The sequence below is a fragment of the Sapajus apella genome, unplaced genomic scaffold (assembly GCF_009761245.1).
Source record: "Sapajus apella isolate SASKATOON/1434 unplaced genomic scaffold, GSC_monkey_1.0 scaffold19, whole genome shotgun sequence".
In the NCBI taxonomy this organism is placed as follows: domain Eukaryota; kingdom Metazoa; phylum Chordata; class Mammalia; order Primates; family Cebidae; genus Sapajus; species Sapajus apella.
Window position 1 is genome coordinate 9,053,466 of NW_022436959.1, and position 72,089 is coordinate 9,125,554.

At 39.4% G+C, this 72,089-nt stretch overlaps 2 long non-coding RNA genes across 2 annotated transcripts in view; both read right to left on the reverse strand.

Annotated features, from left to right (window-relative positions):
* Positions 1 to 5,091: 5,091 nt before the first annotated feature.
* On the reverse strand, positions 5,092 to 16,849 carry LOC116557235. The gene is made up of 3 exons (XR_004271432.1): positions 16,595 to 16,849; positions 15,916 to 16,104; positions 5,092 to 5,239 (listed from the first exon to the last, which is right to left on the reverse strand). It is a non-coding gene; the product is annotated as an uncharacterized LOC116557235 (long non-coding RNA).
* Positions 16,850 to 61,409: 44,560 nt separating this feature from the next.
* Positions 61,410 to 72,089, reverse strand: part of LOC116557232 — a 12,800-nt gene continuing 2,120 nt past the window's right edge. The window contains exon 2 of the long non-coding RNA XR_004271429.1: positions 61,410 to 61,569. This is a non-coding gene — a long non-coding RNA (uncharacterized LOC116557232). The remainder of the gene's footprint in view (positions 61,570 to 72,089) is intronic.

Below are 72,089 nucleotides of genomic sequence, written 5' to 3' on the forward strand. Positions count from 1 at the left end.
AATTAAGATCTTAGCCATTTTTGCATTAGTAACAATATCATGGAATTTCAAAGTACATTTTTTCTTCTCATCCTTTCATAACTGCCCGGTCACTAACAGTTGTGACAGATTTACACAGGCAGAAGTAGAAGATGTCAGTTACCCTGTGTATAGTCCTTGTCTTCCATGACTTTAAAAAGAAGACATAGTTTAAAGATAGCCAAGCCCAGAGCCAAAGTGGGATTCTATTAGGTTCTCCTCAAGGTCAGCACTCCAGCCCGTTTTGGCTTTTATCAGTCCTGAAAAGCCTGATAATCTGCTGCATTCAGCCAGCAGTTTTTGTGGATATCATGCTGGGCATTCAGTAACATCCTTGCCTCTGTTCTGTCTATGACTTTGACTCTAACCCCTCATTAAATCCACTATGTAGAGGACAGAAAATATCACTTCTCCATCGGAATGTTTACTTGTGGTATTCTGCAGTGTTGAGTGCTGCTTGCCACCTGAGAAGGTTACCTACCATTGCAAACTGTAGGTCACAATGCACTTTGAAGAACCTTCCCCAAAAAGGCTGACTTTGGGGACAGGATCAGCAGTGCTGAATGGAGTTGCTGTTTGTGGACAAAGTTTTCAGGCCAAAGGTGAGAAAAAGAGGTAGCAGCATGAACAGCAGGAGGCCCTAGCTAGCAGCCTCTTCCACAGTAGTCACTAATCAAAGGGCTGGCTTCCATGTGCACAAAGTGAAAGAGGCTTTTCATTTCCATGAGGTCTCTTCAGGCATGCATATGCAGGCACACACACCCCATAAATCTTAGTAACCATCTTCAAAGAGGGGAAAATTTAGGTGCACCTGCTATGTCAACTCGACTTGCCATGGGCAAACTGCATGCAGACAACACTAATTGTAGAAGCTTTCTCAGAGCCTATATCAAAATGAATCTTTTTACGAAATACCCCACTTGAGTGTATTTTTAAATGCATTCATTGAGTAAACAGGAATTTAAAGAAAAAGGAAATTACCAAAACAATATTCTTGTTGAAATTTAAAAAATAAAGCAAGTCTGCCTTAAAGATTTTTTTGAGCTCTATTTTTTCAATTCAGTAACATCAAGTGTTTTTATATTTAGAATCAAAATTTTCTCTGCTTTGGAAATGTTCTACCTGGTAGTTTTCATGCTACCAAGGAAATTGACTAATGGGTAGATTGATTTATACTGTGGCCTATAGCCCAGTTAAAAAATAAAGTTCAAAAAAAAAAAAAAGTGAGGGAAAAAGCCACCTTCACTCATTTAAAAAGGCAAACACTGCATGATCGCATTTCTATGTGAAACAGGCAAACTCCTAGAAGCAGCCAGTAGAGTGGAAGCTGGAGATTCAGTGGGGAGGTAGCTAGTGGGAGAGATGAGAAAGGGAGAGATGGTTAAAGGATACAGAGTGTCGGTTAGGAGGAATAAGTTTTAGAGATGTATTGCATAGCATGGTGAGCACAGTCAGTAATAATGCACTGTATATTTCAAAATTGCTGAGAGTAGATTTTTAAAATTCTCACCACAAAAAACGGCAAGTAGGTGAGGTGATAAATATGTTAATTAGCTTGATTTACTCTCCTACAATGTATACATACATCAAAACAACACATTGTACCCCACAAATTTATTCAATTATTATTTACCAATTAAAATTTTTTTAATAAATAAGTTTTTAAAACCTAAAACTAAAACAAAAAAGTTTGAGTGAAGTAGCTGAGATATATCTTATGTAACTTTCAATAGAATATTTTGGAATGGTGATATTTTATTGTTAAAGAATAATTTGGGGGCGTGGGGATTGAAGGGAGGGAACTTAAAGGATGGGTCAATAGGTGCAGCGAACCACCATGGCACACGTATACCTATATAAAAAACCTGCACATTCTGCACACATATCCAGGCTTTTTTTAGAAGAAATTTTTTTAAAGAATAATAAAATTAAAGTAAAAAAAATTTGCTTGACCTCATGCCATATAAAAAAGTTAAGTTGTGATAAATCATAGATCTAAAACAAGAGCTAAGACTAAAAAATATCTAGAAGAAAATCTTTGTGAACTTGGGTAGGCAAAGAATTCTTAGATAGGACACACAAAGCATGATCCTTAAAAGAAAACTATTAACTAGTTAGATTTTATCAAATTAGAAACATCTACTCTTTGAATAACATGATTAAGAAAATGAAAAGGCAAATGACAGACTAAGACAAAATGTTTGCACACCACTATCTCATGAAGAACTTTTATTTAGAACATATGGTAAAGAATTCTTACAATTCATAATTCAATAAGAACAAATATAACCCAATTTTTTTAAAAAAAACAAATGCTTGAAAGAAGAGATGCAAATGGCAAATAAGCAAATAAACCCATGAAAAGATGCTCAATGTCATTAATTCTAAGGGAAATACAAATCAAAACCACAGTGAGATAACAGCACACACTCATTTGAATTTTTTTTTTTAAAGAAAAAAACACCAATAATATCAAGTGCTGGTGAATGCAGAGATAGGGAAATCTCTTATGTTGCTGATGGGAATCATCAAAAACTGAAAACACCCCAAATATCTTTCAGTGAATAAAGGATCAAATTATATTACAACCATACAATGAAATACTATTCAGCAATAAAAAAGGAATGAACAGACTACTGATTCATACAATGTGGATGAATCTAAAATCCATTTTACAAAGTGAAAGAAGACTAAAAATGCCATATATGTAGGAATCTGACATTTATAAGACCTTATAAAAAAGGCAAAACTATAGAGACAAAAATAGAGCAGTGGTTTCCAGGGATCGAGGCAGGGGAAGAAGTTGATTACACTTGGTATTAGCCAAAAGGCCGAGAAGCAGAAGAAGTTGATTACAAAGGAGGCTGGGAGACTTTTTGGAGTGAGGGAATGGTACTATATCTTGATGTGGTAGTGGTTACCCACCTGCATTTGGCAAAACTCACAGATCTATCAAAGGTAAATTTTACCAGATGTAAATTACACCTCAGTAAGAAAAACAAAATTCAATTCCTATTTCATGCCAGATTAAAAATCAATTTTAGGTACATTAAAGATTAAAACATAAAATACAAAATAAAATGTTTAATACCCAATACAGGAAAATATAATTTAAGATCTTAGAGTAGGGAAGAATTCCTTAAAGAAGACACAACATAGGAAAAGATAGATATATTTGATTACTTCTGTTCATCTGTTCATCAAAAGATGCACAGAGTGAAAAGTAAAGCCCCAAATGATAAAGAGATTTTCAACATTCATAATTATTTAAAAAGTATCAAGAACATACAATTAATTACTACAAAATAATGAAACAAGTACTCAAATAGAAAAAACTGAGCAAACACCAAAGTCAACTGACTTTAGTTATGCACTTTCAAGCGCACACATCTGAATGTTCTGTTGATGGCCTGGGATGTTGAGTGAATAATAAGATTAAGTCACAGAAGAATACCTAAAGTATAATCCCATTGGTATCAAATTCCAAAATAGACAAAATTAACAACGATTTGCTTGATAGTACATATGTCAGCAATTAAGCAATAACAAAAAGTGAGGGAATAATGGCACAAAATTCACAACGATGGTTCATTTTGAAGTGATGGGGCAAAGGAGGGAGTTCCAGGTTTTCTATTTCTTAGCCTAGGTGGCAGGTTTACACATCTATTTCTTTTAATTATGTAAAGTGTGCATATGTGTTTTATATGCTCTTATGTTTATGATTGTGTTTGTTCAAGTCTTCTAAGAAACAGATGCCAAAAATGGGGGTTGAACATGCAAGAGACTTATTAGGGAAATGCCTGAAGGGACCACAGTGCAGATCTGATACCTCTGAAGGAAGAGAAGGAAGCAGGATTAGATAGCAGAGCCTTGGACTGCAGAGTAGCTCTAAGAAAGTTCCAACCAGATCCACAATCCATAAGGAGTCAAGGTCACCCATCAGAAGTTCCTATTTTGCAGGAACAGTGTTCTTGTCATACCCAGCCACTGGCTGGGATCAGCCTTGGAAATCATGGTCTTGGTATGAATTCAGAGGTGCTTTCAGAAGGCAGTAGCTGTGATGTCATTCAATTACATTCCCCACAGCAGGAGATTTGAAAAGTGCATTTTTGTGGCTGCCACGATAGTATGTTTCAAACTTTTAAAAAACTAAATGGTAAGGAAAGTGGGCAAAGGATGTTCAACAAACAGCTCCAGAAAAGAAAATCAAATGGCTCTTAAACAAATAAAATGATGTTCAGCATCACTCAAACTGGGACAATTAATTCTCAGATTAAATTGCATTGAGAGGCTCTTTGAGGATCCAGGTGATTCCAAGTCTAGGGCAGGGAAAGTACAAAGCCAAGGCTAGCTTTTTGTTTACTACAGAACGATGTCATCTAGTACATGTAGAAGCAACACTGTCATTAGAAAAAAAAGTTACCTTTTTCCAGTCCCCAAGGCAATAACTGATTTAGCAAAGATAGCCAACGGATGCTAAAACACAGCGCAAAGTCTCACCCACCAGTTACTGACCAAATACAAAGACAAACTGTACATTACCACTGGAGAGATCCAGGGGTCATCAGCCTTAACCAAGTAATGAAACCTGAGGACAGACCCAGTGGGGAATCCTGAGTGTGCGTGTCCCAGCTCACCTCACACTTTCAGGGTCTGGAGCTCAAGAACACACATAGGCTCAATGCCATTGTCTAGACATTTAAAACTTGTGAACTACCAACTTTCATAAAGTATGTTTTATTCTCATATCTTGACAAATATACCTTTATAATGTGTATTAAATGCACGTAAGATACATCCAAAGCTATGGTTTTCAAACAAGGTTTTTAAGATAACGGAAACTTGGAAAAATATCAAAGACAACTGTATTTTATGATTAATTTTATTTTTATTTATTTATTTCTTGAGATAGCCTCTTGCCCTGTCACCCAAGCTGGAGTGAGTGGCATGATCATGGCTCACTGCAGCCTCAACATCCTGGGCTCAAGGGATCCTCCTGTCTCAGCCTCCTGGGACTACAGGCATGCATCACTATGCCCAATTAATTTCTGTATTTTTGTAGAGATGAGGTTTCACCATGTTGCCCAGGGTGGCCTCAAACTCCTGAGCTCAGGCAGTCCACCTGCCTTGGCCTCCCAGAATGCTAGGATTACAGGTGTGAGCCATTGTGCTTGGCCTTATTATTGTGCACATGTGAAAGTTGTATTGCTATGCTGTGACTCTGTAATAAAATAGACATGCGTAGTTTTATAAGTTATATGTTTATTGAGAGAAAATTACTGTATGCTACCTTCACTTTACTAAAATCACTAACTAGGTTGTTATAATTAGTAATTTCACATGAATTGTGCCCTGTAGATAGTAATAATCTAAAAGATTAAAAATAAAATATAATGGTATTTAGATAGCTAAAATTTGAATATTTTGTCAAAAATATAGGTTAAATAAATATAAATATATAAAATTTAAATTTACTTTTTATATATGCTTTCCAAAAATATTAATTTTCTTCTAAATATTAAAAATAATCTATTAAAAGGCAAATACAATTTGCCACTAACAAAAATCAAAATTTTATATAGGGTTAAATGAAAAGTATTTAATAAAGCTGCAGGTATATTTCCTTTTTTTGAAAACTTAGTGAAAGCTTATTACATACTTACAAGGAATATGGGGTTTCTTTACAATTCAAGTGTTCAATAGTCATCCAGTTACCCATATAAATATTAGATATTACACTTCACACATATATATGAACTGTTTGATACTAAAATGTGCAACTGTTACAAACACCACACAAAATTATGAGTATTTCTGGAATCTCAGCTTCCAAGGTTAAGAAAAGCAAGAAAATGGATGCTTGGTAGTACTGGAGGCAATCCTTCCTTACGCAAGAGTTTTTTGCATTCATGTTGAGAAGAATGATTTGGTGAGTTAATTTGTCTTGTCCCCTAAGTACTTTTACCCTTCACCTCCTCATTGCATGCAAAAGCAGTGTCCCTCCATCATGGGCAGTGGGCACAAATCTAACTTTTCAGGGCACTGATAACAATCACTTTGGCTTCTAAGGATACAATGTGAAGAAGCATTTCCCTGGGGCCCAAACAGTGTTAGTGACATCAGGAGGAAACAAGCCAATGAATTGAGAATGGCACGCTTTTTACAGGACAATTGGCCTGGTCTCCTTGAAAAGTTAATATCATGGCTGAAAAGGCTAAAGGAATTAGATTAAGAAACTAAGGCCATATATCAGTCAGACATACCAGATGAAGCTTGATATATTCCTGGTCCCAAAAAGTAAAACATTTATAAAAGACTTGGTACAGTTAGGGAAATCTGATCAGGGACTGGCTAGTAGATGATACTATGAAATTATTGTTAAGATTTGTAGCTTTAATAATGGCATTGTGGTTATATAGAAGAATGGTTTTATTTTTTAGAAAGTGCACACTGAACTCTTTAGCAATAACGTGTCATGTTGTTAGCAACTTACTTTCAAATAATTCAGGAAAATATGTTTCTCAACTGAGAGACTAGTAAACATCCATATCACGGCGGGGAACAGGTTGTGGTAAACAGGCGGTATTTCATAACTCTTAGGAATGTGCATTGATAAGACCTGTAGAACAAACAATTTAACAATGTCTAATGTGCAAACCCACAAATCTTTTAAGGCAAAAATTCCACCACTGGGAACTTACTTACAGATACACTGGTACATGTGCAAAATGGTTCATGTCCATCAGTAGAGAAATGATCAAATCAATTATGACACGTGCATACAATGGAGTACTACTACACAGGGGGAAAATAGATGCTTTTAAGGTAGTGATATAGAACGAGCTCTATTACTAAGTGGAAAGAAAAAGCAAGGCACTGAAATTATTATAGTGTGATCCTATTTGTTTAAAAGAGAAGAAATATTTATGCATAATTTTTTTTTGGCAGGATGCATAGGAAGTTAATCACAATGGTGTCCAAAAGGAGGAGAATTAGGTCTCTGAGATTAGAGGGATACTTTTCCCTAATGATCCTTTTATACTTTTTGAATTTTAAATATGTGAATGAATCACTTACTCAAACCAATTTAAAAACTATCCGCAAAATGAAAAGGCAAGTATCATGAATGTCAGACAAAGGTTTAATAACTATAATATATAAATAATGTACAGACCATTAAGAAAAGAAAACAGAGGGCTGGGTGGTGTAGTTTATCGCTGACATTGTTTATAATGCTGCTGTAGGTTGACCTTTAACAGATTTCATTACTGGTTTTAAATTGTCTACATACAATATACCCTCATATGGCCTGTACCCAGGGTAGACTGCTGCCATTGTCCTGCCCTTAGTATGTGTCTGTCCCAACAGAACACAAATGGGCAAATGTCATGGGCAGGCAATTGACATACAGGAAAAAAAAAAAAGAGAGAGAGAGATGCAGGTGGGGAGATGGGTAGGGAAACAGAAAAAGAAAAGCCACCTCAAAATAGGTTCAACTTCATTACTAATCTTTTAAATCCAATTTAAAATATCTATGGAATAACATTTTTCATAGGGGATTCTTAAGGTAGTAACATGCCATAGTGGAAAGTAATTGAAGAAGTAAGAAACCAGATTTTTAAATATTTTTAAATGTTCATAACCACTGACCTCAAAATTCCATTTCTGGAAATTTATCTAAAGAATATAATCAGAGGTGGGAACAAAAATGTATTATTTACAATAGAAAAAAATGAAAAAAATAAATCCCCATAATAAGATATTAAGTAAATTATATCTACATTATGAGAAACTATATAAGCAATCATTAAAAATAATGCTACAAAATAATGTTTATTGACTTGGAAATGTTAACAAGGCCATTAAAACCATACGTAGCAAAAAAAAAATTTAGCATGATAAAATTAACATAAAATTTACCACTTTAACCACTTCTAAGTGTACACTTCAGTGGCACTAGGCACATTCACATCGTTGTGCCCCTTCTACCACTGCCCATCTCCAGAACTTCTCTCATCTCGTAAAACTGAAACTTCATATCCACTAAGCAATAACTTTCATTTCTCCCTCCCTTCAATCCCTAGTAACCACAGTTCTACTTTCTGTTTCTATGAATTTGACTATTCTACGTACTATATATATAAGGGAACTCCTACAGTATTTGTCCTTTGTAAACGGCTTATTTCATTTTGCATGATGTCCTCAAGGTGCATCCCTGTTGTAACGTGCGTCAGAATTTCCTTCTTCTTCTTTTTTTTTTTGATCTTGTTGCACAGGCTGGTGTGCAATAGCGCGATCTCAGCTCACTGCAACCTCCACCTCCCAGGTTCAAGCAATTTTCCTGCCTCAGCCTCCTGAGTAGCTGGGATTACAGGCATGGGCCACCACCCCTTGTTAATTTTGTATTTTTAGTAGAGACAGAGTTTCTCCATGTTGGACAGGCTGGTCTTGAACTCCCGACCTCAGGTGATCCACCCACCCCAACCTCCCAAAGTGCTGGGATTTACAGGCATGAGCCACCGTGTCCAGCCAGAATTTCCTTTTTTAAGGCTGAAAAATATTCTGTTATTTGAATATACTATATTTTCTTTATCCATTTGTCTGTCAGTGAATACCTGGGTTGCTTCTACCCTTTGGCTATTGTGAATAATGTTATTATGGGTGTACAAACATCTGTTCAAGTCCTCACTTTCAATTCTTTTAGATGTACACACAGAAGTGGAAATGCCGGATCATATGGAAATTCTAGTTTTAATTTTGTGAGGATCTGCCATACTGTTTTCTGCAGCAACTGCACCCTTTCTCATTCCCACCAATAGTACACAACAGTTCCAGTCTCCACATCCTCACCAACACTGGTTGTTCTCTGTTTTTTTGAAAATAGTCATCCCATTGGGTGTGAAGTGGTATTTCATCGTGGTTTTGATTTGTACTTCCCTAATATTAGTGATGCTGAGCATCTTTTCATGTACTTACTAGAAACCATTTTCATAACAGGAAAAAAAGCTTTTATATAAATATTATATAGGGGGAAAATGAAAAGAATAGACATCAAAATATTTACAGGGTACTGATATACTGTTTAGCAAATACTGGCTCCCTTCTCCAAGTATCACCATGGGAGGAGTATAGTTCCTTGCCCATTCAAGTTGGACTTCTCCACCATTGTGCCTTGTTTTGGGCAATGAAGTATGGCAGATCTGATTGCAGTCCTGAAGAAATATCACGTTTCTACTAATCCTCTGAGTAGACATGTTCCACGTAATCACTGAGTTTAAGAAATAAAGTGACATCTATGAAGCAAACCTAAAATTGGCCTGTAGCCTGAAACGGAGCTGCCCAAGCCTACCCATGAAACTGTAAACAAGAAATAATCGCTCATTGTTTTATGCCACTGAGATCTTCGAGGCCATTCGTTACACTGAAAATGCTAACTAGTGCATAGGGATTATCTCTGGATAGTGAAATTAAGTGTTTTTTAAATTATCTGTGCTTCTAAGTGTTTTCTCAATTTTCCACTATAAATATGTACTGTTTCTAATATTACTTAAAAACCTAAAATATTTCATGCCAAATGTAACAGTGTTTTTTTCTGCTACAAATCACATATTTTAAAAGCATATTTCTTTAAATTTTGAATTTGTTTCACAATAAGCGTGTCTTACTTTTGTAACTAGGAAAAAAATAATAAAGATTTTGTTTTCTTTATTTTTTTTTCCTGGAATAATGGTCATTCATGAATCCCAAAAGGGACTTCGAGGATTTAGTAGCGAAGCCAAGTTGACTAAGGATAAATCATCCTTCTTTATTGGTTGCCTGGGGCTGAGGTGGGACTGGAAAGTGATTAAAATGGCACTGAGTTTTTATTTGGGGTGTTAGAAATGTTTTAAATTTGGATTGTAATCATGGTTATAAAATTTGCTAAGGATCATTGAATTATATAATCAAAATGGGTGAATTTTGTGGTATGTGAATTACCTCTCAATAGTTTTTTTTTTTTTATTTCCTTTACGTGACAATTTAAAGGAATAGACTTCAGTTTTAAGAACTGAAACTACAAATAACTCTTTGTCCTAATAAAAACACAGACAACAATAACGATAAAAATAAAAAGTAAATATACAGACTCTCATTGAAAAGGTAGACTAAGCATCTTTCTGGGAGGTTGGGGAGGGGGAAGCCACAACCCTGAATTTAACAGGAACACCTTCCTTTCACTGAGAAAATTATGATTTGCAATCACATTCTCCTGAACAGTCTCAGATCGTCCCAGACAGCATGTAAGAGTGAGGTTTCTGGTCAGAGGTTTAGTAATGGGATGGATTCGTGTTTTTGGAAGGCAGTAAAACTTGAAGATGGGTTAGGAGACACGTGATGCAAAAGCACAACCGCACCCAGCTTGCTAACAACTGCAAGATGCAGACATCATCCACTGCCCCCCACATCTGCAGGCTAACTAGTTAGTTGCTGGTTAAAACTTACAGAATATTAATGAATGAATTGAGTAGCTCCTTGTAAGGACTTGGAATGTAACCAAACACTTTATGGTCGGTTCAGAGGTTAGCTTACTTGAACCAAAACAATTTCCAAATTATGTAAACTAGTCCAGAGTACAGTAAAAGTCCTGTGCCCCCTTCCAAAAGTCCTAAATCAGCCCCTCTGTCTGGAAGTCATCTGTTTGTCAAACCTCTGGGCTGACATCTAACTCTTGCAATTTGAAAGTTGCCATAACAACCAGGGGGAAAGTTTTGCTCAACAGAATATAATCCAAAAGCAATTTCTAAAAAAACCCTTTGAGCAGCTTCTAGAAGCCAAAGGAAATGTGAATGATGCACATCCCAAAAGTAAAATGTCTCACAGGTATAAAATCTGGGAATCACAAGGCAAGAAACAGAAAACGAGATGGCACTGTCAAATTAACAAAGCTGGAAACATGGCCAGCCCGACCACCTCTTTTTATCCTGAGCACCTTACACATAAGATGTCCAAGAAATGTTTGTCGACTTGGTCTGATTGGGAGCTATTCAAATCCTTATTTCATGTCCCAAAGAAGAATGAGCTTGTTTCATTTGAGCTGGGACCCAAATGCACTAAATGAATATGAATTTCCTAAATCCCAGTACTTGAAATGATTAAGCTTTCATCATTGTGCTTCGTCAACCACCTTTAAGTTAGTATTTGATTTGAGAACAGTCAAAAAAAACTGCTTTCGCAAAACTTAAATTCAATTAAGACAAAACAGAAAATAAGACAATTTAAAACAATTTTTTTTGAAGCATATTTCAGGGGAAATTCTTTCTCTGTGTACAATGGGAATTTTCTTATATTTCTATGCATCATTTATTCTGTCTTGTCTGATGAGAGCCCTTGATTTTTTTTTTTTTTTCATATCCTTTGTGCTTCTGGGAACCTCTTCACATTTCAGAGGGAGGTTGGAACTATGTCTGGCCAATCAGAAGTCTTAGACTGCCCTTGCCACAATGATTGGTTTATGGTTATACACATGACCCAATCAGAACTAACAGAGTCAATGCTGGCCTATTGGCTGAAGAAACTGAAAGAGTTCATCTAATCTCATCATGTTTATTTCTTGGACTGTGAGGGACTGTGGCATGCTGCAAATAACACTGCACCAACAGATAAAAGGACTTGAGTTTTAAAAACTTGGCTTTGCTTCCTACAAGCTGTGTGACCTTGGACAAGTCACTTAATCTCCTGGGGTCTCATTCTCCTCATCTGCAAAATTCCTTCGAAGTTTCTGTAAGGATTTTATAAAAGATACATCTGTGGAGCCCCTTTATATGTTACAATGCCTTACTGAAACATCAGGCCTTGCCTTTTGTCTTCACAGCAGCCCAAAATGAAATTAGCATGTAGGGCTGTTTGGATCCAGTGCCCTAAAAAACAAAAACACTCCACAAGAAGAAGAGAACCTGAGGCCACAGAATGTCACAGCCAAAAAGGAGCTTGGGTGATATCTGGTCCAACCCCCACATTTCTTCAGTGAGAAAACTCACTCTGTCTACCCTTGAAAGGGAGGAAATGAGGTAAGAACAACTATTGCAACTATTCAAGCAAGTTCCCCACATTAACTTAAAGCAATCAGATAACAAACTATGGCCTTTTAAGACAAAGACCATGCATGTGTTTTTGTAATGTGGTTATCTTTTCCTGTGGTAAACAGCCTCATCTGCGGATAAATGACAGTTACAGAAAAAAAAAAAATGGATTGACCAGTCATTTCAACTCGTCCACACAGTTCAGCCATCTGAGTTCTAAAATGGAAGGAAAAGAACTTTGCAATTGAAAAAATTGCTGAGCCATGTGTCTGAAATGCTTTAAAAAATCACAATGGGGATTTTATTTTTTTTTCATTTTCCCTGTTGGTGAGAACCACTCCTGCCAAGAAATTATTTGCCAAATGGTGACCTCATTTATGATGCCGGTAATGTGATGTTTAACAGCTGACATGTGACCAGTCCTTAAAAAAAACTGGGTCCCTTTGCTTACACAACAACAGAAATGTTGCAAAAATTCAGAGATGCACATGGAAAATTCAAGAATTTAATATGAATAAGGGTTACTAAAAGTCATATCTGGTCAATTTTTCCTCATTGATTTATTTATTATTTTATTATTATTACTTTTTTAGAGACAAAGTCTTGCTCTGTTGCTCAGGTTGGAGTGCAGTGGTGTGATCATAGCTCACTGTATACCTTAAACTCCTAGGCTTAAGAGATCCTCCTGCCTCAGCCTCCTGAATAACTAGGACTACAGGACTACAGGTCTGTACCACTATGCCCAGCTAAATTATTTTTAAAGATTATAATCATAAAAACCCCTAGTACTCACTATGTACAGAAAGCAGTTTATGTATATTAAATAATTTAATCCTCCCCTTTCTGGAAAACTGGGACTAACTCTATGAAGTGGGTGCTGTTTTTATCATCCACAGGTTTGAAGTGAGGCCCAGAGAAGTTGAGTAACTTTCCCAAACTCTCACAGCAGGAAAATAGTAGAGCTGGGATTTGAACCTAGGAACTTGGCTCTATAGTGAGGCTGCTTAACCACTCTATTATACTGACCTTTTTGTGATAATCTTGCACGTGGAACACTTTATGTTTTCTTTAAAAAATAACTTATATATGAAATTAAAATGAATTAAAACATCTGTTCAAATTTATCTTTCTAGAACACTCTTTTAATAACAGCATCAAGAGAAAGCAGAGTAAGAGTGCAAGATTTGGAGCCAGGTCACTTAAGTTGACACAACTGACCAGCAGCTGTTTTGATCTTGGGAGTAAGCTCCTGAAACTCCCTATGCCTCAGTTTCTTTGTCTGTAAAATAGGAATAAGAGTGGTACCTAAATCCTAGAGTGTTTGCTGGGGTGATAGTGAAATAGTTTATGTAAAGTACATAGCCCAGCCTGGGCAACAGAGCATGAAAAGCCATGCTCCACCTTCCTACGAGTGACCTTGTTCATCCTCCTGGAGATGAGTTATGATCTCCATAGAATTCTAAATAAGAAAATATTCCAGGCAAATTGGAAAAGAAAAATGACGCCCTAGATTTACACAAAAAGGAGACAGAAAAACCACACAGTAGTTCAAAAGCTCTCCAAATTAGTGCTCAAGCGTTATATAGGAAAGTTAACAGGTATGCACCTGGCCAACCCCAGATTTTAATTAAAACCTATATTTTAGGCCAGGCATGAAGGCTCATGCCTCTAAATGCCAGCATTTTGGGAGGCCGAGGCAGGCTGATCACCTGAGGTCAGGAGTTCGAGACCTACCTGGCCAACATGATGAAACCTCATCGCTACTAAAAATACAAAACCTAGCTATAGTGGTGCATGCCTGCAATTCCAGCTACTTGGGAGGCTGAGACATAAGAATTGCTTGAACCTGGAGGCGGAGGTTGTAGTGAGCCAAGATTGTGCCACTGCACTCAGGCCTGGGTGACAGAGCAAGACTCAGTCTCAAAAAAAAAAAAAAAAAAATTGATTAAACATAATTTAAAAAAAAAAAAATTTTTATTAGTCAAAATATGATGGGTATGGCCACCCAGCCAAAAGAGAGAACTCGCTTAATACATATGTGCTCTCACACACATACACACAAACACATACTTCTTAGCATTCTGTTATTTCATTCTACGTGGAAGCAGCAGGATGTGGATGCAGATGGATTTTTCATGTATTTCTCTTGGCATTATAGCCATATTTAATGTCACATCCAGTAAAGCAGAAATTTTAATTAAGTTTATGGCCTGACCATCTGTATTTGTTTGGAATTTCTGCCTCTTCAAAGCAAAATGTAAACCTGGCTTTAGACCTGGAAATATCTGAGGCTGCAACCAAAAGAATTAATCAACAAACTGCAAATGTCTGGTCTGAAAATATAAAATAAGTTTAGAAGAGGTTGAAACCTATTATCCAAATATCACAAAATACCTGGATATGAATTATGTAGTCACTAACTTATTTGGATATGCTTCAGGGAAGATGAAAGGAAATTTTTATATATTTTCAAGGGAAGAAAAAACTATCTCAGCATCAATAAACTGCCAGAGAGTCGTCTAAGTGCATTTTATTTATGTCTCTGGGTTTTGATGTTGTTTTTCTTTTAATCTTAAGTTCTCGCATTTTGTAAATGAATAAAGCCCATGCACAATTCATATTTAGGTTTCTTTTCTTTAAAAGAGTGAAAACTCACTAATGTATATCAAACAAGAATAGTGAATGTGGCCAATATAAATTAGTAAGAAGCATTTGCATGAACTTGGAAGCAATGACAAAACACTTAAAATACTCTCTATTGTATAGTATAGGCATAACTTGGACCTGCAGCCTCTTGTCTGCCTTTGAGTGGATGAATTAAGCTGCTCATAGTTCAACTTTGTATTCTCTGTGAAATGCTTGTTACCCAAATTAAAGGTGCAAATAGATGCCCAATTTGAAATGGAAAATCTGAATGGAAACCCTAAAACAGCATTGCTTAGCTCCCTACTAAAATACATATGATGGCAAAAATTCACAGTGCTGAAAACAGAGTCTCCTCGCTGCCAGAATCTGGTAGACCTTCTCAATTCTTGTCTCCAGAAAAAGAAACTGTCTACCTGGGTAAAAATGCCTTTATCTTTCCACCACCACCATCTTGCCCCATGAATTCAAGCTAAAAGACCAGTACAAGTCCTAGGCCAGGGAGAAAAACAGAAACTCTGTCCTCTTATAGGACTGTTGCTTTTTGAGGTAGTCAGGGCCCTGTGTCTCCCACTAAACTCTCCCATTTCCAAACTAACTTTCTTCTCCCAACCTTATCCATTATATATACTCACAAATTTACTCATGACACTGTGTGCCATGCCAGAAGCTATTCTAGAAGCTAGGAAGACAGCAATAAACAACAACAGCAACAACATAGACTGCTTTTGTGAAGCTTGTCCTCAAGCAGGGCACAAAGCAATAGATGTTCTGTTCAGACTCATGCTCTGAGAAAACAGCTCGGCAGGAGGTAAGAGTGAGATGGGAGTAGAACATTGCACATGGGGAGATGTGGTCTCCACCAGAAAGTGCTGTAGTGGGAACATGAAAATCCCATTTTTATGTGGTCCATCCGTTCAGAGTGATAAACCCCAGGAACTGGGTCTCATTTAATACAGTCCAGCAAAGCAGAACTAGATTAAAAGCCTGCTAGACAACAGGGAGATAAACCTGTTCTATGTCAGGTAAGATAAACCACAGTTAGAGTATGGGGGACAGGGAATGCAGGGGTAGGGGGTGGGAGTGAGGACAGGGTAGTCAAGGAAGGCCTCCTCGAGGAGGTGACATGTGAGCAGAACCCTGATGGAAGAGAGGAAGTGAGCCACGCGTATGTGTGGGGAAGAGCTGCCCAAACCTGTGCATGGGCGTCAGCCTCCGCTCGGTGGCCTCTGCTCCTGTTGGTTTGCTCCGTCAAGGCCAGCTGTTTCTGCCAACAGCATCTCCACAGCATATCTTCCTGCTTCTGTACTCCAGAATCTTCTTTAATACTAACCTCCCCAATCCCTGGCAACAGACTTTACGGCTTACCTTCATGGTAGTAGGGCTGCAAGAGAAAGGAAAAAAAAACCTGGATTACACAGAAAGTAAGGATAGCTGAGGGGTTTACAAAAGTAGTATCCACATTATACCTATTCTAGAAAAATTATTAAATTTAAAATACAAATATGAAGAACAAAAGGTTCTACAAAAGGATACAAATCAGGCTTTGCTCAGTCTTAGCCTTTATAATAGTAAGTTTTAGAAGACAATGAAGACTTTAAGGAAAGAGTCATGATGCCAGAATGCACATATATGTATATATGTATGTGTGTGTACATATATGTGCACACGTGTGTATGCACATGCACACATATATGAAGACAATACCGCAGTAAGTCATTCTCAAGTTTGTGACATCTCAGATAGTGAATCATCCCAGTATCTTCAGGAAATTTTTAGAAAATATATGCAGATGACCAAGACATATAGGACAAGTAAGACCTCTGGAAGAGGAAGTTGTAGCTAACAGATCAGAGGAATCCTCATGTACTCACGCTGGGACCTGGAATCAAGAGCGCCAGCTGAAGGCCCACGTGAGGGGGCCAAGCATGGCCCCACAGCACTTCCTTCACCATTGCCTCTTCTGCAGCTCTGGCCTCACTTTCCAGTGCCAGGAAACGGGCTTGTTGCACCATATCCTTCAACTCTCGGTTCAGAGGAAACCTTCTGCATGTTTAGTGGCCACTTAAAGCAGGAATGAATAGTGTTCTCTTCCAGTCCTTGCTACGTGGGTCACTCTGTTAAGAAACTGAACCAGGAGAATTACTTTAAAAAGGTATTTTCCGGCCGGGCGCGGTGGCTCAAGCCTGTAATCCCAGCACTTTGGGAGGCCGAGGCGGGTGGATCACGAGGTCAAGAGATCGAGACCATCCTGGTCAACATGGTGAAACCCCGTCTCTACTAAAAATACAAAAATTAGCTGGGCATGGTGGTGCGTGCCTGTAATCCCAGCTACTCAGGAGGCTGAGACAGGAGAATTGCCTGAACCCAGGAGGTGGAGGTTGCAGTGAGCGGAGATCGCGCCGTTGCACTCCAGCCTGGGTAACATGAGTGAAACTCCGTCTCAAAAAAAAAAAAAAAAAAAAGGTATTTTCCCTGCACAAAAGCAGAATGACATAGTGCAACCTAATTGTCCTTTTTTCTGCCATGGAACATGAATGATGGTTTTCTGTGTCTTTAAAAGTCATACTGAGACTCCTGAGTCATTGAGGTTTAATTGGGGAAGACTACTAAACCACCAATAACAGATATGATCTGTCACTGAGCCTCTTCACACCCTTTCTTACAGGATCTGTGCACATTAATTAAACTTCAATCCAGCATAATCACAGTCATGCTTTTTGAAAAAGGAATTTTAAGAAAATGCACCCAAATGTTAAAGGAAGGGATAGTTTCTCTGGGAGGTAGACTTCTAGGTGATATTTTTTCTTCTTTATATAGTTAGCAGGTATTTTAAAAACAGATTTTTTAAGAACCCAGCATATGCAATTGCACATATACCGTGTAATTGCAACCACGTAGAAATTAATACAGATGCTTCTCGATTTATGATGGGGTTATGCCCCAATAAACCCATTGTTAAGTTGAAAATATCATAAAGTGAAGATGCATTTAGTACACCTACCCTCCAGAACATCATAGTTTAAACTCGTCTCCCTTAAACGTGTCCAGAACACTTACGTTAGCCTACAGTTGGGCAAATCATTTAACACAAAGTCTATTTTATAATAAAGTGTTGACTATCTCCTGTAATTTATTAAATACTATACTGAAATGTTTGTGTGGGTCCTTGGAGTATGATTTCTACTAAACACATATCACTATTGTGCCAATGTAAAGTCAAAAAATCCCAGGTCAAACCTTCATAAAGTGGCAATTGTTTGAACGTCAAAAGAAAATAAATCACAATGGATATCTAAGTGAAACTATTGATTATTTTTTTCCTTCTCTTCATTTTTATTTTCTAAATTTTCAATAGGAGCATATATTTTATCTGTAATTGAAAGAAATTTGTCTTAAATTAAGGTGGTGGGTGATTTGAGCATGCTTAAAGAGAACAAACAGACTGCTATTCGGATGCCAAAAAAGTGATTGCTAAATTATAAACAATTCTCATTTTCATCAAATCAATCAGGCAGTTTTTACTTATACTTCGAGTAGAAGCCAATGTTTTTAGTTGCAAAGAGCTGAATTGCTTCAATAATAGAGTTCAAACTGCATAGGCCTGTTTTTTGAGGACATTAGTAAAGCTCTATAAATCTTTAATCCAAATTTAGAAAGATGTTCTGTAGGAAAGAAGGTTAACAGACCCTCAGTTGTAGCCTCAAGATGGATTAAGGAGTCAGATCTGTGCAGCTCCAGGCAAATCCCACCAGGTGCACAGAAGGTGCATCAACCCCTTGCGTAGCTCACCTCATACAACCCAGTCCAATTTTGGATGTCAGCTCATTCCTTAATTCCCCTCAGACCTTGGGATCTAAAGTTAGAAAGCCTGTAAAGATAGGACACTTGTCTGCCACACTTACTTCGGTATCCTAGAATATGGGAGGTGCTCATCAATCTGTGGGACTGAAAAATCTGTTCAAGTGCCCGACTTCACTGAAGGATTAGAAATAACAAAGAATAGCAAAGACCTTCCCCGCGGATGTGACTGCCAGCAGAGTTATAAGAGCAGTGCTTCCAGAGGAAAATGGCCTGCTAGCACTCTCTCCTTCATCCCTGGCCTGTACCCACCACCTTGCAGTGGCCAGCGCCTTCCCCAGCAAGAGCCCCTACACCAGTTGTCTTCTCCCAGTGCCCAGGCCCCAAACAATGCTTGAAGCAAAACTTTGCAATTCACCAACTTCTACCTTCCAGGATAAAAAGTTCTGACATTCAGGAAGACCCTGCCTCCTATTGTCGAAAGGACAAGGCATCCGAATCCAAGCTGACAGTAGCATCTTTTTCACATTTTGGAACATCCGGTATAAAAAAACACCAAGAGGGAATCACCCACAGAACTGAGGGGTTGGGCTCTGAACTACCAGGCCCCCCTCTGTGTTGCCTTCACATCAGCAAAGAGAAGCTAGGCTCCTCCACCCTTTGCTCATGTCCACCTCTGCCCCAGCTATCCTGGCATAATTGTTTGGTCCTTTGGAAACCAAAACAATGTCCAGATTCATAGTAGCCCAAATCTATATTAAGAACAAAAAAGCATTTCCTTAAAGAAACACATTGCCAAGATTTCACTTCACAATGAAATCGGCCTTTACATTTCTTTGCTGATCAAGTTAGTTGTTCATTGTCTTAAATCTTTCCTCTTTGGAAAGGAGTTTTGCTTTTCATTTACATTATCAAATAGCACATTAAAGAGACTCCCAGATAATGTGTTCTCAAAGTGGAAATCGAGGCACACGCTCTCCAGCCCTGTTTCTCAGTTTGCCCACAGCTGCCCTGCCTCAGAATGACGTATGGAACTCTTAAAAGTGCAGATTCCAAAGATTTTCTGAGTCAGAATTTCATAGGGATGGGTCCCACAATGCACATTTTAAAACAAATTTCCTGAGGAAAAAGCTATGTGGTTTACATGTTTCCTGTTTATTGTGATAAATAAATGAACATTTAAAAGTGGGGAGGAGTTTCTTGAACGATTCTAATGCAAACTAAAGACCCCACTGTTTTGCTCTAGAAAAATAAACTAAGGTTTAAAAAAAAAAAAAAAAAGCCTGCTTTTGCTGGGCCCACTGGCTCATGCCTGTAATCCCAGCACTTGGGGTGGCCAAGGCAGGTGGATCGCTTGAGCTCCTAATTTCGAGACCAGCCTGGCCAACATGGTGAAACCCCATCCCTACAGAAAAATACAAAAATTAGCTGGGGTGGTGGTGCATTCTTGTAGTCCCAGACACTCGGGAGGCTGAAGCATGAGAATCGCTTGAGCCTGGGAGACGGAGGTTGCAGTGAGCCAAGATGACACCACTGCACTCCAGCCTGGGTGACAGAGGAAGATCCTGTCTCAAAAACATAAACAAAACAAAACGAAGTCTGCTTTTCCCACTTCTCTTCCATGTTTTCCCATAGGTGTTCCAAATTTTTGGGGTGCAGACTCAGCTGAAAATCCTGTTGTACCTCATTTTACAGATAGGAAAAGGCATTCAGGAAGTGCTCATATGCAGACTTTGTAAGCACCTTTGTGGTCAGACTTCATGATGGCATAGGAACAGTCGTCTATTTGTTGACTGCTTATGTGGTCCATGTACTTTACATACATTATCATATTTAATCCTATAAATAGAAAAAAATCTTATAGATGTCATTGTCCCCATTTTGTAGTTGAAGAAACTGAAGCTCAGGAAGAATTTGAACTCAAGTGTGTTCCTTCATTCAAAGCCTGGGTTCTTCCTACTGCATGCAGATGCCTGTCATCCACCCAATAATGTTTAACTAGTTTTCTCTTCTTTTGTTCTAGAGTTATTTTATATTTGGGCTTTTCACCTGCCAAAATATATTCTATATGCTAATTGATACCTTAAATTACATCTGTAGGGCTATCCCTTTGATTTAAAGATTTGTTTTCTGCTAAATTCACCCTTTTGGTTTTTGCTAAAATTCCCTTTTTTTTATTCTTTGGGCATTAATACTTGATCAGTTCCTGAAAACCTTTTAATAAGGAAAGGGTGGCACAAGTCTGAGACGCTCCACCTGGCAGGTGGAGGCTGTAGTGAGGGAAGGGGGTATCTTGTCACTCCAGGGAGGCAACAGTGATCAGTGACTGTTACCCTCATGGTTTTACCCACAACCAGCTTGCCCTAGGAGCATATATGTATGTCTTAGAATCCATGGTCACGGGTAACAGTACTGTTATGCCCACAGCTGATTTTTTCAGAGGATTTTTATGTGTAAAATGGCAAGGGGGAATATTATTTGCCTGAAGAGAGACTAAGAATACAACTGACATCCATTAAAGTATGTTTGTTATTGACGCCACATCTTTGTTTTAGGCCATAAAAATGAGGCGCATTTGGGTTGTGATTCAATGTGGCAAATCAATTTTATGAGCTTTTGCTTGTAAGTTAGGCCATTATCAGGCCCTCCATTGTTCAAAAAGGAAATGACACAGAGAGTTTGTTTCACAGCTGAGAAGGTAGTGGAAGGCCAGAAGAGCAAATCGAAGTTTGGGCATTTGCGTCTTTCTTTCTTTATTTCCACTGGAGTGTGGTTTTCAATTGCAAGCTCATGAGGTTAGGGATGGTGTGTGCCTGGGTCACTGCATTATCTCTGGTGCCTAGCACCACAACTAGAACAGAGAAGGTGATTAGTCAACATTTGCGATGAATGTTGAATTGAAACCTTTCCGAAATCCCGTGTTAGCTTTGTTACACTGATTTTGTATTTTCTAACTTCTTGCAGTGCAGTAGAATTGAATGCAGTGCCAATGTCTTAAGTTGCTAAATATCTGAGGACATACATAAGATTTCAAACATCCTTTTTTTGTCATTAAAGATGATGTCACTGGGAAAAAAATGTAATAATATAGAAATATGATAGTTTAGAACAGTGTTGAAGGATGAAATCAATCCAAATTCAAAAATATCACAATGTTTGTTACTATTTTTCTCTTTCCTTTTGTTCTGGAATAATATTGCTTTGCTCCAGAAACAATGACTCATTTGTCATCTGCATTATGCTCTCTTCCAAATAAAATAGCTATGTAGAATGGATTTATAAACAAATGCCTTCTTGAGTCTGAAGACATGAGGATAATATATTTAAGACCAGTCATTAATAGCAGCTATAGAAATGTCTTAAGTTTTAAAGTCTAAAGAACGCAATTTTTAGATTGCTGCAGGTTTGTTTATATGAATTATAAATATGGAAAAACATTATTTCTTTGGGTAGAGATATTAAAGTAAAGTAGTTTTGTTTGTTTTCACAATATGTACTATTCAGAACTATTGGATATGGAGTCATAAGCAATCTACTTATTGTGGTTCATGCTAGTCTTACAGGAATCATTGATACTTCTGTATTAGAATGAAAGAATTATAGAACAATAAAGTTAAAGGCTGGACATGGTGGCTCATGCCTGTAATCCCAGAACTTTGGGAGGCCGAGGTGGGCAGATCAATTGAGCTCAAAAGTTCAAGACCACCCTGGGCTACGTTGTGAGCTCCTATCTCTACAAAAAATTAGCCATTCATGGTGGCATGCACCTGTAGTCTTAGCTATTCAGAAGGGTGAGGTGGGAGGATCACTTGAGCCTGGCAGGTGGAGGCTGCAGTGAGATGTGTTCACCCCATTGCACTCCAGCCTGAGTGAGACCTTGTCTCAAAAAAAGGAAAGAAAGGAAGAAAGAGAAAGAGAAAGGAAAAGAAAGAAAGAGGAAGGAAGGAAAGAGGGAGAGAAGGAAGGGAGGGAAGAAGGGAGGGAGGGAGGGGCCAGGCACAGTGGCTCACACCTGTAATCCCAGCACTTTGGGAGGCTGAGGTGGGCGGATCATGAGGTCAAAAGATCAAGACTATCATGACCAACATAGTGAAACCCCATCTCTACTAAAATATAAAAATTAGCTGGACGTGGCGGCGCATGTCTGTACTCTCAGCTACTCAAGAGGCTGAGGCAGGAGAATTGCTTGAACCCAAGAGGAGGAGGTTGCAGTGAGCTGAGATTGCGCCACTGCACTCCAGCCTGGTGCCTTGCGACAGAGCGAGACTCTGTCTCAAAAAAGGAAAAAAAAAAAAAAACAAAGAAAAGGAAGGAAGGGAGGGAAGGAAGGAAAGAAGTCTTCTGAAGAAAAGACTTCAAAAGTCCATGAGGTATGGGCTTTGTTGATACACATATTCTAGGCTAGGGAATATATTCAAAAGTCTTAGAAATAGGCATGCCCCCGACCCAGTAATTCTACTTCAAGGAATTTATCAGAGGTATAAAGATATACGTACAAATAAGTACATCATGGCCCTACTTGTAATAGCATGAAATTGAAAACAGCCTACGTATGCAACAGTGGAAGATTAAAAAATACTCTATGGTATATCTAATACTTTGCAACCACTAAAGTAATATTTGTTTACATGGCAAATGTTCACCATTTATTGTTAAGTAAACATAAAAAGCTGAGAAGGAGACAGAGTATGGTTGGTATGATGCCATTTTGGTAAGCTTTAAACTGTGTGTTTTTATATGGGTGCATGCACAGATACATGAAAACTGTCAAAAAATTAATAGTGCTTGGATTAGACACCTCTAGGGCCTCAATCCTTTCATCCAGACTTTTTACTTCAGTCATTGCTGTGGAAACCAGCTACATAGCTGTAACCTGACAGTGTATTGCCTCAGCCGGGAGGAGGTCCTATCAACCCTGTGGTTGTCTGCAGAAACCCTCTCAGCCTTCTGATGTCTGCGCAAATTTGGAAGAACAAGGCAGTTCAAGCCCTATGGGGTGACCCTTGACAAAGAGAAAATGTGAGATAGTGAATTGATATTTCAAGTGATATGCCAAATGAACCTTTAACAACCAGCTCTCTAACAAAAATAGCCCTGATTTGTGGCTTTCACCAACTTCTACGGTGTAAACATTCCCACTGTCAATTTCATACATGCCAATTTCATGCTACCAACCTGATGTCACTGAGCACAAAGTTGTCGCAAGATATGCACAACAGGCCATGCCAAGTTGGGCAAGCGGGTTCCAACACACCATTGAATATATTCACCTCTTCCATCTCTCCCCTCTCTCTCTCTCTCTCTCTCTCTCTCTCTCTCTCAGAGACAGGATCTCACTCTGTCATCCAGGCTGGAGTGCAGTAGCATGACCACAGCTCACTGCAGCCTCAACCTTCCATCTCTTGGATGAACAATCTGAAGCACATTCTACAGTGAGACTATGTCTTAGTTGCCCAGAGTGGTGACCGATTTGATAATACACTTTTGAATGGCCTTTCCCTCCTTCCCTGCTTCCCTTGCTCTAGCCCTCCACTCCCATTCCCTGGGGCCACTTCCCAAAAGACAATCTGCACAGGAGCCCTTGTACCAGGGTCTTTCTGGGGAAACCCAAGTAAGACAGAGGTTATTCTGCAATATGACAATTCTGGATAATTTCGATTTTTTTATGTGTGCTTTTAAAATGTTGTCCATTTCTTCCATCAAACATGCCACTTACGTAATATTAATATAAAGGTAAAATGCATGTTATTTATAATTGTGGGTGAATTTCATATATTATAACTGGGATCTTGGTAAGTTGGAAATCATTGTACAATTTAGAAAGATTCAGCCTAGAGTACATGTTCGTCGTTCTCCACACCTGCTGTTCCTATCTTCCTAATTTTGAAGATATGAGACTGATCCATACCAGGGGAATTGAAAGAAGGGTAGAACCAGAAAAACAAGGACTAAGGAAAAAGAAAGATTTCCTTATTTTTTTTTGTTGGCTTATTTTCCCCTTAATCCCACCAAGGATCCATTAAAGGATAATGAAAATAACAGCTACTGATGAAAAAACTGATTGACAAAGTCTAATGAGCAGAAAAAGTGATTTGGCATACTATTCATATTTAGAGATAATTGCTATAGATAAATGAGTCTTAAAAACATGTCCATCAACAAGGAAGCAATAATGTTATTACATTCAGGACACGTTTCATTCCAAAGAAACCTTCACAAAGAAAAAAAAAATTATTATTAAAAGAGAATGTAGTTAAGCATTCCAGATGCAAAAAAAGGTATAAAAATCTATAGATGTTAGAAATGGCCAGGGAAATATAATAGAACAAACATTTTTGTTCACGATATAAAAAATAACACACAGTGTAGTATTAAACTCCACAAGAAATACGTGGTGGTGGCCGGGCGCAGTGCCTCGCCCCTCTAATCCCAGCACTTTGGGAGGCCGAGGCAGGCGGATCATGAGGTCAAGAGATTGAGACCATCCTGGCCAAAATGGTGAAATCTCGTCTCCATTAAAAATACAAAAATTAGCTGGGCATGGTGGTGTGCACCTGTAATCCTAGCTACTCAGGAGGCTGAGGCAGGAGAATCACGTGAGCCGGGGAGACAGAGGTTGCAATGAGCTGAGATCATGCCACTGCACTTCAGCCTTGCAACAGAGTGAGACTCTGTCTCAAAAAAAAACAAAAAACAAAAAAGAAAGAAAGAAATATGTGGTGTTTACATCTGGAAAATTGCAAAATTATACTGAGGAATATGATTCTTAGAGAAACCGAGGGATAGCCACATGAAGGAACTTGGAGTCCTTAATTCTCTTTCCACCCATAGATAAGACCAAAGAGACCATATTAACCCCCTGTGGTTACACTACACGAAGAATCTTTTCGGCTTACCTCCTTTCAATTTGCTTTGTCTGTAATCAATCTCTCTTTCTTTCTCTCACTACATATATGGATATAGATGTATATAGATATAGATAAATATACACATACATGTACACACACACACACAACCCTAACTATGGAAAGAAACACATCTAAAGCCTTGAAAAAGTCTACATACCATAGTTTTCTGTTTTTGTTTTTTGGTGGGGTTTTTTTTGTTGAGACAGTCTCTCTGTTGCCCAGGCTGAAGTACAGTGGTGCAATCTCAGCTCACTGCAACCTCTGCCTCCCAGATACAAGCGATTCTCCTACCTCAGTCTCCCGAGTAGCTGGGATTACAGGTGCCTGCCACCATGCCTGGCTAATTTTTGTGTTTTTGGTAGAGACGGGGTTTCACCATGTTGCCCAGGCAGGTCACGAACTTCTGGCCTCAAGTGATCTGCCCACCTCTGCCTCCCAAAGTGCTGGGATTACAGGTATAAGCCACAATGCCTAGCTTTATACAGTATAGATTTACAGTGACATGTTTTCCTTCCTTAAAATTTCCATTTTCTAGAAGACTATTGTATGTATTACTTTTATAATCAGAAAAAAATATTTAAAATCAATTGAATTTTATGTTATGTGTTTTTCTTAATCACAAAAAGAAAAAACTTTAATCAAGTTCGACTGGAAAACACTTTCAGATTCTCAGGTATTTACACATGAATTCTCTCATCAAGGCTGTATTTCTACCCGCCTGGTAGCAGTCATCAAAATTCAGCCATCAAGTATGAGGCACTCGTGGGGCCAGGCATTATGAAGGCAGCCAATGTCAGTGGCAGCACTTGTCACAACAGGGAAGCTTGAAAGCTCTGCAGTGGAGGTGAAAGTGTGACTTAGCAATATCTTGGCATGGGGCACTATGACAGACATGGACTCAGCGACAGAGTGCTGTTCTCCCCTTAGGCAACTGGTTTTTGTCTTGCAGACCCTCTGGGTCAGGTGCTGCTTTTTATGCCCCCCTTTCCTCTGGCCTTGAGAAAGTTCAGAATCCAGTTGTGTAACATCTTTTGCAACTCCATGTGACCCTAGGTACACATTTTCGGAACAACTTTATTTTCTTGCTCATCCTTTCTCTTTCACTTGATTTTTTTTTTTAATTTTGGAGATTCTACTGTATTTGATGTCTCTGTATAACCTGCCTAAAATCATTTTGGAAGAAAATGAACACAGAAGCCCTATGCAGTGGCTCAGGCCTGTAATCCCAGCACTTTGGGAGGCCACAGCCAGCGAATCTCAAGGTTGGAAGATCGAGACCATCCTAACACGATACAAAAAATTAGCCAGGCAGGGTGGCACACACCTGTAGTCCCAGCTACTCCGGAGACTGGGGCAGGAGAATCGCTTGAATCACCCTGCAGAGGTTGCAGTGAGCTGAGATCACACCACTGCACTCTGGCCTGGGCAACAGACCAAGACTGCATCTCAAAACAACAACAACAACAACAAAACAAAACACAAAAATTAACAAACTAAAAAGACTAAGGAACACACTGCATTCATTCCCTCAGGTGCTTTGCAAGCTCTGTTGAGCTCCCTGAGAAGTGCGAAGAAAATTCAATGGAAAGGGGGAAGATCAGCCTTCTAAACACACCCTTCTCACAAGCAGGGCCTGAGTCAAACTACTGACCTTCTTGGACCTTACTCTGTGAAAGATTGCTTTCTTCCCTAAAATTTCTTGGAACTTTCTCTTACTTGTAAGAGCCGTAAATATTACCTACCATAAAGTATTAGGTTGATGCAAAAGTAATTGCGGTTTTTGCCATTACTTTTCAATTTAATGTATTTGATGAAGTCCATTCACATAATAAACATTTAATGATGGCCTACTATACATAGGGAAGTGTGTTACATTAAAATTCTCAAACTCCTGATGCCCGTAACACAATTTCTCTGAGATAATTCTAGAGAATTTCTTTCAAGATATTTACAGCTCTTTCATTCACAATGGCAAAATAATTTGATACAATGTAAATATTCCACTATTTGGAACCAGGATAAGTAATTTTCTAATTTGAAAATTGTAAACATTAAGATGGTATAGAAACATGGAAAAGGATATAGGTAGAAACATAAGTATATTTCTATTTTATTAAGTACAGATATATTTTATTATGTCAAAAGTATATATAATCACATAAGTAGATGTAATCATATTAATAATTATTTCATGTAAATACGTTTTAGCAAATTATGGCTGTTTCTGTATATAAAGCCAGAAAGGTGTGCACAAGAATTTAAATGGCTGAGTTTGAAGTAGAGTTTTTGTATTGTTTTGTTTTGTTTTTTTTTCTGACACAGTTTAGCTCCTGTTGCCCTGGTTGGAGTGCAACGATGCGATCTTGGCTCACTGCAACCTCAGCCTCCCGGTTTCAAGCAATTCTCTTGCCTCAGCCTCCCAGGTAACTGGGGTTACAGGTATGTGCCACCAGGCCTGGCTAATTTTTTTGTATTTTTAGTAGAGACGGGGTTTCGCCATGTTGACCAGGCTGGTCTCGAACTCCTGACTTAAGGTGATTCACCCGCCTCAGCCTCCCAAAGTGCTGGGATTGCAGGTGTAAGCTACCTCGCCCAGTCTGAAGTAGAGTTTTAAGTGTACTTTTTGAGTGTGACAGGTCAGAAAAATTAAATTATTATTACTAATATCACATCATTAGTTGCTTTGAACATTTAGGTGCCAAAATTTTGCAAAGACTTTAATTTGTAAAGGTATTAGTGCCCATAAACGTGTTCAAATCACAAATTCTTCAACAACTGATCTAATAATTATTTGAGAAAAATTCATGATAACTTATTGCCTTATGAAAAACTTTGGACAACTTTGCTTACAGTTTTAATAGTGTCAGTCTTCTTTCGGTGTTAGCAAGGCTATTTTCCAAGAGTTCATTGGCTTCTGCTGCTTATTCTTTACTGTAGGACATCATTCTCTGTTTGTGGCAAAATAATAATTTCCATAGCAACCGACTGGGATGTTTCAAGGAGAGGATTAAGACTTCAGGAAAGAGATAAACAAGAGGAGCAGATGAATAATGAAAATAATCATGATCCTTATTCTCAATCAGAATAGAAGGAATATTAGGATGAAAATGTACGCTATATGTCTTTCAGAATTACTTCAGCCTTCAAAACAACTACTTCAGTTCAGTTTTCCAGGAGACGTCAGCTACCCTAAGATGCAGTCACTCTTATAGTGTAGATGTTGTAGGAATAAAAGGGGCAGGAGGAAGCCTAATCAGAGCTCCATAACATTGCAATCAGGTACACGCCAATTGTACAGAAATACTCTCCAATAGCATCTTGGAAAGATATTTATAGGTGTATGTGAGTTATTATGTGTGGCATACTACAGGGCCAGAGTTAAACTATTTTATTGTGTTAATTTACTTTTTTATAACAAAAGGGGTTCCTAGGGAGCAGCTTAGAAAAGAGTAAGTCATTTGAAGAATCAATTTAAGTGAAGCATGGATTAATATGGTCCACACTTCTCCTATTAAAAACACTCTGGATAAATAAAAAATTCAAAAGAATATTGATGGAATTTGCTTGTGTCATCTGTATTTCAGAGCAAGTATTACATAATAAATGATTAATAACATCACATGTGGACAACCCTAAATGTTTAGCTCTTCGGCTTAAAGCAATTTGCATGTTATACAATCTGCTGTTACGGCTCTATGCTAGATATACCTATGCTGTTAGTTATCTCAGATAGCAGACCAGCAGGCAGTCAGCCAGTTCTGAAGAAAGCTAGCTCAACCAAAGGCCAGGAAATGTTTTTTAATTGTTTTCATCGTGTTATAATTTACATGTGGCTAAATGCACAAATCTGAAGTGCACCATGCTAGTCGTTTTGACAAACCTGTAGGTCCTGTCATCAACACCCAAATCAATATAGCATTTCTACCTACCTAAAAGGTCCCCTCATGCTTCAGTCTTCTCCTCTCACACCCACCGAGACAAGCACTATTCAGATTGTTTCATTGTAGGTGAGTTTGCCCGTTTAAGAACTTGTGAATGGAGTCATACAGAGTGTATTCCTTTGTGTCTGGCTTCTTTTGCTCAACAAGTTTTTGAGATGCATCCACATGGTTGTATAGATCAGTAATTCCTTTTTATTGCCGAGGAGTATCTCGTTGTATGAATAGACCATTTTAATTCATGCATGCTAATTGATCATTTGTGGCCAGTCTGTATAAAATAATTGTAAATCACAAGCCAGCCTGCCTATATAACCCACACCCTCTCTCTCATCTACCACTATTTTGCACTTCTAAGCATTAAAATGAAGTTGAAACCTCATCATTGGGACTGATAGAGAAAGCCGAAATAGTATTATTTTTGTTAAAGACATGAGTTTCATTACTTTCATATGTATACCCAAACTACTTGCTGGGCAACCTAAGTGCAAAGCAGGGATTTTCTCAGGATTGCTTTAATGAATCTACAGGGATTTTAATTAGCACATCAATTATTTCAGAGCTACCACAGGGCGAATGTTGTGGAGCAGATAAACTTTGATTTGGAAGGTCTTCCACTCCTGCCCCTCTCATTGCCCCCTCCCCTTCCCAGGGCCCTCCCCAGGACAGCTATCCTGACGCCGGTCTCACACGGCCTTGATCACAGCTGGCTATGACAGATGGAAATGGTTCTAATAAGTTAATTCTAGGGGTTAGATAATGAGGGCTTAAGGCTTTTTTCCTGCCAGAGGGAATTTACATTTTAAAAGGGGCCTCTTGCAAAGTGATGCCAGCATGTGGATGGTAATCAATAAATGCTATCTCCATTCCGTTGAAGAACCAAAGCAAACTTAGAGGGTAAGAACGATATTTTCAGATCCAGAGGGACATCATAGCATCCTTTGAATTCGACTGAACTCTACTGATAATGTTGTCGTGGAACTGCCAATGTCCATCCTGCTGCTGAATAAAGACAAGCAGGAGAGTAGACTAAGACACAAAGAGGGAGCAGCCTGCTCACTCCTCCAAACCCCGTATCCAGACAACTCACTGATAGCTACATGCAGTCCTTTGCAAATGGGGAAGAGTGGGGATTTGAAATGTTCACGTATGCTTATTCTTTCCCCAGCATTCCAGGCTACCCTCAACCTTCCCCCAGTTCAGGCAGCAGAGATGTTTTGTGTATGTGTGTGTGTGCACACCTGCCCTCACAGAAGGGCTGCTATGGAAGAAATGCAGAGATAGAAAAGAGAAATGACTTTGTCTTAGTCCATTTGTGCTACTATAACAAAGTACCGCAGACTGAGTAATTTGATTGGAATTTATTTCTTACAGTTCTAGAGTCTGGAAATTCCAAGATCAAGATGCCATCATTCAGTGTCTGGTGAGGTCCTTCTTGCTGTGTCCTCACATGGCAGAAGGGTGGAAGAGCAGAAAGGGAGCTAAGCTGATTTCCTCCTGCCCTTTTATAAGGCACTAATCCTTCATCACTGCCCAAAGGACCACGCCCATTCATACCACCACAGTGGGGATCAGGTTTCACAGTGGGGATGAGAAGGAATTTTGAGAGACATTCAGGTCCTACCAGAGTTTCCAAATAGACTTTTGAAACTAGAGACAATAAACTTAAAAAGCTTCACTCAAAACATTTAACTCAAAAAAGGTTTTTGAGTTTTAAAAGCCTGGATTACCGGAATCAAAACCAAGGTTCTTAAGGATCAGAGGCATGAAGTTTATACTATTAGCCACAGATTTGAAAACATTGCTTCCCAAAGGACATACAGACCCTCCACACTGAGGGAGGAGGAGGAGGAAAGCTATTGAGACACTGATAGGTGTCCCAAAGAAGGAGTCACACCTGCCCCTGGGCAAGTCTGGCTAGATAGAGCCCCCTGCTGAGTTTGCGAATCTGAGCACAATCAAGGGTTATGTCTCACTCCTTAGTTGGGGTTCACAGAAAAGCCAGATCTTCTAGACCTTTCCCACAGTAGTGTGGTAGAGCAGCAGCAGTAGATAGTGATGATTGCACAGCCTGTCTGGGCAGCAAGACCCTGAGGCAGTCTCACTCCCATCTACCCTCAGTGTGATGAGGGAAATTACCTTGATGCCATGACAGCCTCTATGCTACCGGTACACTGTTGCACAGGCCACCACAGAGATACAGGGCTAAAAAGGATCGGAGACCAAATTAAGATATTCAAAGCACACAATTTATTAAATCAATTTATCCATACAGCAATCAAAAAGAGGAAAGCAATGGGATGGGGTAATATACTTAGGAAAGGGCGCAAGAAAGGCAGAAGGACCACACTACATAAAACTTGGGCTATGAAAGACTCATAGACACTGCTCTCTCCGCCCCATCAGTCTTCCCTCCTGATGGTGTGGCTATGAGGACCAAAGATGAGCAAAGAGGCCCAAAACACAGAAGATGCCTGGGACCAGCAAAGGCAGTTGTTTTCTAGGACACACACACTCACATATCCCACAAACACCTGGAGTGTACATTCTCATCCCCAAAAAACATACGGGATGGCCAGCAAACCAGAAGATACAGTCATCCGAGAGACCAATGACCAGAGACCAAGTAAGAACTCAGACTGCTCGGCAGATGACAGTTAGAGGATTGAGAACCAGGGTCTCAAGGAGCCTTCTAAGACACAAATGCAATCTAGGGATAAAGAGAGGAGGGGGACCCCCTGAAATAACAGAAATCCTTGTTTTGACTGAGTTTGCCCTGTACTCATTATGTTTTCCACCACTGGGAAGAATGGGTTCTCTGAATCTGTCCTGTCCAAGAAAAGAGATGGATTCTGTATTTGACACTGCAGACAGTGAATTCTTCCATCATCTCAGAAGGTTCTATAGCATTGTTCTATATATAAACTGAATAGTAGAAAAATAAAGTTACATATTTGGAATAGCTAAGCGTACAGACTGACATTGCTATACATATACACATTCATCATTCCTGGGGTATCATCAATTCTACTCCTTCTTTAACCTTTTGTTTGTTTTTGTCAGATTAAAATACAGATTCAGCCACTTGCTTTCACTGAATTTTCTCTGTGTCCAGTGGCCTCTGTGTTCAAGATAGCTAGCTGCAGGAAAAGGATTTATCAAGAACAGAGTGAAACCAACACTGATTAGGGAAAGAAAACCACAGTATCGTTTGCTAGATAAGGCCATACCTTGGGGGAATATGTAAGGACTTTAGCTGTTTCTCTGAGTAAGATGGGAATCTTAGGTGGTTTAAGAAGGGAAGTGGCAACATCTGGTGCATATTTTAAGATACTCACTCTAGCTGCTATGTGGAGAATTAATTGAGAAAGTATTAGGGTGGATGTGAGGAGACCATTTATTGCAGTACCCTAGGGTGAAATGATGGCTGCTTGACTCAGGGTTCTGGCAGGGGAAAATTTGAGAAGCAGTCATTTTCTGAATATACCTAATGGGGGTATGGCTGATGGATCACAACTGAGGAATGAGAGGAAGAGAGGAACAAAGAATGAGTCCATGTTAGCCTAGGCAGCTGGAAGAAGGGAATTTCCAAATGTTGAGTTGGGAAAGCTTGCAAAAGAATAAGAATTTGCAGAGGGAGTGTTTTGGAACACGACACATTTGAAATGGCTACTTAATCACCCAAGTGGAGACACTACATAGACAGCTGGAGGTGTAAATTCAAAGGTGAGGGCTGGAGATAAAATGTCGGTTGTTACCAGCATCTAGACAGCACTTAACGTCATGAGACTTGCATAAGATCATTTAAGGAATGAGTAGGTGTATGAAGCTAGAGAGGAAAGATCTTCAGGCTGATCCCTGGGCCTCAGCAAGGTTCAGAGATGCAACCAACACAGAAGTTTAAAAAGCAGTGATCAGGAAAACCTGAAAACCAAGATAGTAGGGTCCTCGAAGCCAAGTGAAGATACAGTCAGTGAGTAAATGGTCAGCTGGGGTTGGCAGGTTGAATAAGATGTACACCATGAAATGAGCTTTGAGACCGGAAGCACGAAGATTATTTGGGCCTTGAAGGGATAGGTTTTGGAGAAATGACGAGGCTGAAGGCCTGAGTGAAATGTAGCTCAGGCTTCCTGGGATGCTCATCTCCATGAAGGATAAGAGCACAAAGAATTTAGCACATGAAGGAACCAATGGATGCTACTGACTTGGATGGACCCAGTGAAACAAATCTATTAAGAGAGATGTTATACACCTGAGAGACAGGACAAGAGCAACTCGAATTAGACAGAAAAATAATTAGAACATCATGAGTCTTCAGGTCCAAACTCACACGGAAAAGGTATCAGCTATAGGGCTTAGAAACACCCAGGATTACTTGTGTTACTGTTAGATGACTTTTTTCTCAGATTAAATTTAATTCTCTGGCATTACCTCTTAAAACTCTTGGTTTTCCAGATTTAATCATAAACTGTAGCTGTTGTCTGAAGGAGGATCAGATTAGTGGGATTAATAGTATAATCTACCTCACTAGAGACTTAAGTGGGTTTTCTTTTTTAAATAAACATTCTATTTTTGTACTTTTTTAAAAGTGCAGAAGGGCATATAATTAAAAGCTCTACCCTGACCACCTCATCAGAGGAAACGTAATCATTTCTGGGTTGCATCATAAGCACCTATTTCTTCCTTACATAATAAGTTTATATATATATTTTCAAAAATCTATATGTCAATTCAAGAGATTATTGTTCAAAAGGTTTAAGAACATTCAAGAGATTCCCAAAAAAGCAAAAACGTAATTAATTTTCATTATTCTTTTTATCCCCTCCTCCAAAATTTTGATGACTATCACTTTAGTTCCTTCATAGGTTGCTTTCATTATATGCTTCAATAGACTTCGAGTTCTTTTTCATCAGCTTTAGCCATTACCTCCTGATTCATCACTTTAATAGTTAAATATATTAAGACCCTTTTAGAAGTGTTTCCAGATATAGCTAATAATTCCACATCTGTCTCTTTATCCTTACTTCAAGCCACCAGTGTTCAGTGTCACCAGTGTTTACTGTCATTTCACCAGTGTTCACTGAAGTAACATCCTAAATGCTTTCCTTCAGTCCTTTCATATTCTCTAATCTAGAGACTCTCCACTTTGAGCGTGCATTGGAATCCCCTGGTAGGCTTGTTCAATCACAGATTGCTGCCCCCTCCCACTGTGTTCCTGACTGAGCAGATGAGGGGTAAGGCCTGAGGAGCTGTATTTCTAACAAGTTCCCAGGTGAGGCGGATGCTGCTGGTCCAGAAACACATTTTGAGAACCACCGCACTAATCCATTCTCTGCACTGACATGAATCTCCTAAGCATTGGCATATAGACTCCTTTTTACTCTGGCACACCTTGTCTTTTTTAAACAGTTTTACTGAGATAGACTACACATATCATGCAATTCACCGTTTAAGTCTACAATTCAATGGTTTTTAGTATATTCACAAAGTTGTGTATATGTTGCCACAGTCAGTTATAGAATTCTGAAAGAAATCCTACATCCCTTAGTCATCACCCTTAATATTTATTTATTTTGATAATATTGAGTTCATATTGTATCTTATTGGTCTTTGCATCCCTAGCACTTAACATAATACCTACAGTAGGCATCAACTAGTGTTTGTTGAGTGAATGCAAAATGCCATCAATTCAGCTAATAGCCTATAGCTAAGATTTTATCATATAATTAAAAAGCATAGAATATATTAGAACAAAGACTGCTAGTTACCTCCTAGTAATAAGAAGACTCTTCTTAGTAACAGAACCTCAATTTACATTTGGGTACACTGCCCTCCAGCTAAAAGACGACACTTTCCATTTTTCCTTGCAGCTAAGTTGGCCATGTGACTGAAAGTTAAAGTATTATGTAAAACATTGGCGAAGTCTTCCAAGAGGGAGGGGCAATACCCCTTTTCAGCCTTTCCTCCCTCCTGCTGCCTAGAACTAGGATGTGTTATCTGGAGCTCTAGCAGCCATATTGGACAATGAGGATAAAGAAATAGAAGTCAGGAAGAACCCTTGACCCTGAAAACCAAGGAATTTCATGCCACCTTTTACAGGAAAATAGTTTTATTCTTAAGCCTCTATTTTTAGAATTTAATTGCTTGGAGGCTAATGTAATCCTCACTGATTTATCAAAGCCTATACTACAGGATTCAAGGCACGAAAATGCCTTCTGTTATTACTGTTGAACTGAGCACACTTTTTGTTGTCACCTGTTAGTGCTCCTTTGGGCATCCCTTGAACTTGCAGTCAATATCAAAGTGTTTCAGTCTCTTGGAGTAGCACTGATTCATTGAAAGAGAATGGGTAGACAGCCTTAGAGTCAATCTTGGTTCTGTCTCTTAATAAACCTTGCTGAGCTTCAACTTCTTCCATCAAAGGGTGGTAACAAGACCCTACCTGTGGGCTTGTTAGGAAGAGGAAAGGAGAAAGGCGTGTAACACATTCAAAGGAGTGACTGGCACATAGCACAGAATGCTTCTTCCTGCTCATGTGGGATTGTTTTCGGGAGCTCAGATCAGAAATGACTTAATTTGAGACATCATGACCATTTCATAGAATCCACAGGAAACATTAGACAATTCTGATTTAGAGGAATCTCAGCCAGATTATAAACTACACGAGGGCAGAGACCGTCTTGTTTACTGCTTAATCACTATTGTATAGAAACAACACACTCAAGGAACATTGGCCGAATTAGTACATAAAAGCATCATTAAGTTCTGTGACCCCAATGCCTCAGAATCAGTATTTCCCTGCATGCAACACAGACTAAATATAGACCAGACCCTTGTAAACTGACCAATCGAACCTGTATCAGAATCTTCTGAGGCCATTGCTAGACCAATGTCCCAAAAAACCCCTACAGCTGTTTCAGGGTCTTTGAACTCTGCAACCAAAAGAAGGGACATTATGCACAACTATTATTTATAAGCATCAGGCAATGGGATGCATGTCAAAGTTACAACATGGCAAAATAGAAGCAACCTGATTAAATCAACTGTAATCTCAAGCACTTGGGAACATTCACATTCCTTTTTTCCTTTTTTTTCTCCTCTTGGGACAAGTATTGATTGGTTGATAAATTCTGTACTCAGACCCTGACTCACCTGCTCTGATAGGAAAAAGAACTCTTCTCACCCTCAGAGCCCTTATTAACTAATTATTGAAAACTGTTACAAGCTTTTTTTTTTTTAAATACAATATCCCTACAGTGATTCTAGTAGTGGCCTCAAGAGAGAACGAGCATTCTTTTTCTTGACTTTTTATATTTTCAAAGGTTTAACTGAAGAGCCATGCAATCCCCCTGGAAATTCCCTCCTCAAGTCTGTTAAATAAGCAGGAAACAGATACAAGCATCTCAAACTTCAGATACTCATTTTGAGAAACAGGTGCAAGCCTTGTGTCCCTTATATCCAAGAAAAGCATCAGTTTTGATCCACCAACAATTTTCAGGAAGCAAATTTTGCAGAGGAGATCAACTCCGTGTGTGTAAAAGGATTTGGAGCCCAAACCATAATAAGTTATGGAAGAAAGGAAAGAACATGACGTTTCTCTCCCAGGCAGGGCATTTACTATCCTAGTCAAGTTTAAGGATCTCCCCGGCACCAACTCACAACACTGCTCCTCTTTACTTTCTTACCTTCCTGGACTTCTATCCATCTTTAAAACTTTAAAGGAATGAAGTATTAATACATGCTATAACATGAAAGCCTAGAAAACTTTACGCTGAGTGAAAGAAACCAGGCACAAAGGGCCACATACTGTATAATTCCATTTATGTAAAATATCTAAATAGGCAAATCTATAAAGACAGAAGATGCATTGGTTGTTACTTAGGGGCGGAGTGGAGGGATAGAGGAATCGGGGATTATAGCTAAGAGGAATGAGTTTTCTTTTTTGAGGCGATGAGAATGTTCTAAGATTCACCATGGTGATACATAACCTGAAGATAACAAAAACCATGCAATTGTACACTTTGAATGGGTGAATTGTATGTTATGTGAATTATATCTCAATAAAGCTCTTATCAAAAGAAACACTTTTATGATTAGTTTTAAATCACATTAGGCTTTATGTAAAAATTTACCTAACTCTTATTGAAACTCCATTCCAGAAAGGACACTGTGGATGAGCTGGGCAAGTGAATAAATTTAATTGACGTGAGTCATTCAGAGTTTCCCAAGAGGAACTCTAAAGGACAGCACATTTTCAGCTGTTAATAGGTGAAATAATTATTTTAAAAGGCTCCACAATCAAGGAAATTTAAGAATGACAAAGTTAAATTTCAACAGGATCTCTACTGCTGGAGCACTCAGAGATTTAATAGGCAGACATGCATTGTGCATCTCCAAGAAGGGGATTTATCAAACTGATTTAATCTTGAAGCCTTTTGTCACATAGCATGGTGCAGAGTCAGTCTTCCATGACATCTATGCTGGTAAATGCATTAACTTTAATCTCAACAGGAAACTCTGGAAATAAATGTTATGCAAAAATTAACACAGGTCTTCATACAATGGTAAGATTTTCACTTACATGTCTGCATCTTATTTTAAAAGTTCAATTATAAACATTGTTTTGTTTTCTAAATTCTTTTCATTCTATATTTAATATATGTAAACATACAGAGTGTGATTTAGAGTAGAAATTCTCTTCTTTGCTTAATAATAAGACATTTTCTGGTATAACTTGGCTTGCTTCTATGAAGTGGAGTTTGTTTTATTTTTCTCCTGGAATAGAAAGGCATTCTAAGAACATATAAAAATCCTCAGTAATCCTTCTGTCCCTGGCCCATAGATCAAATCATTCTCTCAGAATTCCACTTACTGCATTTCTCAGCAAAGATGTATTGGCAAGCTAAATGGAGAGGTTTCAAATTACTCAGACTTTATTAATTTTACAAAATATGCTTTGAAGTATTATAATAAATAATTAAAAGTAAATAGCACATTTGAGATTAGTGAGCAGATGCTTGTGGGCATTACTTACTGTTTCTTTCCTACCCTGTTCTTCTCCACTTGCAGGGCCACAGAAAAGGCAATCTATTGCTGCATCTTCCTCCCATCGCTGCATCACGGCTTGAGTTACATTGCCCAGACATATTAAGAAATAATAATTCAAGAAGGGAGGGAAGGAGGCTAATCATTACCGAGCATAATAACTAGATAACTAGAATGGCAAGAAAAAGTACTCTCAGCCCAGGAAGGCACCAGGTTGAGAAACTGCAGGTACTCACCTGACGTATGACACCTATCAGTAACTCTGTTTGGCAACTAATATTAAGAATCATTTGCAGTGGGCCTTGAATTTTGCAAAGCACCATCAGATGCAGTATCTTAACCTTCAAAACAATTATGAGAGGTAGCTCCTTTTCCCCTGTTTTACAGATGGGGAAATTGGGGCCCAGAGAAATTAAGAAACAGGCCTAAGATTCTCAGACAGAACTATGTGGAACAGCAATTTGACTCCAAGGCTTCTGAAGTCAAAACATACTCTCTTTCCACCTTCGCTGAACTGGGAGAAGTTCAAAAGGCAGGCTGGGAAGAGATCATGAAGATCTCTGAATGACAGAGAAGTTTATCCTTTACCTTGCAGGCACGACAATTGTTATCTAAAGGCATACAGCTACAACATGCTTAGGCAAATAGGTTAACCATTTCTGATTCTCTTAAGTTCCCAGTGTTTCTAACCTGTAAATGAGTTTGAATAATCATAAAAAGCATCAAATGTTTACTTGCTTTTTGTTGTTGTTTGTTTTGGCTTTTTTGTGTTTTTTGTTTGTTGTTGTTGTTGTTGGGACAGGATCTCACTCTGTCACCCAGGCTGCAATGCAATGGCACAATCTCAGTTCACGACAGCCTCGACCTCCCTGGCTCAAGCAGTCTTCCTGTCTCAGCCTCCCACGATGCCGGGACTACAGGTGTGTCACCATGCTGGCTAATTTTTGTAAACATTTTTTGTAGAGACAGGGTTTTACCATGTTTCTCAGGCTGGTCTTGAACTCCTAAGCTCAAGCCATCTGCCTGCCCCAGTCTCCCAAAATGCTGGGATTACAGTCATGAGCCACGGTGTCCAGACTACTTTCTGTTTTTTCTCCATCTTACAAATGTTCATTGTGTAGGTAGACCAGGATCCTTTAAAAAGAGGTCCATATCTATCAGTTATTCATTAAGGATACAAATAAACTAATTTTCTAACCCTATGTCTGTCCTTCCAAGCTTTACAGTGGAACAGAAAGTAATATAAAGAAAGTTTAAGTCCCATATTACATATTAATTATTCAACACACATTATTTGAGCATTTTTTATGTGTTAGATAGGCATCTATGTCAGGGACTGGGCATTCAACAAATGAAGACCACATGTCGCTACCATTATAGAGTTTGCAGCTAAACATAGCAAAGCATCCAGGCAAACAGAGCACAGTGTGATAAAGAATAAGACAGAAGGCCAGGGGTGGTGGCTCATGCCTGTAATCCCAGCACTTTGGGAGGCCGAGGCAGGCAGATTGCCCGAGCTCAGGAATTCGAGACCAGCCTAGGCAACATGGTGAAACCCTGCGTCTACTAAAATACAAAACATGAGTCAGGCGTGGTGGCATGCGCCTGTAGTCCCAGCTACTCAGGAGGCTGAGGCAGGAGAATCACTTGAACCCAGAAGGTGGAGGTTGCAGTGAGCCGAGTTCACGCCACTGCACTCCAGCCTGGGCAACAGAGAGAGACTCCACCTCCAGAAAAAAAAAAGAATAAGATAGCACAGAGAGACATAGGAGCACATCACTAGACTTAGGGGTTGAGGAGGTTTCCTCAGGGAGGTGACATGCAGGCTGAAGGACCAGTGGGAGTACAATGGTGTCAAGGCTGGAAGCAGCGATTCTAATCTTGACTTTTGCATTAGACTCACCTGGAGAGTTTTTAAAACTACTCCTGTCTAGGCCCCACCCAGGCCAATTCCGTCTCAATCTCCAAGAACAAGGTTCATTCAGGCAGCAGTTTTTATAAATCTCTGCAAGTGATTCTAATGTGTAGCCCTATTTGAGAATCGGTGACTTCCATCTTTACTAAAAAGCATTTCAGAGTAAAAACGATGTGGACCATCTCTAAATTCAGATTTCAGTTCCATGTAAACTCAAAGTAAATAATTTTTAGATGTTTTTCTTGGTATCTATAATGCGACCTTTATCTTAATTATCTTGGATTTCAAGAATATTTATGACAAAAGAAACATAATAAAAATTTTTTACACACACAGAAAAGATAAATCTAAATAGTCTGAATATTGCTAGCTTTTCCTAACGGTTGGGAGAAAACTGCTTTTGTGGTAACTATCCCTGTGCTTTCCAGTATTTCCTGTTCTCCTACTACGGGCAGTGGGAAGACTATTCTTCCTTGCCCCTTTAAAATTATTAGTGGTCATGTGACTTTCTTTAACCAATAAATAGCCAGCAGAATTGATGTGTGTCTCTTCCATGAGGAAGTACGTAAGAGCTGGACACATGTTTGGTCACATGTGCTCTTCTCCCACCTCAGTGATCCCTGAAGGCTTGGATCACAATGGTAGCATCTTAAGACAGAGGGATGATGAGGTCAAAGCAGCCTGCAGTGATGAGCACCCCACCAAGAGCACTTACCTTGCAGAGCTGCTCACGAAATGCATTGTTTTAAGCCACTAAAATTTTAGCGTCTTTATTACTGCAACACAACCGAGTCTCACCTAGTAACTACCTTCTCAATCAGTTAGATCCCTAATTTTGTATTTTCTTTCCCTGATTCATGAATTTTCTACTTACTTTCCGTGATTAACATTACAATTAATATCCATCTTTCTTTACTTTTTTTCCTTCCTTCTTTTCCTCCTTCCTTTCTCCCTCCTTTTTTCTTTCCTTTCCACTTAATCACTCATTTTAAAAATCACTGGAGATGCCAAGAAGAAGGAAAGTTAGAAATTAGTTGAGTGGACAGTGCCCAGCAGGCTGGGGGACTGCATACATGGGGACTGAACAAATAAATACAGTTGGCCCTCCATATCTATAGATTCCACATCCGTGAATTCAGCCAACTGTGCATCAAAAATATTTTTTTAATCACATCTGTACTGAACATGTGCAGACTTTTTTCCTTGTTATTATTCCCTAAATAATATAGTAGAGCAAGTGTTTACATAGCACTTACATTGTATTTAGTATTATCAGTAATCTAGAGATGATTTAAAGTATTCAGATGAGCTGGTCATGATGGCTCCTATCTGTAATCCCAACACTTTGGAGGCTGAGGTGGGAGGATTGCATGAGGCCAGGAATTTGAGATCAGCCTGGGCAACATAATGAGATGTCATCTCTATAAAACATTTAAACAATTCACTGAGTGTGGGGGCACAGGCCTGTAGTCCTAGCTACTCAGGAGGCTGACATGGCAAGATTACTTGAGCTCCAGAGGTTGAGACTGCAGTGAGGCATGCTTGCACCACTGCAGTCATATATATATATATATATATATATATATATATATAAAATTAGACACACACACACACACACACACACACACATATAATTAGATAGGTATAAAAATGAATATAGATGTTTCAATGTTTTGTCCTTGTTCTGTCCACTGAGAGATCCTGGAAGTAGCAATAGGCCAAAGGGAGTAAGACTACATAGCATACAGATTTCTAGAAGCCATTTTCCACTAACAGAAGAGATCTTAGGAAAAAAAGACAAATTGATTTCAGGGCTGGCTCAGCAAAAGCACAATTTGCTTCTGCTTTTGTTGAGTCTGAAAAAATGACTTTTTTTTTCTTTTATTGAGACAGGGTCTGGCTCTCTGTTGCCCAGGCTGGAGTGCAGTGGTGCAATCTCAGTTCATGGCAACTCCTGTCTTCCAGGCTCAAGCCATCCTCCCACCTCAGCCTCCCAAGTAGCTGGGACTACAGGCATGTACCACCACACCCAGCTAGTTCTTGTATTTTTTTGTAGAGATGGGGTTTTACCATGTTGATTACAGGCCTGAGCCAATGTGCCCAGTCTAAAAAATAACTTAATGTCAGGAAGGGATGAAGTACTCAAAAATGATGGGGGCATGTGAAAAGGACATTGATGCCAGTTTGGAGGGCTAACCACCTACCCATTAAATAGAGTATTATTAAGTCCAAGAATAGTTAAACAAACTAATAAATAATTGGAAAAAAGTGAAAGTTCTTCTTTATAGCAGATGCTATCTATCAAATGTAGAAGAAATAATAGAAATCACCATTTGGCAATGATCATAGTAATAACTTATTCAGACAAGAAAACTCAATGAATGCTAACATTTGTGGACAAGAGTTAGAAGACAGGTAAAATATTGACATAGTCTCAGAGTATGTTTCCACAAAAGACATATTCATTATAAAAGAAAAAGAATAATTTTCTGGTAAAGTAACCTGGCAGAAACCGCCTTATTCCAGTATAGCATCAAATGTAACATCACCAGATTGAAATCATGTGCCAACTGACAGGATGCAAGAACTTAGCAATGCTTTTGTAATATCCCCTCAAAAATGCATGCATAACCTGACTCTGATTATAAGGAAATATTGGAGTCTTCTAAATTGAGGAACATTCTACAAATAACTTGCCCATAATCTTTAAAATTGTTGCAGTCATGAAAGTCAAGGAAGCACTATGGAATTGTTCTGGATTGAAAGAGACTGAAGAGTCATGACAACCAAAGGCCACACATGACAATGTATTAGATCATTTCCTGAAGGACATTATTGAGGCAATTAGTGAAATGAATGGGATCTCTGAGTGATGGATATATAGGAGTTCTTTGAACTGTTCCTGCAACTTTTCTATGATTTTGAAACTTTCAAAAAGAAAACATACTGTTTTTACAATCTGTAATAATTTTATAGACTCCCAATTCTGGTTTATGTTATAATCTGAAAAATTATGGAAAGCTTGAGAACAATCTCAAATTGTTTGGTATTAGTTATGGTATGTTTTCTTTATTTTTAGTAAAGTTATTGAAGTTTGATAATGATATGGTTTGACTGTGTCCTTACACAAATCTCATCTTGAATTGTGGTTTCCATAATTCCACATATCATGGGAGGGATCTGGTAGGAGGTAATTGAATCATGAGGGCATTTCCCCCACGCTATTCTCATGACAGTGACTTTTCATGAGATCTGATGGTTTTATAAGGGGCTTTTCCCTGCCTTCAAACTGCACTTCTCCTTGCTTTCACCATGTGAAGAAGGATGTGTTTGCTTCCCCTTCCACCATGATTGTAAGTTTCCTGAAGCCTCACCAGCTCTGTGGAACTATGAGTCAGTTAAATCTCTTTCCTTTATAAATTACCGAGTCTTGGGTATATCTTTATTAACAGCATGAGAACTGACTAATACAGATACCTTAATTTTTTTAAGTTGTTATTATTTAAGTTTGTCTTTTATATTTAAGTTTCTACAATCACTTAATGGTTTCAGAACAGTGATGTGCTTTAGGGAAATATGGGTATACGGCAATTAGGCATATGTACCAAGAAATTATTTTCTGGTCTTTATTAACTTAAATGGATGTCTATAGCACTTGCCAACAGAATATTACTCAGAAAGCCATTAAATTAAAAATACAAAAAGAGAACAATCCCCAAGTATGGAGCCTTTGCCCCATGCTTAACACAAGTAAATTCCTCTGGCCAGAAGAATATCAATGAAGATTTTAAAAAATTGTCTTCAAAAAGGGCAAAATATTTTCTTAAAAGCAATTTGTAAAACAAAGAAGAGAATTTTATTAAGCAAAAATTTTATTTTTCTATCTCAATAATCTTATGTCAACAGTTTGAAAATTTTTCCCAAAGGGGCTGCCCTTCAACTTGCTAGTAAACAGGTATTGTGGACAATTCCAGCATGTACCTCCAGACACTGCCTTCTGGGCCAAATTCCACCCTCATCTACTGAAAGAGACACAGTGAGAAGTTCAAAATCTTATCTTAGCAGGTATAGGGGCTGGTCTCTAAGTAACCCTTCAGAGAAAGGATTCAGGTCCCAGATTACCTCCCTCAACAGAGCATTTGTAATCTATCCCACTCAATGGCCAGTTGTATAGTGTGGGGTTCATATTGAACATGTACCTGTGCTAGGGACCAAGGGTCAACCTGGACTCTGCTTTCCATGATGAGGGAGCAGTGTCCAGAGAAGTGTTAAGTCCTGCTTTGTCTACCTTACAATCATACTCAAAAAGTTCTAATTGTCACGTATCCATCGTGCCATTTCATATCATACTACTTTCATAAAAAGCAGGGATAAGGAAATATCACGGTTCTGAAAGTTTCACAAAATTTTTTTTCATTAATCTCAAAATTATTAGGTTGATACAAAAGTGATTGTGGTTTTTGGCATTACTTTCAATGGCAAAAATGGTAATACTTTTTGCACCAACCTATAAAGCACTCTGTGGATTCCTTAAGAACTATATTAAAATGAGTAGAGCAGAGGGAGGCAAGTAAGTTATGAAATAAGTTTCCATTCACCATAATTTCTTTAACTCAGAATTTTAGGCAGTTTAACATCAAATAGGATGAACAATTCCTCAGCCATCCTTAACTGTTTTTGTTTGCCAGGCATGCTATAACAAATGCCACAGACTGGGGAGCTTAAACAACAGAAATTTGTCTGGAGGCTGGAAGTCCAAGATCATGGTAGCAGTAGGGTCGATTTATTTTGGAGCCTCTCTCCTTGGTTTGCAGATGACTGTCTTCTCCCTGCTTCTTCACATGGTCTTCCCTCTGTGTGTCTCTATGTCCTCCCTCAAGGACAGCAGTCATATTGGATGAGGGCCCATTCTAATAACCTCATTTAACCTTAATTAGCTCTTTAAAGACTGTCTGAACACAGTCATATTCTGAGATATTGGAGATTAGGATCATACCTGTAATCCCAACACTGTGGGAGGCCGAGGCAGGCAGATCACCCGAGGTCAGGAGATAGAGACCAGCCTGGCCAAAATGGCCAAACCCCGTCTCTACTAAAAATATAAAAATTAGCTGGGCGTGGTGGTGGGTACCTGTAATTTCAGCTATTCAGGAGGCTGAGGCAGGAGAATCACTTGAATCAGGGAGGCTGCGGTTGCAGTGTGAGCCGAGATCGTGCCACTGCACTCCAGCCTGGGCAACAAGAGCAAAATTCTGTCTAAAAAAAAAAAAAAAAAAAGAAAGGAAGAAAAAGAAAAAGAATATGGGGATATAGGGGTGATATAATTCAGCCCCTAACAGTAAGTATTGATTAAGAATGGTTCTTTTTGCTAGATTAGAGCCTTTATTGATAATAATATCCACACATTTTAAAAATAGACAAAGCTTATTCTATGATTAAAATTTCTAGAAAACGTTCAGAGCTACGTGGACAACTTTGCTATCGGAGAAGTAGTTCCCTGGTCCACTAATTCAGAGGACATTCAGATCTCTCTGCACTGTATCTTTGAGAGATCAGCATTGGTATTAAATTCCAATTTGGTCTTTATCCTTCATGGGCTTACTATTTTTGTTTTTCAGCCCAGATACTGTGGGGCTTGAGGATATGACTGAGCCCTCAATTAATACTCATCTTATGGTATGTTTTGAAAGCAGCTGTGGTCCTAACCAGGGAGGTCTCCACCTTGATCACAATCTCATGGCCACTATTTCTAGACAAGCCAAGATGGCATGCATTTGAGAACATAGCTTTAAGAACTATCTGCCTTCCCCCAAACTCAAGGCCATAGTGAAGCTCTCCTACATTGCTAGAATGTTAGAGTGTAGCTTGGTGATAGCTCTCAAAGTAAAAAACAAAAGAAAAATGTATAATAAAATTTTATCCTGAAATCTACTTCTGAATACTTACCACACTGAAAGACGTGTGTGTGTGTATGTGTGTGTGTGTGTGTGTGTGTGTGTGTGTGTGTAATAATATGCGATGTGTACATGGTGGATGAAGAATTAATTCACTGTGCTATTATTTATAATATGAAACATAAAAACAACCTAAATATCCATCATAAGAGAGTGGTTAAATAACACTGATATATACATACAATAGAAAAGTATGCAGCTGTTAAAAAAATTGTACTGCTGTTTTTGTCAATGGCAAACTAGGTTTTTCATGCCAATCCTCCCACTGAAGGCAATTTAAAATGCTGGCTGAAATATTTTTTAAATAGCCCTTAAGACAAGGAAAATCCAATAAATAAAAAAAGATACCTGAACAAAAGTGAGACTCCAGAGAGATAAGTGATCACAACAGCCATTTATATCCTGAGATCATTTGTCAGTCCCAGCAACTTCAAACTTCTACTTTTTGGGGTGAAGGGAAATAAATCAAGGCTCACAAGGTTCCCCAAGACCAGAAATAAAACAAACACCAACACCATCCCCAGGGGAATGCAAAGGAAGTTGCCTTTACACTGAGCTGAACAAGGGGGAAATCCCCATTTTGAGAATTTTTTTAACTACAAAGTAGCTCTAACAAAAAATTTTACGTGAAATTTACATCATCTGGGTGGTCCAAAAGAACCTCAGGCCATGAATTTAGTTTAAAGTGATCCCAAGCTAAATGGAACAGTTTTTATGTGGCAACAACAAAAACAAATTCTCTACAGGGGAGATTCCTTTATCCTTAACCTCAAAGAAGCCCCACATACAACTTTTCAAAGGTGACAGGAAGCACACAGTCAAAAATAACCAGCCCACCAGAGGAAATGAGGCATCATGAGCAAGAACAGAAACAATAGAAAGTAGAAACAGACCCACAAATAATTGAAATATTGGAATTATTAGACACAAGCTTGAAAAATTTCTGCAGTTATAGAAAATATAAAAAGTGATCTAGTATATTTGAAAAAGAGCTCAATGTCTAGAAATGTCTAGAATGTCTTGAAATGAAACCAATAACTCAAATTAAAATCTCAATATATGGGCTTAACAGTAGCATTAGACACAGAAAAAGTATCCACGGGTGCAGCGTAATCACAGCACTTGGGGAGGCCAAGGTGGGAGAATCACTTGAGCTCAGAAGTTCAAGACCAGCCTAGGCAACATAGCAAACCCTAGTCTCTAATAAAAATAAATAAAAAAAAATAGCTGAGTGTGGTGGCACATGCCTGTAGTCCAGCTATTTGGGAGGCTGAGATGGGAGGATTAGTGAAGCCTGGGAGATGGAGGTTGCAGTGAGCCACGATCATGCCAATGTACTCTAGTGTGAGCAACAGAGAGAGACCTTGTCTGAAAAAAGAAAATGTATCCAGAACACACTAAGAGGAGAAAAATGAGATGGAAACAAATGGAAGACAGATTAAGATGCGTGGACCATAAGGTGATAGGTCTAACATGAATTTAACAGAAATGATATTTTCATTATGCTGAAAGAAAATAGCTACCAATGTAGAATTTTATATATTTCTCAGTGACAATAACTTTCAGTAATGAAGGTAATAAAGACATCTGTAAAGGAAAAAAACAATGTATTACCAGATGACCCTTATTCAAAGAAATTCTAAAGGTCCAGCAGCCAGAGCATAAGTAAACTCAGATGGAAGGTTTGAAATGTGAGAAGGAATTAAACCCAGAAAAAGAGAGGACATAAGAACGGCAAGCAGAGGAGGGTAGGGTAATGGCACACAAGGGCAAAGGCAGAGGTTGGACAAATGCTGGAGAGTACCCAGCCCACACCTACAGCATCCTTCCCCCATCCCACATAAGTTTTGAAGTAGGAGTTTTAAGTATCTAAACGTAGAATTAGTCGACCAAACAAAAACCACCAGTTAGAAACTGGGCTAAAGGGAACAATGAGGTTAACTTGCAGGCGTAGTGGGAGAGAGGTGTCAAACATCCTGAATGGGCAGTATGACAAAGGGAATAAAAATGAAATGACCACCAACAATTCTATGGTAAAAGTGGTTGTGGATCTTGGCAATGAATATGTAAAAAAACTGCAGTTCTTCTATGGAGGCAAGGGAGTAAAGAGGTAAAAAAAGGTGTCTATGAAGGTGGCTGGGCCTTGATGTAGTCACTGCCTCTCAGGGGCTTGTCTTTAACTCTGCAGGTCCCAATCCTCAATTTGTTAGGGGACTCAAAAGTGAATCGTCTTTTAGAGCTTGGCTCTGGGCTGCATGTTTATTAAAGCATAGCTTCTGTAGTGATCAGAATGTTTACAGCCACCTTGAAGGTCTCTGATGCCAGAAACAAGGTAAAATAAGAATACGTATTGGTAGTTTCTTGCACATGACTAAAGAACTCTTGGAAGGATGTTTCAGTGTGTTGGGAACTGGTTGGATAGACTACAGGAGCGGAGGAAAGCTTTTGCGGTGTATATATTCACATGGTCCAATAATAGTTAAGTCATCTGAATTATCTATATAATTTAATTAAAGCAATTGTCTCCCCTTTCTCCCCTTCTCTGAAAATTCTCAAAGATGTACAGTGTTTGAGCCACTTGGTGCACTTATGAAGGTAAGTAGTGATGGATCCTTTCTTCTGTTCTTAGAATGTTGCCATAAATTGAATCATGTATGCCTTCCTGTCTTAAATTGCACACTCCTTGCCTCATGGGGCTCAGACACATCACAACCCGAATGCTTCACTGTTGCCTCCTCTGGGCCTCCAAGAAAGTGACCTCTCCTGAGCCAGGAAGAAGCCTATGATTAAATTAAGCCTGCAGGAATGAGAGACCAACTCATCCCAGTTTGCCCAAAACTTTCCCCAGTTTTAGCACTGAAAATCTCATCTCCAGGGAAACCTCTCAGTCCCAGGCCAGCAGGGACAATGGGCCATCCTGGCTGCTACCAGCTTGGCTTATGTTGCATCCTCTTAGAGTTCAAAAGACTTCAAATTTATGAAAAAACAAACATGGTTGAATAGAACCCAAGTAAAACTAATAATGATATCAAACCATGCATATGTGACAATTACGATGTGCTAGACAGTGTTCTGAGTAGTCTATTCATGTAGACTCATTTAACCAGTCATAATAACTTTTTTAACTCCATGTCATGGATGAGAAAACTGAGGTCTCAAGAAGTTAAGTAACTTGCCCAGGATTACAGAGCTAGTATGTAGCAGAGCTGGGATTGAAAGCCAGGTAGTCTAGCTTCAGAGAGCAACAACTTAATAATTTCACTATACTGCCTTTTGCTGTATTATCTTCCTCACATAGTTTTTATTCCTCAAATGTTGCACCCTCTTCTCCCATTTCTTCTCTCTGTTGTCCCTGCTGCTCATATCTTGGCTCCAATTCCCTTATTCCCTCTGCTTACTTCTATTCCACTCCGTTCAGTCAACAAATACTGTTGGTGTGCCTACTTTGTGCCAGGCTGCTCTCAAGAGCTCTCAGTCTGTGTAGAGGAGGTACCAGACTTGTAAATGGTCAATAGCAGAGTGCAGAAGTTCCCAAATGTTTTCAGTTCATGGTGCCTTTAGCATTTCCATAATATTTCACAGTGCCCAAAGGTCAAAAGAAATACCTAATGTTTTTATTTACTAGTTTAATTCCAAACAACTCATAGTACTAGTTAATGTAGTTCCTGAAAGATGGATCTGTGTTTCTCTCAAAAGTTAAAAGATCCTGCAGTGGCCTTTCCTCCCTGTGGCCCTCTAGGGCACCACGGTTTAAGAACTGTGGACATAGCAGTTCAGTGCTCTGCTCCTAGAGTGCGTTGCTTGGGTTCAAATCTTGGCACACCCCTTACAGTGCGAGCTTCGAGGTGTAATGAGGCCTCCTGTTGTCCCAGCACTGTTTGTTGATAAGACTGTTGTTATTTCTGTTAGCTTTCCTCATGGGTAATGGGTATTATAAAAGTAGCTATATCATAACAAAGTGGCATGAATTTAAATAAAAAACATGTCACACTCCTGGAAAAAAGGTTGGCATCAAGTGATTAGAATGTAAGTTCCACAAGGACAGGAATTTGGCTCTGTTTGGTTTAGTTGTATGATCCAGCGCTTCAGACAGCACCTGGCACTGCTCTTTTACCTTCTTCTTTTCTCTATTTTAAATAAACTGAAAGGAGGGCTGTCCTGATTCTGATGTAATTGACAAGGGGCAGACCTCAAAAGAAATAGATTTCTACAATGGTTAAAAACTAGGAGTAAGTTCTGTGTTCAGTTTCTGGATAGAAGCCTCATCTTCATTATGGGAATAAGGGAGACACGCATTTCTTGCACCATTGCTCCTGGCACTTGGTGTATAATACTCTGCAAGCAAGTCTTTTTCTGGGCCTTTCCCTGTGGGTTTTATCAGTGGCTCCCTCCTGTGCTATCTTAAAGTTTCATCAGACTAACTTAGAGCCCAGACAACATGGGAGGTGTTGGAGAGGGTGCGATCTTCAGCAGCGCCATTTCCTGTGATATACATGTGCAGCTGGTATGATAAGGTGGAAAGGTGTTTTCTCCAACCCTTACTAAGAGGTGCTAGGTTATCATCATCCCCAGCTTCCATTCTCCATAAGTCCCTCTCTGATGAAATTTTTATAGCAATCCTGTTTTTCTGCCGAGGGTTGGCTTTTTTATTTTTTGCATTCCATTTGCTCTGTCATTTTTCTAGTTTATTTTTTAAGTGCACAATTTAGTGGTTTCTAGTATATTCACAATATTGTGCAACCATCACCACTAAGTATTTCCATAACATTTTTATCATTCCAAAAAGAAACCCCATATCCAATAGCAGTCATTCTTCATTACTGCAACACCCCAATCCCTGACAACCATTATTGGACTTTCTGTCTCTATAGATTTGCCAATTCTGGACATTTCATTCAATGAATTCATATATTATGTGGTTTTTTGGATCTGACTGCTTTCATTTAGCATGTTTTCAAGGCTCATCCATGATGTGGCATGTATCAGCCCTGCATTCCTTTTTATTGTTGAATAAAATTCCACTGTATGGGTATAGCACTATATCACATTGCGTTTATCCATTCATCAGTTGATGAACATTTGGGTTGTTTCTATTTGTGTCTATTATGAATAACGCTACTATAAACATTAGTTTATAGAAATATATTTCAAATTCTCATTCGTATTTCTCATATTTCATTCTCATATTTTAATTCAATACCTAGAAACAGAACTGCTGGATCATTGTAACTCTATGTTTAACATTTTGGGGAACTGCTAAACTGTTCTCCAAAGTGGCTGAATCATTTTACATCCCCACCAGCAATGTATGAGGACTCCAATTTCTCCACATCCTTGCGAACATTTGTTATTGCCAGGTTTTTAGTTTCTGTTTTTTCAATTACGGCCATTCTAGTGGGTGTGAAGTGGTATCTTATTGAGGTTTTGAGTTGCATTTTCCTGGTAGTTAACGATGTTGAACATCTTTTCATGTGTTTTTTGGCCATTTGTATATCTTCTTTGGAGAAATATCCATTTAAATCCTTTGTCTCTTTTAAAAATGGATTGTCTTTCTATTGTTAAGTTGTAAGTGTTCTCTGTGTATCCTGGATACAAGCCCTTTGTCAGATATATGACTTGCAAACATTTTATGTCATTTTGTGGATTGTCTTTATTTTCTTGATGGTGTCCTTTAAAGTACAACATTTTTCATTTAAATGATGTCCAATGTATTTGAAATGTGTTTGTTTTGTTGCTTGTGCTTTTGGGGTCAAATCTAAGAAACCATTACCTAATCCTAGATCTTGAAGATTTACTTCTATGTTATCTTTTATGAGTTTTATACTTTTAGTTCTTACATTTAGGTCTCTAATATATTTTAAGTTAAATTTGTTTATGGTGTGAAGTAGGGGTCCAATTTAATTCTTTGCACGTGGGTGTCCCACTGTCCCAGCACCATTTGTTGATAAGACTATAATTTCCATTGTTGAATGTCTTGGCACCCTTGTTGAAAAGTCATTTGACCACAAATATAAGAGGACTCTCAATTCAGTTCCCTCGACACTGTCTATTTATCTGTGTACCCATAACATACTGGCTTGATATTGTCAGCTTAGAGTAAATTTTAAAATGGAAAAGTTTAAGCTCTCCATGTTTGTTCTTCTGTTTCAAGATTTTTTTCAGCTATTTTGGGTTCTTTGAATTTCTATATTAATTTTAGGATCAGTTTATCAATTCCTGCCCCTCCCCCCAAAAAAATAGCAGCTGGGATTTCTTTTTCTTCTTCTTCTTCTTTTTTTTTTTCTTTTGAGACAGAGGTTTGCTCTTGCTGCCCAGGCTGGAGTGCAATGGTGTGATCTCAGCTCCCTGCAAACCTCCACCTCCCAGATTCATGCAACTCTCTTACCTCAGCCTCCTGAGTAGCTGGGATTATAGGTGCCCGTCACCACACTCGGCTAATTTTGTGGTTTTAGTAGAGATGGGGTTTCACCATGTTGGTCAGGCTCGTCTCGAACTCCTGACCTCAGGTGATCCACCCGCGCTGGCCTCCCAAAGTACTGGGATTATAGGTGTGAGCCACTGCACCCGGCCAGCAGCTGGGATTTCTATAAGGATTATAATGTTAAATTTGGGGAGTATTGCCTTATATCAATTTGGGGAGTTTTGCCATTTTACGATATTAAGTTTTCTAATAAAATGTCTTTTCATTTAGTTAGGTCTTCTTTAATTTCTTTCAACAATGTTTTATTTTATAGCTTTCCATGTCCAAGTTTTGTACTTCTTTTGTTAAATTTATTCTAAGCATTTTGTTCCCTATAAATGGCATTGTTTTCTTAATTTTATGTTCAATTATTCATTGGGATTGCTTTTTTTAATTTCATGTTCAGTTATTCAAATCAATTGTAGAAATACAATTGATTTTTATATATTGATCTTGTATCCTATAATCTTGTTGAACTGATGTATTAGTTCTAATAATTGTGTGTGTGTGTGTGTGTGTGTGTGTGTGTGTGTGTGTGTGTGTGTGTTCCTTGGGATTTTCTATATATAAGATCATGTCATCTATTAAGAAGTCATTGGGTTTTGGATGTTGAATTCACCAGTAAGAAGTCCTGTCTGCATTGGAGTGGAAGAAATCTTGCCTGTGAGCAGCAAGATGCCAGATGGGCATTTTGCTATTCAGAAGAAAAGGAAGATTTTGATCTTAGAGTATTCACCAGAATGTTGCATTAAGCACCAGATCTTGAACAGAAATTTTGCCCCAGGGAACATTTAGCATTATCAGAAGACAATTTTGGTTGCCACAACTTAAGAGGCAGGAGCAGGGCAATAGCCACAGATGCTGCTGAATATCCTGTAACACACAGGAAATCCCCCAGAAAAACAATTACCTTGCCCAAAATATCAGTAGCACTGAGGTTGAGAAACCCTGGATTAAAGAAATAGCTTCTAAAAATGGCCTCTTCTCTCATTGACATGAGCTACTCTTCTCAAAACTGCAAGATTCTGAAGTATGGAATGAAGTTTAGGGAATGAGTTCTCAGCCCACAGCGGCTACCTGATGAAAGCAGAGATGGTGTTCTAGGCTCTGGGTCAGCAACTCCAGGAACAACTGGACCAAGGAGTGCACAATCTTCTGCACAGCAGAGATCAGCACTTGGCACAGAACACATGGCACCACCCCCGCAACACCGACATTGTAGCTGGCTCAGGCGCCAGTGGCCAAATGTGATGATTACTATGGCACCAACAGAGGATATGAGGTTTTGCGATGCTTGATGCTAATACATCTGATGGAGGAGCTCTTTAAGAAAAAGAATACAGCATTAGACACAGGGTCTTGGTAGGACTCGTGCAAGTGAGGTGCCTGAAAACTGCTTCAGAGCAGAAGTACAGACTGTAGTGGAACCACCTGTAAATTTCTTCATCTTTCCTGCTTTTCTGAAGAACTCTTTAGCTAATTTGCATTAAGGAAAATACAAGCAGCATGGTGTGTTTTATTTCCTTACTCTTTTTTTTTTTCAACGTCTTCTCCGGTGAAAACAATATGAAGTTCTGCAGTTTGGCTTTAAGATCGAAGTTGACAGTTGCAGGGAGATAAACAACAGCCCTAGACACTTAAAAGCAGGTGCTAAGTGGTTAGTCAGTACAACAAATGGCTTTTATAATATATATTTCCAAATGTTGCACGATGAATTTAGTACCTAAGAAGTAGGCTTTGTAGATACAAATGAGTCAGGTAACCCATATTTCAATAAAAGCAATGAAATATGCATTTTTATAGTGCAAAGCATGATTTTGTAGTTATATAGCACTTTGTATCCGTTAAGTGTTTTCTAACCTTTAACTGTTTCTGTTAATGATCTAGTGAGACCAATCCTGGTAGGTACCAGCATCACTTGAAAGGTGGGAGAAAAAGGCAGAGCTACAAGAAATTATCTAAAGGGCAGAAAGAGACAAATGCCATAGGAAGACAGGCTCCAAGCAGTAGAAATATTGGAGAAATCCAAAGGAAAATATAACTGAAATGAATGCAATTGTGACCATCACAGAAACCTGAATTTCTAGGCTGTGGCGAGGGGGTATCTTTCAGAGTTTGAGATGTCAGAATCAATGCAAGGACATATTACCTGTCTCACTTAGAAATAAGCACATGGAACATGAGGAGGTAGTATTTGGCCAAATTTACAAATGACCAGACCTTAACTAACTACCATGAGAATGCAGAATTCCCTCTCAGTGAATGGCAGAGAGGAAACTCAGGCCTTCTGCTTGCAAATTTCTTTAGTGCCACTGTCCCTCAAGGAGTCTAGGGAGGGCAGCTTGGACCTGAGCCAAGACAGCCACACACACATCACACCTATCTCACTGACTGCTCAGAGCCTAGAGTACTTCTACAAACTACCCAACTCCTCCATGGTCAATATAGAACCAGTTAGACTCACTCTGAGCAGGTGAAATTCCAGCACTGTAGTTATTCATGTTTAGAAAATAGTCAGGGCTGACACTCACTATTAAGTGCCAGGCCCCATCCTAAGTACTTACAGACATTAACTCATTTAATCTTCATAACAACCTTGTAAGATAAGGGCTAATTTGACAAATGAAAAAAGTGAGGCCCAGAAGAGTTAAGTAACATGCTCAGGGTCATGCAGCTAGTAAACGGCAGAATCTGGATCGAACCCTGTGCAGTCCCTTCCAGAATCTGTGCTGTAATTGTTTCTCTATAACACCTTATTAACAACCTTTAATGCCAGGCACGGTGGCTCATACCTGTAATCCCAGCACTTTGGAGGCCGAGGCTGGTGGATCACAAGGTCAGGAGTTCAAGACCAGCCTGGCCAACATAGTGAAACCCCGTCTCTTCTAAAAATACAAAAAATTAGCCAGGCCTGGTGGTGGGTATCTGTAATCCCAGCTACTCAGGAGGCTGAAGCAGGAGAATCGCTTGAATCTGGGAGGTGGAGTTTGCATTGAGTGGAGATCGTGCCACTATACTCCAGCCTGGGCGACAGTGCAAGACTCTGTCTCAAAAAAAGAAAGAAAAGCCTTTAAAATGCTTTTTCATTGTGTTATTTACATATAAAATGTCAATGAACATTTCAATAGCATCTGAAAAATGGACAATGACAATGACCAAACTATTTTTAAAGATAAGAATTGATATATTTTTGCCTCCAAGATTACTCACACAATATATGTACTTCTTTTGTGCTTCCAAGTTGTTTAGGAACTTATCATACTTGTTTTCTTGGTTATAGTTGGTTGGTGTTTCTGGGGCAAGTCCAGGAAACATTTCTGTTTCCTCCATTGATTTATGATGTACCTGAGACAGGGTCCTTTAAAAAATAAAAGTCCTTGTATCTCCTGGAGTATCTAGGAGATACAATGCTTCATACAATGTAGGCATTTAATAAATGTTAATTGAGTTAGTGCTGGTTTTGTCTATTCAGGCTAAAATAACAGAATATTAAAGACTGACTGGCTTATAAACAACTGTTTATATTTATTTGTCACAGTTCTAGAGGCTGGGACGTCCAACATGAAGACACCAGCAGAATTGATGTTTAACGAAGACCCACTTCTTGGTTTGTAGATGACTTCTCTCACTGTGACATCACATGGAGAAAGGAAGGGATAAGGGAGCTCTCCAGGGTCTCTTTTATAAGGTCAGTAATCCCACTCATGAGGGTCTGCCCTCAAAACCTAATCACCTCCCAAAGGCCTTACCTTCTAGTACTATTACCTTGGGGATCAACTTTCAACACATGAATTTTAGGGGACATAAACATTCAGTCTATAACAAATGGAATTGAGTTAAATGCAGTCCAGGCCACAGCTGGGTCCTAATTTGATAGAGGATTAAAAGATCACTCTGTAGTAACACTGTACAACGGAAATTTTTGCAATGAAGGAACTGTTCTATATCTGTATTGTCTAATGTAGCAGTCACTAGTCACATGTGGCTATTGGACACTTGAAATGTGGTCAGTGTGACTGAGAAACTAAATATTTAATTTTTTTTTATTTTGATTAACTTAAATTTAAATTGAAGTAGCCACAGCTTTAGAGTTTTGGGTTTTTAACCAAATAAATTATTTCAGGTCCGTGGATATAAAACCACTTCCTTAAACTCAGAGTCTTTGTTAAAGTCACGGACCCAATCCTTGCAATCACAGATAAGAGACTAAATTATATTACCTTCTAAGTGGTTTATTGATACTGTGCATTCAGAGTTCCTCAAGCAAAATGAAGGATCTCACTGAAACACTGCTTGTCATAAAAGATAATCTAAAAGCCCATATGTAGGAAGCAGATTAAATGAACTAGGACACTGTGGTAGGCAGAATAATGTTCCCTGCAAAGATGTCTACATCCTAATCTCGGGAATCTGTGAATACTTCCATGGCAAACAAAATATTTCAGATGGATCTTGATTAAGGATCTGGAGATGGGGAGACTGTTATCCTGGATGGTTCAGGAGGGCCCAACGTAATCACAAGGCAGGAGTGTAAGAGCCAGAAAGAATGAGATGTGATGACAGACACAAAAGTCACAGTGATAGGATTGCTGAATGGGGGCCATGAGCCTCTAGATGCTGGAAAAGGCAAGAAAATGGATTCTGCCCTGGAGCCTTCAAAAAGAATGCATTCCTGAGGACACTTCGATTCCCACCCAGTGAGACCAATTTTGGACTTCTAACCTTCAGAAGTGTAAGATAATATACAGGTATTGTTTTAAGCCACAATATTTGTGATGATCTGTTATGGAAACAATAGGAAACTAATACAAGTACTTCTACGTATAGTGGAATACTATGCAGCCATTTAACAGAATGAAGAGCACCTACACATTTTCATATGGGAAGATCCCCATGATATATTATTAAATGAAACACATCAAAGTCTCAGACAATGTGAGCATCATGCTACCCCTTGGTTACAAGGGACATACACATGGGCCCGTATATATCTAGAAGGCAAAACAAAAAGTGAGTAATAGTGATTGCCTCTGGGAAGGGACACACTGGGGAGGGAGTGGGCAGAGTTGGAAGCAGAACTGCCCTTTCATGATGTACTTCTCAGAGCTGTAACACATTTTGAGAATTGTCACTAGATGGAAAAATCCATTTCCACACCAAATTCGTTGGGGAAGAAGATAAACCATACTAAGCCCTATTGGCGTTTTGCAGGTGTGTTGCTCTAAACTTCAGGGAAGAGTAGATAAATAACATTCCCTGACATAAGCGATTAGCTGCTAGGTGTGAGAATGGCTAATCTCTGGCCCAGAGCAGCAGAACTGAAGTTCAGATGGAAGCTGAGAGAGAGAGAGAGAGAGAGAAACCCAAGGTCATTGAGGAAAAAGTAGACACTAACTCCACATTTGGGATCAAACCATTCAGAAAAAGATATGGTGCTTCTTTCCCAGAAGTATGTGAAGAAGAAATGTTAGAAGGAGGTTTTTGTTTTGTGAGATAGAAACCTAGAACAGGAAATTTAAGAAGGTGGTGAGGCTATAGCTAGCTAATTATGAAGTGTGAACTGGAGAAGAAATGAAAGTCTGCAGCCACTCCTGCAAACTGGTGCAGTTATCACCCAAGGCAGCCAGCTGTCCCTGCAGGCCTCACTCTTAGCAGGGACTGTACTCCTCTCTCTGCAGTGAGGTATCTCCCCCAACCAGGATTTCACCAGGGACCTTGGGGGACCCTGGCTAATGTGGCCCCAGGAGGGAGGAGGAACTTAATTGTGGGCAAACCATAGGAGTTAGCACTGGGAAAAGGTGAAGGAATGTATTTTCAGTAGAGGTTTGAGGCATAGGGAAATAACTTGTGAAACCCAGTATCAATTTGGGAAGTAGGGATGTTGACCCCCAACCCATGAGATCTAGGGCTTCTCAAAGCAAAGGAGAAAAGGAGAGAAACCCCCAGGTCTTCAAAAGCACAGCTGCTTAACATTTGAATCACTGCTAAACCTCAGTTTGTTTATCTGTGAGATGGGAATAAATGGTACCCACCTCTGTGGGAGGGTAAAGGAAGCTTCCTGTGCTTGGCAAGCATTCTGGAACTTGCTGTCTTCTTAGGGTTTGCAGGCGCTTGGCGTTCACTATCTCACTTGCTGTGGGCTTCTCCACGTGTTTTAATACCATTAGCTCCTTTACCCTCCATGATGACCCCATAACGTAGGCTGCTTCTTTTCCCCATTTTACAAATGGAGAAACTGAGGCAGGGAGCCCTCAAACAGCTTGCCATGGTTATCTAGGAATTCAGTAGCAGAAGCATGGCTTGACCCTTGGCAATTTGGCATTACAGGTTGTATGTTTAACCATTAAGCCATACACATCTTGTAGTAAATGGGAAAAAAATGGTAGTTGTGGCTATGGTGATAATGAGTGCAATGTCAAAGTACCATTATTTATCCCCATCACGCAGTTAAATAAAATGAGGCTTAGAAGGATTAAGTGATTCAAGTGTTAAGTATCTATGCTTTTGTGACCTACTTGTGGGGCTCAGGTCCCCATCAGAGGGATCCAGATAAATGCCACTAGGCCTGCTCCAGTGACAGCGCCTGGGTGGCTGGTGGAAGCCAGAAAAAGGGGGCGCCTTGAACACATTTGGAGATGACTGATCTAGGGGCAGCCTGATGTGCCCTGTGCTGCTGGGACTCTTCACTCACGTTCCCAGGATGGACGAGGCCTCAGTGGGCTTAGTGTGGCTCTGGAGCAGGGCTCCGAGCAGAGTGGCATTATGATAACACGTGTGAGAACCCCAGGATTCTTCAGGTGGGGCTGCCAGGGACAGACATTGACACTTGCAGGAATGGAAGCCATTATAGGGCATCCAGAAATTCCCTGTCTTGTTTGGACCAGAAGGAAGAGATTCAGCCTGAGCAACACAGCGAGACCCCATGTTTACAAAAAATTAGCTGGGTATGGTGGCTTGTGCCTGTAGTCCCAGCTACTCAGGTGGCTGAGGTGGGAGATCACTTCATTCAAGGAGGTCGAAGTTGCAGTGAGCCATGATCACCACTTCACTCCAGACTGGGTGACAAAGCAAGACCCTGTCTCAAAAAAGAAAAAAAAGAAAGAGAAGGAGGAGATTGCAGGAGTCAGGACACAGAATATGAACTTCAGTCCTCATTAGCGCTTTGACCATACACCTAGCATGGTGGTCTGGGGAAACACCTGCTCTAGTACCCATTGAAGTCTATAATGCACTAAAACAGCACGTTGAGTTAAATGTAGTTTGAAAAGTTGGCTCCAGCTCCGCTTAAGAAACCACAGGAGAGTGAAAAGTTTATAAGCTACACCATTACTAAAATGACTCTGGTATTAAGGGATATAGTTCAGATTATTAATTTAATAACTGGCAGAGCAAAAAAAAAAGGTTCTTGATTTTGGAAGTGGTCTCATTCACTTACCAAGCAGGTAGATCAGACCTGCTTGAGTTTAAACTCATTTCTTCTTTCTTTTTTTGTTTTTTTCCCCCCTGCTTTAATCTTCAGCTTGCTTCAGTTTTCTGTATCTATAAATTGCTTTCGGGAAGCTGTACTCAGAAAATGTTTCAGTATGCAGTTGACCTATTTTAGTTCCTACATTTTCTTTTTGGTAAACACTTTTTTTACTAATAAAATGATGTGGTCGAGTATGGTGGCTCATGCTTATATTCCCAGCACTTTGGGAGGTCGAGGTGGGTGGATCACCTGAGGTCAGGAGTTTAAGACCAGCCTGGCCAACATGATGAAACCACATCTCTACTAAAAATACAAAAATCAGCCAAGCATGGTGGCACGCTCCTATAATCCCAGCTCCTCAGGAGGCTGAGGCACAAGAATGACTTGAACCAAGGAGGTAGAGGCTATGGTGAGCTGAGATTGCAGCACTGCATTCTAGCCTAGGCCACAGAGTGGGACTCCATCTCAATAAAATAAAATAATAAAAGACAATAAAATAATTATTTGGGGAAACAAAATTTTGAAAAGGGGGAAATAATGGAGTGGGAGTGACATCTGCCACAGTGAGCATTTTTGCTGTTCCTTTCACAACCGCAGTGACCTTTTCACTGGTGATGGTGTTGAAGTGGCGGAAAAGGGGTGGAAAATCATCCCTAGGTAGAGGCCAGGTAGAAAAAGGCAGGTGAGTGAGAAAGTGCCTACGGGCTGATGACAGAATCCTTTACAGCTTCCAAAAGATCTCAACACTGAGATTTGGGGGCTTGATTAACTCAACAGGCAGGCCTGCAAATCTCTAGTGCAAAAGCAGGAGGAAGTTTCACATTTATTGCAACACATTGTCATGGATCTCTCCTTCCTGCTACGACAACAGGCAGGGAGCTCTGCTATGATGACCTTTAGTCCTCAACTTTTGATTCTACCCTGTGGACTTCCAGATGCTACCTTGGAGTAGAAGGACCTGCCCTGCCACCCAGCCCCTGGTTCCACAGTGGACAATTTGGCTTGGCAGAGGCTTTAAAGCTTAGTCTTTCATGACCCAGGTCAGGGAGCCTCAGTGAGTTGTATACATTTCTGTTGTACAGGCTTCTGTTCCAAGTCAATTGTAAAATGCTGAACAAATCAAATGGGGGATTACATTGAATGAATATTTAGAATACCAGAATTTCATTCAACTATGAGTAATAGAAACCTGAGAAGCAGTGGTTTAAATCAATAGGAATTTATTATTCTCTCACAGAATGAGAATTCCAGAAATAGGCAGTGCAGGGCTGATAGGGCAGTTCCAGTTCACCATCCTAGTGTGGTCCACATTCTCACATTCATAAGATAGTTACTGTCACTCTGGCTGTCTCACTGTGCTCTTAGAAACAGAAGGGAAGATGGGCCACGTGAAAACAATGCCCAGCAGTTGGGTCAGTATGTTTTTAATTCTCACCCTGTTACTAAGGAGCAAGGTGGAAATATATATTGGCTAGGTACCTAGAAGTCTCTGCTACAAGATGTCTCTGAATGGACGAAAATGTGAATTGCTGAAACTGCCAACTGTAACATGGCCGGAACAAGTTCATAGAAAAATTCAGAAACTCCTGAGCTCTGTTCATTAGTTCCCAAAGGCTGGCAGGTAATACTGACTGATAATAATCCCATGAATCTAGCATTTATGACAAGCCTACCCAATAGACAGTGAAAGACATTGCCACTGGAAACATGGAATCTAGTTCATGAGGCTACTTACCACCCCCTGCTCCAAAAATGGAACCCACGAAAGGCAACATAGGAATATGTTAGGTACTATTTGAGTGAGCATGCATAGTTTTGTCAGTTTGCATGTTTTGCTTTTTTAGGAGATATATATATATTTAAATGAAAATATTAAGTCAATTGAGTTTATATCGACTCTCTCCGCCATCTTCAAGTATATCTTTCATGCTTAACAAGCTTGTGTCACTAGTTACCTAAGTCCAATAAGATGAATTTTTTGGATAACTGAGGAATTATTTTAAGCAAAAATTAAAAAAAAATTAACCAGCAGTAGTGGAAATACTAAACCTTATCACTTGTTTCATCAACATATGTTGAATAATTTAACATATGAAAAGTTGTTTTGTTTTTAACTGACACATGATTGTACACATCGATGGGGTACAGTGTGATATTTTGATACATGTAAATATTGTGTAAAAATCAAATCAAGGTATTTAGCGTATCCATCACCTCATGGATTTATCCTTTCTTTGTAGTGAGAACATTCAAAATCCTTTCCTATAGTTTTGTTGTGATATACAATATAATATTGTTAGCCAGAACCACTGTGTAATAGAATGCCAGAACTTATTCCTCCTCTCTCACTATAACTTTGTACCCACTGACCAATCTCTCCCCATCTCACCTCCCCTTTCTCCTCCCCAGCCTCTGCATCTGTGAGCTCAACTTCTTTAAGTTGCACCTGAGTGAGGTCATGAAATACTTGTCTTTCTGTGCCTGGCTTATTTCACTTAGCATAATGTCTTCTGGGTTCATCCATGTTGCTGCAAATGACAAGATTTCATTCCTGCCTTATAGTTGAATAGTATTCCATTGTTTATAAATAACACACACTCTCTCTCTCTCTCTGCTCTTTCTGTCTCTTTCTTTCTTTCCTCAGACTATAGCAGTGAAAATAACATATTTTCTTTACTCCTTCATTCCTTGATGATATTTATGAAAAATGCTCAACATCAGTAATCATTGGGAAAATGCAAATCAGACCACAGTGAGATATAACTTTACCACAATTAGAATGGCTATTAGCAAAAAGAAAAAATAACAAATGCTGGCAAACAGGTGAAGGGGAGCTCTTATACACTGTTGATGGAAATGCAAATTAGTACAGCCATTATGGAAAATAGTATGGAGGTTCCTCAAAAAATTCAAAATACAACTACCGTATGATCTAGCAATCTCACTACTGGATATATATTCAAAGGAAATGAAATCAGTATGTCAAAGAGATAGGTGTACTCACGTTTATTGCAGCACTATTTGCAATACCCGAGATACGGAATCAACCTAAGTGTAATAAATGTTTTTGACTGGCTGCTACTTGTGCAGAAAATAACCTTCCTTACCATTACCCATGCCTTCACCATCTGCCCCCCACACACACCACACACTCCTTACCCTTCCCTCTCCCCACATGACTGCCATATCAGGAAGGAAAATTTTGTTTGATGGAGATGCTGAGATACTCCTATTTCACGGAGAATGGGTTAGAGCCAGCAGGTACTCAGGCACTTGCGTTATGCTTGCATTAAAAAAAAATCTTAATTAAAAGAACTGAAATGTATTTAGCCTGTAGACAACGTAAAAGTAAAAGTCTCTGGGAACTCTGAACCACTGATGGCGAGTATGTAAATTGCTAAGCTGACTCTGGAAAATGGTTTGGCAGAATCTATGAAAACTGAACATAGGCATATTTGCAGATTACACTCGTGGCCATCAACTTAGTGACACAGCTTCATCCACAGCCCCATCCTAATGCTAGGACCCAGTTCAGCCTCCCTTCCTCTGTGATAGCTCAGGCCTCCCTCCTGCAGCGTTCCGTCTATCAGCTGGTCAAAGGCGGTCTAACCTTAGCCTATCACAGGCACGTTCACTGCTGTGAACCTCAGCAAGAAAGATTAGGAGATGGGAAGCTTCCTCTCAGTAAGCTCCCTGAACACTATGTAAACTTTCCCACCCCTTGTCCAGAAACCTTCGAACTCTATACCACTTAGGATGATGACTTCACCATCACTATCTAGTACTAAAGCCCAACACAAACTGGTTTATACAATAAAGATGAAGCACTGGATCATGTAACAGCAAAGACCAATGTGGGCTTCAGGCACAGTTATATCAGAATTCCAGTTCAGTTTCTCAGAGATCTCTTAATTCCACATTCTGCTAAGTTGGCTTTGTCCTCAAGCAGAAGTCCCTCCTTGTCTTAAGATGTTTTCCAGCATCAACTGGGCTACGTGCTTCCTTCTCAAATGATGAGAAGAGAGCAGGCAGAGGCTTATCTGGATAGAAATCTAGATAACCACTGGATAAAAGCACTGAACTTAATTCTGATGGGACTTTCTGGCCATATGCCCACTTTCCAAACCAATAATTTTAGCAGCAAGATCCCAGTTGAAGCTGCAAGCCCTAGTCAAGCAAACCAAGCACAAACTAAAATAATACCTGTTGCACTCCCCCCAGAATAATAAGTATCTTACTATGTCTACAACACTAAAAAGGATCCATTCAAATGACTCATCTCAAAATAAAGCAGGTATGCTCCAAAGTGATTTCACATCCTCATGATGTCTCTGAAATAGCAGTGGTTGGCAATTTAAAGTTTTCTCCCTATAACTTAAAGTTCTACCTCATTGTTGTATTGGACTGTAACACCCAACCCCTTCTCCAAATAATCTAAGAAAATTTGGTTAGATGACCACATGCCATAGGATTTGTAGCACTGGATTCAGATATAACAATCATAACCCACCTTTGATTAGCATTTTAAGTTTCCAATGTATTCACATGCAGCATTTCTTTTCATTCCCGGAAGCTGAGTAGAATCTGTACTGCTAGATCCAGTTTGTAGGTAAGGAAGTCTCAGAGAGAGTGAGTGACTTCCCCAAGGTTAATGATCTATAAGTGAAAAAAAAAGAGTTGGCATTAGGATCTAGGTCTTTTCAATGCTGAACTTTTGTGAAGACCTTTCCTCTGATCAGTCTTTTGGACTATAAGAATCAATCCTGAAAAGGCATCACATTTTCAGGGGGTTGGGGACAGGCAGGGAAAGGCAGCAGGGGAGGAACACTGGATTGGGGAAGGGGAAAGTGAGAATGGGAATGGTGAAAGACAGAGAAAGAAACTGGAATCATGAGTTGGCTCTAACCCTGAAGACTGTAATCTAAAATGTTTGATTACTATACACATTTTTAAAGAGAATACCTTGCAAGCAATGTGACTTTGAGATGCAGACACTAGAGAGGGGATACTCAAAGACTGGGCAGCCCAAACCTACCAACTGAAGGGTTTTGTTAATGATTTTATAGATTAAGACTGGTCAGGTGCAGCCGGGCATGGTGGCTCACGCCTGTAATTCCAGCACTTAGGGAGGCCAAGGCATGTGGATCATGAGGTCAAGAGATTGAGACCATCTTGGCCAATATTGTGAAACCTGTCTCTACTAAAAATATGAAAATTAGCTGGGTGTGGTGGTGCGCACCTGTAGTCCCAGCTACTTGGGAGCCTGTGGCAGGAGAATCGCTGGAACCTGCGAGGTGGAGGTTGCAGTGAGCCAATATCATACCACTGCACTCCAACCTGGTGACAGAGCGAGACTCCATCTCAAAAAAAAAAAAAAAGAAAACTGGTCAGATGCTATATAAAAAATTATCTTTTACAGCACATGCTTTAGATAAATTTAGAGTACTTGGACACTGAGCTCGTTGAAAATTTTCTTATGACTTTGATCTGCACTGGGGAATATGGAAAGACGTTGAGAACCAAGAAATGTTACAACCAGGAAGACAGTCCTTATCAACTATTTATTTCCTCTGATATGACCATTTACCTGGGCAGCTCAGATATTATCTTCAAGATCTGTTTAAGGTACAAAGAATCCTCCTTGAATTATTTCCAACAAGAATTAGATTACATCTAATCTCACAGTGATGAGAAATAATTAATATGGATATTCTTGGGCTGTTGTGGCAATAAATCTAATTTTTGCACTGTGGCATGGAAGGAAAAATAGACGTTGCAAACTAGAAGCTTCATGGGCCAACTGTGGGCTGCAGGTGGAATGTGTTTGCTTTCCAGTGTTTTAAGAGAACAGTTCTCTCCGGGTCTCCATTGTCTCATCATTCACACAATACAAAGGTGCATTCACACACCTCTTGTCTCATTGCATCCCCTGTCTGATCCTAAGGCTTCTGAGTTTGAGGCCTTGAAATAAGAAAAGTCATTATATATATATATATGTGTGTGTGTATATATATATATGGCAATACAAGGAAGAAAGAATCATTTATCTTGGCAAACACATAATGGGATGAAAATTACAGAAAGGTAAATTAAGTTATAAAACCCAGGGAAAGTCATTTCCTAGAAAAATGACTGGAATCTGGTTCCATTTCCTGAAAGGCAAAAGTAGCCTCCACATTGGCCCAGATCTGGGAAAGAAGGGATTGAGCTGCAGAGCCCTTTGAGATGACGTTTAGTGGGACTGTTTGTTCTGTGACTCTGGGAACTAAAATTGCAACAGAAAATATCATTATGCCAAACAATTGGCTGAAAGGCAACACCAGTTAAGTCCTTACAAAACAGGAGACAAAGACCAAGAGCATGATGAAAGCAAAAGGGACACCTTTCCTCATGGCAGGTAATACCTGTGTTCCCTGCTCCACCCCAAAATCACCAGCAGGAAGGCAGAGAGTGGAGATTATCAGGAACAGGGTGAAGGGCAACAAAAGGGTAAAAAGTCTGACATCTTTTTTTTTCTTTCTTTCTTTTTTTTTTAAAGATGGGGTTTCACCATGATGGCCAGGCTGGTCTTGAACTCCCGACCTCAGGTGATCCACCCGCCTCAGCCTCCCAAAGTGCTAGGATTACAGGTGTGAGCCACCGCGCCCGGCTAAAAAGTCTGACATCTCTATAAAGTTTCGTTTTCAAATAAGGTATTGAAGACCAGAAACAAGCTTGGTAACAGCAATGAGAGGATCTCCCAATAGAGAAGGAGAGGGGAAAAGACAAGCCAAGAGCTTTGGTTCCTGCTGGAGGCCCCATGACATCTCCATCATCCATTCCCCATCCTGATCTTCAGTATCCTCATCTAAGTGCATTTGGCAAAGTAGGATGCTTCTGCCCGTCTAGCTCAGTGTCTGTGATTTATGTGAGCATGGGCTTGCCCCTAGATTCAAGGGGAGAGAACAAAAATGTTCTATAATCTACAAATTCAAGTATGCATAGAATGTTAGGTGCCAGGACTCTGGAGTCAGAACTGAGTGCAAATCCTAGGTCCAGCACTTACTAGCTTTAAGGACCTTAGCAAGTGACCTTATTTCCCAGGGTCCTATTTTTTCTCATCCACAGCTTGGGCATAATAGCATTTGTCTACCTCATGGGATTTAATAGCTGCTCTGTGTTAAGGCATCAAGTCCAATAGTAGGCACTCAGTGAATGTGGTAATAGTTATTTAAATAATCATCATAATGAATTTGAACATCCGTGAAAGGGAAAGGTATCCTAGTCAGTCTACAAAAGGAGAGCTAGTGTCAAATCTCATGTCATGGCTGAATGGCTCCCTGCCTATCTCTGTTGAGTTGAATGGCTTTGCGTCAGGAGACTAGGAAACGAGCACCATTGAAATAAATGAGACAAACATTTTGTAAGTGCCTGTTATGGGCCCAGCACAGTCACTGTGCTAGACCTTAGAAAGAGGTCTTGCCAAGGGTGGGTTCACCATCGTGGGAAGGAATGACTTGTAATCTATCCAAGCTAAGAGACTGAAGACTATCTTGCCTTGATGCTACAAATAAGAAAACAGCAACAAATAGTTAGAAATTGCTTTAACATTGAAAACTGAAATGTTAGCATACTGCCTTATCAGAGTGCTGAGCTATACTCCCATATAACTTTTATTGAGCAGTGCAGGCACAATGAAAGATAGTTTCTTTTCTCAAGGAGGTTCCCATCAAGTGCAGAGGCTTCCAAGGAGGAATGCATTCACTCCAGGATGTGGGCCAGGCAATACTCTGCAGTATGGTATGAAGATACTAGGCCTTTTATTCCTACGTTTAAAAAAAAGAGTTTGATTTGCTTCATAATATACATACTACATTTGGTTTTGGTTTCAGTTTGTTTTAGAGATAATAGAGATAGAATCTCACTGTGTAGCCCAGGCTGGAGTGCAGTGATGTGACCATAGCTCAGTGTAACCTTGAACTCTTGGGCTCAAGTTATTCCCCCCTGCCTCAGCCTCTTGAACAGCCAGGACTACAGGTGTGTACCACCACATCCAGCTAATTTTTAAATTTACTGCAGACATAGGGTCTTGTTATATTGGCCAGGCTGGTCTCAAACCCTTAGCTTCAAATGTCCTCCCACCTCAGCCTCCCAAAGTGTTGGGATTACAGGTGTGAGTCACTATGTCCAGCCTATAATATACATACTATATTTGAAAAGTAACACCTGTATATAATTTATAAATAAATATGAATATGAGATCAAGGTTCAAGTTTTCTTGTTGATGGGATTCTAGATCAAAAGGTTTGCGAGATGGGAGACCAGGAAGCCAGTAGTCAGAATCTGATGCAGAAGAAATTTGCTAGAACACAGATGATAGGCATCCAGCTCAGCAGGGAAGGAAGAGGAGGAGGTTATAGGGAAGGCTTCCTGGAGGAGATGACATGCTGAGATGCTGCAGTGTATTTGGGGAAAGAGGGAAAAAGAATGTTTCAGGCAGGCTACACAACATTTGCAAAGAAAGGCAAGATGGACTTTGTGCGAACAAGTGACTGCATTTTGAAAACTAAAATGGCAGCATACAGGGGCTCACACCTGTAATCCCAGCACTTTGGGAGGCCGAGGTGAGTGGATCACTTGAGCCCAGGAGTTCGAGACCAGCCTGGGCAAATGACGAAACCCCATCTCTACAAAAAATACAGAAAATGAGCCTGTAATCCCAGCTACTCAGGAGGCTAAAGTGGGAGGATCACTTTACTCCAAGAGGTCAAGGCTGCCATAAGCCATAATCGTGCCACTGTACTCCAGCCTGGGCGACAGAGTGAGATCTTATCTCAAAAAAAAAAAAAGAAGAAGAAGAAAGAAAACTAGAACGGTTTGGGGAACTGTAGGAGGTAAGGCTGGGAGGCTTCTGCAGGGATCAATTATGGTCACTGAAGAGCAGGAAGCTTATTCTGGTAGTGAAATTACTGCTAAGACATTCTAGCAGGGGAGATGAGATCATAGAGCAGTATTCCCAACTTTATCTTCTAGCCCTGATACTTAGGTCTGAGTCCTAGAGGAAACGGATTGCAATGGTGTGAGCTGGTAAGACCTCAAAAAGCTACAGCAAAAAAAGGTGCTAGTAGCCTTTGAAGTTATACAAATCCTCGAGACTGTGCATTGCTGAGTGAGAATTAGTAACACCTAAAAACACATCTTTGGGCAAAAAAGCCTGTGCAGTCTTTTACAAGCATTAGTGCCTTAGTGGCTCCATTACAGTTAACAGCAACCGAAGATATCATCTGAGTGAGCCAAAGCTGGAAAGGACGGAAATAGTAGATACTAGAGCAGCTGAGGGGTAGTACACGGAGTCCTACCATGCCACCCCTAGCAGGCCCTTAGAAGAGATCGAAAAGGACTTTGCAAAGCACCTAGTGCTCTCTCATGTGAGGAGAGACTGTGCTTGTCTTACTCAAATTGTATCCCTCATATCTTGCATGGTGGAACAGGACTGCAAGGCTGCACAGATCCCAGGGTCCTTGTTCACGCAGTTGCCTTTATAAACAGAGCCCTCTGGAGTTGTGTAACAGGAGCCTTGCGTAGATGTGAAATCAACATAGGTTAAAGGAAAAAATGAAATATTGATTTCTTAGCTGCTTTTGTTAACATTATTCTAAATCTCAGGTTGGGCTGGCCTGAGCAGCAGTGGCTCCCATCAGATTTAGGCTTGGGGTTATCATTTGGGTAGCAGTGCGGCATATAATGTAGGGGAATGGACCTAGAATGCGCAATTAGAACTGCGGAGATTGGATGGGTGTTTTCCTACTTTAGTTCTGGAAAAGTCCTGCAAGGAACTAGAAATAAATACAATAACTATGTATACAGTCAGTAGGCAGAAGTAGCTAGGTGGAGAGCTAGGGGTTAACACTCATGAAGAGTGGTCACTGGTGGCAACTAACAAGAATTCCCCCATTACTTATTCTAAGGCCAGCTCTTAATCCTAGGCAAAATGAGACTGGGGGACAAAATTAGAATTAATCACCAGAGATCAGATAAAGCTGATTCATTTCTGAGCTGGAATAAAATCAATACAAAGAACTTGCTTGCATAAATATTAAACAAGAAAATCTGGAATATACATCATCCTCCTTAGAAGAAGATGAGGCCTAAAGAAAGCATCCCATTTGGCCAAGGTCACTGTTGGTGGAAGTGGCAGCCTCAGTATTCAAGAGCTGGGGAACATCAGACATTGTAAGTGGCCACAGATTTGCATGAGCTGAAGACCAAGGTTCGTGATCTGCTCACTGGACACAGTGGTGACAACAGAAAAAACATCTAGTAAACCTAAAAATCACCTCAAGAAGGAACTGGAAAACAATCTAAAAAGCCAGAGAAAGCTAGAGTTGAAGGCAGTATAGAGTTAGATCCAAGACAGAATCTAATGTTCATATAGATCCTCTTGCATCGTGAACAGATGTCCACACAGGACACAGGAAGTGCTCGGTTTTGATTATCAGTGTATGCCAAAATAAACCAATTTCTGTATGTGGAGGATAGACAGCTGTGTGAAGCAGGATTTTTCAGTGTCTTCAGCTGGCTCCATTAAACCAGCAGACTCACACCTTCCAGCAGCTGTCCTATCTTCAGGGGTACTGGACATGCTGGATTTGGGGAGACTGCTATGGGATCTCAAACCATTTTTAATACTAAGTACCATACGATGGGGCCACTGCACATCCATACTTTGTGCCTACACATTGGGAGGCACTGGGCTCTGGGGAGACGCAGATGGTTTTCAAGAACAGGCACTTGAACCCAGAAAATGCTTCTCGTCTACAGCCACTGTCATATTGTTCTGACTTCTCAGTTTCCTCACTATCCCCTCTTCTTTCAAATATTTTCATTTTCCAAATCAGACAAGTAAACGTTTTTTACAAGTACAGAGGTACATCAGTCACCACCTTCTCTCTCAGATGTAGTAAGTTGAATTGTGTGTTTTATGTATTGTTGTAGCTTAGATGTTGACTTTAAAGAGATATTGAAACAAACATCTTAAAAATGTAAGTATAGAAAGGTAAGCATGCTATTATAAAGAAATTTTTAAAAAAGCTTGTATGTAGTTACTATATCTTTGTCCTTCTATTGTCTTCAATGCCTTTTAAATGCACCATGAATACAGAGAAAAAAACTGTGTGCACCCAGGAGAACTTGCTTGATGTCCCTGGCCCCAGTTTACCACATCTCCAAAACCAATGGTTCTGACAGCCAGAGTATCTTCCAGATCTAAAATATCATAATCATGTATTTTACTTAAAGAACAGAAATGCCTAGAGTGTACATATTTTTAAAAAGTAGCATGAGCAGAATGTCACATAAACAAAGCTTCAGTCATATGAAGTAGTAGGGTAGATTATTTTCAGGCAAAATAAACTGATTCCTTATAAAATATTAATAATTATCCAAGGTAGAGAAAATAATTTTGTCTTAAAAATCAAAATCTTGATTCATTTTGGAAGTCATTTTGGCTCATTTCATTTTTTTAAAAAAATCTAATTTTTCAGTTTGGCCTAGCAAGGTTTTATTTTAGGAATACTGAAACTGACAGGAGGTAGTGGAGAGCCATGCACTACTTCCTTCATCTTTCACCTGCATATTTCTGGCACTCTCCATCTCTGAGCTCTCTTGCCTGAACCATCACCTCACACTCTTTTGGGAGTTAATAATTCCCCATAGACAATTTTCCCTCCAGAAGACAGAGTTGCTACTTCTTCAAAGCTTTTGGGGCTCCCCAGATGCTGCACAGTGGGGGTGCCTAATACTCATCTCTAAGGGTGGCTGTTTTGGCACCATTTTTGGCTGAAGTTTTTGTATTGCATTTCCATGTCATTCGGTGTGGTGTGTGTCTGCCAGATATCCTGC